We start from the raw sequence: 72089 nt of genomic DNA on the forward strand, positions 1-72089 counted from the left end.
TCAAGGGGCACAACCACAGGGGTACTCTCTAGTATCTGACTCTGCCTCTTCCCCCTCCTGACTGTGACCCACCTGTCTGTCTCCCGTGGCCCCAGTGTGACCACCTGACTATAACTCCATCCTATCACTTCCTCGCTCTCCATGGCCAGGTGAAAGTCAACGAGCTGCATCTCCATTTCCCTAACTCGGTCCCTCAGAAGCTGTAGCTCTATACACCTGGTGCAGATACAGCCGTCTGGGAGGCTGGGAGACTCCAGGACCCCTGCATCTGGCATCAAGCACAGAAAACTGGCCTGACACACTTACTGCCTCCTATCTGCAATTACATAGTTAAACCTACCTCACTTCGCCCCATTACCACCTAAGCCCGTTGAGTCAAAGCCCTGTTACTCTGTTGCCTCTCACTCCGCTGCCCGCACCGAAGCGGCCTGCGAGATACGGCGGTCTTCTTTTTAAGTCTTTCACGTGCTACAGTCTGACGTCATTCTCCTATGCAGTCTTGCCACTCTTTTACCCCCAGTAGTAAAAAGCTCCCAACCTTCCGAAAAATCAGCCGTTCAGTCGCAGAATCTCCTATACTGATAAGAATTACACACCACTAAATTTCAAAGAAAGCACGAATCAGAATAAAATGAAGAAGTCATCACCACACAATAAATAAGCTAAACCATAGAAGAACATTTCTCTCCATCCCCAGTATCTGAGCAGACTAGATGTCGAGAAGGATGCCTGTATCAGATCTGGAGACCTTTTCCAGGAATATGCGGATTCCTTGCGCCATACAGGTCCAGGTGGTTAAAATAACCATATCAAAGGTACATAATAAAAGAGCAACGAATTCAATTTGATAAATGCAGAAAATGCCAAGAGACCAGGAACAATCTAATACATTACAGGGTGCTGCAGCAGACACACACACACACACACACACACACACACACACACACACACACACACACACACACAGACACACACACACACACACACACACACACACACACACACACACACACACACACATTGCAACTAGAGTGCCTATGACTTATGCATCCTACTGTATTTGTCAAAGTGCAGCACAGAATGAGTTTATAAATATGGCCAGAGCAAACGATTTTGGGAATGGCGAGAGTAGAGCACCGTAAGAGAGGTATTGACAAGTGCAGAGATGCAGTGCCAGTGGCAGTGAGTGACGCCTGTGTAGATATACCCAGCTCTGAAACACCAGGAATGGTAATTTAGTTCCATGCAGTTGGTTTATTGATCATTACACAATGTCTTTTTGTGTGCATCCTGCTCCCTTTTCATTTTGACAACCATGATTCCTCTGTCCCCGCCCCCTTCCCATTCTCAATCTATATTAGAAAATCATAACAGAATCAGGTTCATCATTACTCAGATATGTCATGATTATGTTTTTTTTGCGACAGCAGTCCAGTGCAATGCATAAAGCTACTACAGTACTGTCTGAAAGTCTCACTCACCCTAGCAATATAAGTGTGCATCAGAGGTTTGCACAGTGCTGTAGAGTAATTCATAATAATCGTCTAGATATAATATACAGGGTGAACAATCCAAAAGAACTTGCGTAATAGATATAACCGTTCCAAATACCTTCAACATATAGAAATAAGTAAGTACAAAAGCAGATAAAATGCTGAAATAAAAAAGGAAATTAGAAGATTATTATATATAAACAATGTATGCATTGTGGAAATTCTAATATCTACAAATGTTATCGTACCAATATCACCACAAAATAACATTGGCAATTATGACTGCACGGTAATATTTATGTAAATCTTCAGAAATCATCAATACTAAATATTACTAGAATAGTCTGAAAGTCCCTAGCAATTGAGGAATGTGTGTGCATGGCTATGACTGTTACTCATGTTTTACTAGCTTGAGTTGAGAAAAAAAATGCAATGATAAGAATAACAATGTTGATAATTTTTATGAACAATTTATAGCATAATACCCACCTCCCATGCAAGTAAATACACAATGAATAACAGATCAACATAGAAGACTAAATAATAAATGTAATCTCTATGGACATGTTAAACCGAATAAAGCATGAAATTCCACTAGGGCTAGAAAGAACACATAACAAACGCACCAATAATATTTAAGTAAATATTGAATATATCACCCCCCCAAAAATAATTTCAGATGGAAATAGAATTACTTCAACAAATGTTTCTTAGCCTATCAGTAATGGCAACAACACAGATGTAAAGCCTCCACAGAATGCTGATGGAGAAACGAACCTTACAGCCAACATTATTCTAACCTTAACACCACAGTTACATACCAGGTACTGATCCCAACAAAAGACATTATATACCAAAGCAAGTGAAATCGTAGACTTAGAATTGGATTGAAAATACACGTGGACTAAGACGAAACTGACCGTGCCTTTTTGATGAACCATTCTATTTCTGCAAGTTTGGGTTCTGACAGATCGAACTTCACTCCTGGCTAGGTAGACTTCACAAGCTCAGGAATGTCAAGCAAAGGAGCCTTCCGCTGTTCGTTAGAGTAAGTGCTTGTCAGGTGATCCTCAAGTTCTTGTTGAGAGATGTTAAGCTGCCCGCTCTTCTTTCGTTCAAACAATCTCTTTGTGAACTGGTGAGGGTTCTTAAAGGACGCCTTTCTTCCCTTCTCTCTCTTCTTTCTCTTTTTACGCTGTGACTCTGCACGACGGAGTGATGCTAACTTTCTTCGAAACTGCTCTCGGAGATCAGCAGGCCCTGGCTTGTCACCCTCACTTGCTACCTTCCACCTTTGTCTCAATGATCTAAGCTCTCTTCTCAACCTAGTAATCTCCTTCTGGCGCCTCCTTGGTTGCTGTGTAAACTTTGCTTTCTTCAACTCAACTAAAACAATCCAGTACTTTCCAACATTATAAAACATATATCGCCATCACTTCCAACTTTTTCTTTAATGTTCCCCTGATAGTGTTGTCCAACATTACACTGATAGCAAACCCACGCCAAGCTTTCTCATCTGCCATTGCTGGCCACTTGACCTTCCTTTTCTTCTCTACCACCTCACCACCGCCATCATGCAAATGATCTACCTGGGTACTGTGATCTGCAACCTGACCTGAGTTACCTCTCGTCAAACCTGGAGTGTGATGACTCTCTCCAGAGAGAATCGCTGTGGCTTGTGTATCAGTGGTTGAAAAGACCACATATTCTATGCTTGGTGAAGTAATTTGATCTTCATCCACTGGGATGGAATAGTAATTAAACTTTGCTTGGTGGACTCGTAAACCTTTAATGCTGAAAAACGCTCTCCCACACCAAGACAATGGACACTCAGAGCTTCTTATCCTAGCTCTTGGTCATAGTCATTCCCTGTAATTAACTGTATCTGTCCAGTTGGGTCCCTCATTCTCCCTCCCTCTCAGAGGACCCTGAGGGTATGTTTCTCCATGTAAACTAGAAGCTTCAAGAAATGGGTGCTCTTCTGAGCTGGTGCCCGGACTGCCAATCCCGATACCCCCCGTGCCAGTCTTTCCTGGCTGCCCGCTGTCTCTCCAAGCTGCCACCGGACTATTCCCGGTTGCCAACCAGACTATTCCTGGTAGTCACTTGTGTCCAGAACAAAAGAATTGAAGATACACCTGGACTAAAATGTTAACTGTCCTGTGCTATCATCAATGAGATCATCAGTTGATCTGCCGCTTGTCTTCAGCAGTTTCGGCCCGCTTATGATCTAGACTCCCTCAAGATGGTGGGTCAGCAGTGCTAAAGCAGTACCTCCCACTGATGAGCTTAACATCTTGGCATCCGCCTCTATCAGAGATGTTGCTCGCTTCCATCCAACAGATAGTCTACACTTCAGGTATCTATGCAGCTACTGAAGAGTTTACAAAAGATAGATACACTGTCCGACTATCTGCACCTCTGCACTTACTTCGTCCACACCCATGATGATCCTGCCTCTGCTGCCTCAGCTACAGCCCTGCTGGTTGACTTGATCTCTCTTCGAGTAAAGGCAAGTTCTCTCAGTCACTTCTGGAAAGTGAACGCAATAAAGCCACGGCACCCTACTTCGAATGGATAGCATGAGACCTTCCACCCTCTGTCTCTGCACTCTGATCTTAATTCTGCATACTTGGTTAACTTGTGCTCATGTGCTTCATCGATGTTGTCTTCCCAGGGGACTGTGAGTTCACCAATAACCACTTCTAAACTGGCGTCATACCAGACTATTATATCTGGATGCAATGTGGTGAAACGTATTTGTTCCGGGAAACTGCCTTTTCCATCCAAGTCAGCCTTGACACACTAATCGTTGGCTGAAGAAAGTATGCTTGATCGTGGGCCTGCGCTGTACACCCTTGACTTAGAGCCTTCTTTCACAAATGATATGCGATGTTCTGTGCAGCATGGAGCATGAAATAAGTTGTGCTGCAGGACTCTCTGCTCAACCGCTTCTGTTACAACATTGAGAACGTTGTTATGTCTCCAAGTGTACATGCCACTGGAAAGATTGACTCTCCATGCACTCAAAATTAACTGAAGTGTTCCCTTCTCGCAAAAGCAGCACACCTGTCTGTCTTATCTTCATACCAGGTGCTGAGGTTGGCAGGTGTTGGGAGCAGGTCATACACTGCTCTATATAGAAAAGAAATGCGGAGAAGTTCCATCTGCCACAGGATATTCTAAGATAGATGCCGTTGTTCAACACTTTCCCACCAGGTCCATGCCCCTTGTTTGGTCAGGCCAGCTGCGTTAGTTAACCTCTTCTCCTCTTCTACCTCTCGTATTTCATGCGTTACAAGCTCACGACACTCCTTACCTGCAGAAGATGACCACCACTTGTGGGTTGTCCATCCAAGTCCCTGGCAGCCCAGCTGGGTAGGCCCAACTATCTCCATGTGCATCAATCTATACTCTGCCTCATCAACTGCTGCCCGGGCTGACCACATCCTGCCTGATCTCACATCCGGCTGGATGTTCTTGATGACAAGGGCTTTTTAGTCTCGAAGCATCAAGAATGATCCTACCTTGGCTACCTTGACCTCTTCAACAAGGGATTGCACTGGGATGGTAAGCTTTGTCTGGATACTGTGGATTGCAAAATATTAGTGAGGCTGCTCGGTACTCCAAGCCACTTCTTCACATACTTGTTGATCTTGCGTTCCATTGCCTCAATATGTGACATTGCCACTTCATAGACAGTTAGTGGCCACATTATCCGTGGCATCAGTCCGTACTGCAAACACCACAAATTCAGCTTGACGGCAAACCACACTTGTCAACATGCATCAAACCTCTACTGATTTGTTTTCCTGTCTCTTGAATCCTCTTGGTGTCTCTCAGCTACTCTGTGTACCATCGTCCGAGGCTCTTAACTGTTTGGTCCTGAATCGATGGAATCTCCTCTCCACAAAGGGTGAAATAAAAGTCAACCAGCATTCCTCTCCTAAGAACAGGGCTCTTTGACTTTTTGGTCTTGAACTTCATTCTTCCCCAATCTATTAGCACCTCGAGTTTAGATAGTACAGTTTCCACTGCCTCCGTGAATGGACCCAAAAGAGTGAGATCGTCCATGAACGCTCATATTGGTGGCAACTCCCCTCCTGCATTAAGTGCGACATCTGGTCTCACTGATTCTGCAGCCCTCACAATGACCTCCATGGCTAACACAAAAAGGATGGGTGAAATCGCATATCCCATCGGGATACCAATGTCCAAGCTCTGCCACCTAGTTGCAAACTGTTGAGTGGAAAACCCCATCCGGAAATCGTTGCAGGACTGCATAACGAAGTTCCTCACATTAGCAGGAATCCATTGGAATTCCATCACAAACTTAATCATGACATGGAGAACGGGACTATTCGCATTTGCAAGATCAAGCCAAGCTGGAGCCAGATTTCTTCTGAACCTTTTCGACTCCTGGATGGTATGCCATATCATACTAATATGTTCCAGGCATCCCGGGAAGCCTGGTATTCCTGCCTTCTGCACATAGTTATTTACCAATACATTCTCTATCACAAATGCAACTATTGCAACTGCGTTAATACTCAAAAAATTATATTATCTCAATATTCAAGCAAACCTTATACTTCTGAAGAAATACACGCAATAATATTCTGTGCAGAATTAACAGCAGGGCAGTGCAAAATAGACGCACGAATTAAAAGAAATCCAATGCTGAGTATTCAAATGGGAACACCAAAACGCCAAAATAGTTTAAGAAAGAAAATTGAAAACTCAACAGCAGATGTAGCCTGTTGCCTGGAGTATAAAGTGAATAATACGGGGAATAATGAGGATACATGGAGCCCACGGAAGACACGGTCAATCGACCAAAAGCAATATAGAACTTACGGGTCACTAAAAGAAAAGCTTGGTGAATAAAGTGACACTCAATGCATGCATGAAGTACACTTGACAAAGCAAACAGCATATCAGTAAAGACACAAGCAGGATTATGCAGGACATTGAAACTAAATTAGATGGACCAATGTGAAACCAACTCTAGCACAGAATTACAAATGAACACAGAGATGATGAACAATTGGTTTATTCTCTAGTCAAACTGGGTGATGCACAATCAAAAAGCACTCATGCAGTTGAAAAAATGCAATCATCTGAAGTTATAATGGATATGCCAAAAGTGGTTAGAGAAATACCCACAACTGGAACAGTACCAGGAGACAATATTCACAATTATCCATATAAAATTTTCCAGCCTTCATCAATATCTATTAATTCATATCATTATTTTTCTTAAGGATCATGTAAAGTATCCGAGTTTTTGACAGAATGTGTAATATATCTGTTGCCAAAGGGAGAAGTCACAACTAGAATGTTATCTAGGTTCCAGCACCTAGGTTACAGGGAAAGGTTGAACAAGTTAGGTCTTTATTCTTTGGAGCGCAGAAGGTTGAGTTGGGAGTTGATAGAGGTATTTAAAATTATGATGGGGATAGATTGAGTTGACGTGGATAGGCTTTTTTCCATTGAGAGTAGGGGAGATTCAAACAAAGGGACATGAGTTGAGAGTTAGTGGGCAAAAATGTAAGGGTATTGCTTTACTAAGAGAGTGGCAGCTGTGTGGAACGTGCTTCCAGTAAAAGTGGTAGAGGCAGGTTCGTTATTGTCATTTAAAGTAAAATTGGTTAGGTATATAGACAGGAAAGAAATTCAGGGGTATGGGTTGAGTGACGGCCAGTGGGACTAGGTGAGAGTAAGCGTTTGCACAGACCAGAAGGGCCGAGATGGCCTGTTTCCGTTCTGTAATTGTTTTATGGTTATATGGTTAAATAACTCAGCGAAATATTGTCCTATTACTGTATAACAAACTATATATAAAATTTTAACATCTCGCAATTGATCCAGTTGCAGAACCACAACAGAAGGGATGCTATCAGAGTTAGAAAGAATGTAAAGAACAACGGGTAATATATTCTGTAATTCTAGATCTAGCCCCTCAGAAAAGCAGAAATCTTTCATTTTGTTACATTGACTCTTACGTTGTTACATGATGCAATTCCAATAAGATATATACACACCACACAATTTAAGTGAAAACACAACCTAGCAAACTGAAGAAATTGTCTCGACAGAAGAAAAGGTTAAAGAATGGGAAGACCATGATTCTCCATGGAAGGCATATACACGATCTGAACAGACTAGATATCGACAAAGAAGTGGCGACCACCTGTTTCAAAGTTGGAGGCTTGTTCCCAGAAGCAGATGGGTTCATTGTGGTGGTAGAGGGACAGGTGTCCAAAACAAAAATGATCAAAAACCTATATTAAAAGACCAACAAATTCTATACAATGCATTCCAAAGAAGTCAAGACCAGAAACAATTGAACACATTGTTGGATCCTACTGGAGTGGAACTCAATCAAGTGGCAAACTTTATTCACCAAACTCTTAGTTTAAAGTACAAACTCAGGAAAAGACACTCTATCTTATTAGCACGAGCCTGAACCAGTTTTTAGGTCAGAGAACTAGAAATTATTTTACAGATAGAACATTCCACAGCAACCATCCAGATATAATATTACAGGATAAAGAGAAAGAACAACTAAATAAATATAGGCTTTGCAAACACACATAACGTACAGAAGTTAGTAAGTGAAAAACATCAGAAATATGTTGAATTAGATTAGGGTATTGAACGACTATGAAACATGAACGAGGTATATGTACATTACTTCACTAATAATATCTACAACTGGTGTCATCTAAAGTCACTACACAAGAGCGTTATATCGCTAATTTTGCTTGTTTTTTATCGCTACAAAATCGTTCTTTTCTGCTAGTTTTGTAATAAAGGATTGAACGTGTCTTTTTTTTGATTTGACAATTCTTTATTCGGATATTGTCATACAGTGTCGTTTAACCTGACTTACTCTCTCAGCGGTTTAGCCCTTTAGCTTTGTTTCCAAGTATATTAATGGAATGGACTGAAACGAATCAGGGAAATTTTCAAAGTAAAGGAAGAACAGGAAAGCCAAATTAAGAAAACACAATGTACACTCGAATACACTTGGATTAACACTACCTAGACAGAGGAAGAAAATAACAGATATAATAAATTTACAACAATTATGGAAGATCTCTAAGGATATATTTTCATCACTGAAACCAGAATTAAGCATTCGATGTGAGCATATGCAATTCTAATAGGAAGCACACACCATTAAACCTAATGGAAGCACAACACAGAAAAAAAATGACAAAGGAAAGAAAGTATGAAAAGGAACAGCCATATTTTCAAGTTCAATCCAGCACTTGAGGATGGTGTCTTGAGAGTTACTGGATGGCCTATTAGTACAGCTATGCCTGAAGAGTCTAAATATCCTGTTATTCTGATTATATCTCAGATATGTTGCAGATACATCAAGGCATGGACCATGACGGTCGTAGCCATGCTATTCAGTTTGTATCAAAAATATTGTATTCCAGTTGTTAGTACATAGATAAGAAGAATGTATCTTTAGTCGACGGTTGCATGAATCTTCAGGGTACCAGCATATGGCAGATATAACTCTGGACAGGGTCTCTCCAAATAAAAATCCGTTTACACGTGTAGTAGTGGGCTACTTTGGGCCTTTTAAGTTAAAGAACAAAGGAGTACAGAGAAGAGTTGTGGGGTGATATTTTCCTGTCTAATGTACTAGCTGTTCACATTGAAGTGGCATCTTCTTCAGACAGAATCCTTTATTAAAGGATTTTGACTTTTTATAGCAAGACGAGGACAGGTTCACTAAATGCGCATACACAATCCGATGAATGTTGTTGGAGCTGAGGATGAGTTACAAAAAGCCAAAGACAAGTGAAATCAATGGTATTTAGTGATGTTCTCTTCAATACGTAATTAACTGGATTTTTAACTCCTCGGTTGGTTCACACCATGCAGGAACCTTGAAGAGATTGACCATGTCTGTGTGAAACGTCCTCAACTCCACTATGAATGTACAGAATTTTGACGAAGGAGGTCTCCCCGCAGCCTCCCTGTCTCCCTGTTGGTTACTTATGTGCCAGGTGCATCGAGATACAGTTTCTTAGCGACCGAATAAAGCAACTGGAGCTGCAGCTCGATGACCTTTGGCTTGTTAGGGAGACTAAGGAGTGACAGAGAGGAGCAATAGGCAGGCAGTCACCCTGAGACCGCAGGAGACAGGTAATTGGGCGAACATCAGTAGGAGCCACCTAACTGGTTTATGTCTGTATTGTATTTTGTGTCGCGTTTAGTATGGTAATCTGTTCCGGTAGTTAGAGAGTGGCAGAAGCAAATGAGCATAGTTATTTATTCATGTTTTGTTTTCGGTTGTTTAGTTTAGTCCAGTGGAATGGCATGAAGCCACGTGCAATGATACATTTTTGTTGACCGCTAACTTCGTTAAGTTACGCTAAATGGAACAATATTAGACAACTGATTATGCTACTAGACTACACTTTAGACTGCTATATCCTAATTCCGTTTCACAGGTTTTCTTTATCGCTACAAGGTCGTTTGTCTTTGCTGGTTTTGTAATAAAGTATCGAAAGTGCTTTTTTTCCAATGTGATTCTCTTTTATTTAGAGGTTTGTGGAGTTCCCTGGTTTAGTCTCTCAGCGGTTTTGGTTTGTTTTCAGACAACAACTATAGGATTGATCTGACGTAATCTCATGTTCCAAAACGGATCTGGAAAATTTACAAAGGAAAATAAAAAAATCAAATAACAAATTTTAGAAAACACAATGTACACTCAAATACACGTAGATATATGTTACTCAAGACAGGAGAAGGAAGAGGAATCATAAACATTAAAATATACACAACAGTCAGATAAAATTGTACGGATATATTTTCATCAATAGATCCTGAATTCAGTACTTCACCCCAGCATATGACTACTAAACTTAAATCACAGCACTACTCAAAAAGGTGAGGATATTATCACAACTGAAGAAAGAATAATCACTAGAAGAACATAACCCTCCCTTGTGTTACAAATGAGTAACCCAAGATAACGAACAGAACACAATATGCAATTAAACATTTGAGCTTTATAATTCTTGTTTTGACAATATGTTTAGTACAGAAACGAAATAAAATAAAAAAAGAGCCCAATCTTATTAAACAGTCTGTTGCACAATGTTGGAGCTGTCTGATAAGTCGATCGTCCACCATCAACCTCCTCCGATCTTCGCTACCCTTCAGACCCTAACTCCGAGTCCAGCCCATCTGGCGGTCTACCAAATTTCTCCATTTGCATCTTCCCTCCTCAGCTCTTCCCAGCAAAAGCCAGCGAAGAATCTGCTTCCGGCTTCACAAGACAGAGCAACAAAATCCTGATTGACTAACATGCATACCACAGTCCTGTTATCTCCAGCTATAGCCCAAATATTGCTGCTACAGAGAAGCTTTTACCTCAGCAGTGAAAATTACAGAGTAACCATTTCATTAGTCTTAGCAGTGAAACATTACAAAGAAACAGTTACAGCACATTACAATTATAAATAATCTCAATAAGTAAAATCTACACTCAATAATATGAAATTCCTTCAACCTGTCATTAATCAATATATCTATTAACACTCTCAAAGAACAGCCAGTGTTATCAAAATAAACCGAGGTATTTTCCATCGCGACACTGTAAGCACCCCATGGTTTTGTCTAGCCTGAAACCCGCTCTCTAATTTACTGAATGGGATGAAAATGGGTATCAGATCAGAGATAACCAAATAAATTATACGTTTTATAATGTATAACACATGGAAGAATTGAAATTATATGCTCCTTCGTCAGTAATTAAAACAATTAAATCAAAGAGTAGAACTATTTACAAAAGATATAAAATAAAGTTGGCACTAGATAAGTGCAGAGCAGTAAACGCACAGAAAGGTTCAATAGAGCCAATAGAATATAAATCGAAACAGCAGGATACAATGCAACCGATAAATCACTATAATACACATAAGATTTGTGATATCACCAAGCAAAGAAAATATATCATTTTGCGATAAAGGGAATCTTTCGACCGATATTGATTTATGGCTTAAGAAAATTTGTAGAACAGAGCTCAAAGGTAAAAATATAACAACGGCAACATCCACTTCCGCTATAGCTATATTGACATCTTCCTTTAACATAATAATTTGGTTTGAACCGAATCTGGAAAATTTAGAAAGTAAAATAAGGACTGAAATGACAAATTTTGATAAACACTATGTACATTCGAACGCGCTAATATTAAAACTTCCTCTGCCGAAGGTGTCCGAATCAGAAGCAGGTTTTAATGCTACATACATATTTCGTGAATTTCGTTGTCTTTCAGGCAGTACTACTCTGCAATACTCAATACTTGAAGATGTCCTTGGTAGGACGCAGGCTCGTGCATGGAGCGGACTATTTTTACAACTCTCTACAACTTATTTCCATACTGTACAGTAGCCCCGCCCTATATCGACGTCGATTAAGCCATTTGGAATGCTGTCCTCGGTACAGCTGTGGAAATTTGCACGTCTTTGGAGACGTACGGGAGCTCCACAAATTCCGGATAAAATATAGTCACCATCGTGCACTCTTTGTAGCTGCATCGATATATTGGTCGCAGTATAGATCCACAGTGATATGGACAGTCAGAAACTTGAAATTGCTTGATGTTTCCACTTCTGATCCCACTATGAGGACTGCAGAGTATTCCCTCAACATACCGTTTCTGAAGTCCACAATAAGTTATTTGGTCTTGATAATGTGGAATGCAAGGTCTGCTGCTAGACTACAGAACTAGCTGATCTCTCTCTCTCTCTCTCTCTCTCTCTCTCTCTCTCTCTCTCTCTCTCTCTCTCTCTCTCTCTCTCTCTCTCTCTCTCTCTCTCTCTCTCTCTCTCTCTCTCTCTCTCTCTCTCTCTCTCTCTCTCTCTCTCTCTCTCCACGCCCTTTCATCAACATCTGAAATTCCGCCAACAATAATTATGTCATTAGTAAATTTATAGATGACATTTGAACTGTGGCTGGACATACCGTCATGGGTGTAGAAAGAGTAGAGCAGTGGGCTGAGCCCACATTCTTGCGGGCGCCAGTGCTGGATGTCAACAAATTAGAGATAGTAGATAGCAGTTGAGATTAGAGATACCAGTCCGCAAAGATTGTAGTCTGACGGTTAGAAAGCCGAAGGTCCATTTGAAAAGGAAAGTACAAAGGCCCAGGTTCTGCATTTCTTTCCATCAGAACTGAAGCAATATTTATGCTAAACGCACAGACTAAGTCAACGAACAGCACCCTGACATAGATATTGCTATTGTCCAGGGGATTCTAGGACGTTTGAAGATCTTATTAGATCAGAGCTGCCGTAGAATTATTCTGGCGATAAGCATAGTACAGTGGGTTCTGAAATTTGTTGAGATGGGAGTTAATTCTGGCTTAACTAATATTTCAAAACACATTATCCCTGCAGATGTGAGTGCTATCGGAGAAAGAGAGAAAGAAGAATAAATATACAACATTTACACAACAGTCAGGTAACACCTCGCAGAACATACTTTCATCAATTTAAACAGGATTCAGCACTCTGCTGAGCATATACAATTGTTACAAGAAGTCCACACCACAGATCTTCCGTCAAAGAACAAGCCAGAAAAAATATGAAATAATCAGTTTGGAAGAAAGGAAGAGCACGACTCGCCCTGGAAGAAATCCTCACGATCTGATCGTTAACACAAAACTTCATCGAAAATACATGATAAAAGACTAACAAATTCAATGAAGGAACGCTCAGCCAGAGAGGAGTAGGCAACAAACAGCTGAAAGAGAAGAGGAGGAAATGATAAAACGTAAATAAGCAGTAGATATAAAAAGAAAAACAAAACAAAATGAAGAGAGCTTGAAAGTGAATCCATTTGTTGTAGGAAAATTTCAGTTATGCCACACGTGGAGTTGAATGAAGTTATCCGCTTTGATTCAAAAGCTTGATTATTGAGGGGTAGTACCTCTTCCTGAACCTAGTGGTATGATTCACGAGGATCCTGTACCTACTTACTGATGGCAGCAGCGAGAAGAGAGCATGTGCTGCCTGGTGTGGATTCCCTGATGATGAATGCTGCTTTCCTGCGTCAACGTTTCTTGTAGGTGTGATCAATGATTGCGAGAGATCTATCCGTGAAAGAGAGGGGTCGTATCCAATACTTTACTATGACTTTACATTCAAGTGCATTGGTATTTCCGTACCAGGCTGTGATACAGCCAGTTAATATATTCCCCACTATACAATTATAAACGTTTGTCATTTTGTTTTATATATCATTCCGAATCTACGCAAATTCCGAAGGAAGTACGGTCGCTGCCGTGTTTTCATCGTACTTGAAGTTACGTGTTTTGCCCAGGGCAGGTTTTCTGAAATAATAACACATTGGAATTTAATGTTGCTAACTCTCTCCACCTCTGATTCTCCGAGGAGGACTGGCTCATGGACCTCATGTTTTTGTCGCATGAAGTTTATGATCGGTTCTTTGGTCTTGCTGACATTGATAAAGAAGTTGTTTCTTATGGCACCACACAGCCAGATTTTAAACCTCCTCTATTCTGATTTATTACTACCTTTGATTAGGCCTACCTCACAGGTGTCATCAACAATGCGAAATATGGCATTAAAGTTGTGCTTAGCCACACAGTCATAGGTGTTAAGCAAGTAGAGTAGTGGACTAAGCACACCGCCTTGCAGTGCACCTGTGCTGATGGCGATCGTGGCGTTCCTAGCAGTTGAGATATGAGCATGTTTGGCTTTGCCCCAACCTCAGGTTTTACAAGCTTAAGCTAAGAAGAAAATAATAATATAATAAGAATGATATAGTGAATAAGTGAAAAAGGAACAATAACTCCATGGCTGAAAGAGAGCAGCACCCAATATTCACCTTCCGGCGTGGTCAGATTTTCCTCTGTTTGGTGCTTTGGGATTAATTCTCCATACTGGCGTAATGTGTCACACTGGGGAATTCAAGGAAGCGTCGTAATGTTTTTGTTCAAATCTTTAGAATCACTATTAAAGCTGTGATGAAACAGCGATGTCCCAGTGGACATCTGAATTGCTATAAAAATATTAGAAGTGCATCGACTGAAATTGTCACTTGGAGAAGTAGCCCACAACTCAAAGAAAATGATCGATGCATATAACGATGCTGAAAAAATTATTTACGTGCTCATCGCGGTCGTTGGAGTGGTGGGTAAGTACAATAATTCCAGTTGTACAACTCAGTGTGTAAATTTACATTTCAAATGAAAAATTGATACATTTTTGGATATCCCGTTTTCAACAAAGGAGAAATACTGTGAGTTCAAGAATCAAATGCAAAAATAAAGAACTGAATTTTTTTTTAAAAATAGCGTTAGAAAATTAATGGTTTTAAAAACCGTTAGACCGCAGGGCCTAAAAATGGGCATCCAATAGTACTAAACGAGGTAACTATTGAGGAAGACAAAATAGTGTGTTTACCGACTAGCTTCTGCTAAAACTATATGGATAATTAAAATGTTCCAATGGATTGGACTGTGAAAACGAGTCGACACAACCTAAGGAATACAGATAAAAGAAGACCGAAAAACCTCAAATTGGTTAAATAGAACATAAAAAGTAGGACATAAACGAAGTAGATTACATTGGGACATTCAATATGTTCCTGGGAATAAATAAAAATAATATGTATTTCTGATTAGAAATCTTCTTGAAATATTTAAGAGTATCTATGGAAAACAAGACATGCAAGAAACAGTGGATGTGCTGAATTTGACCTTTGAGAAGATGATTGATATATTCCCCGATGAATACATGTAACCTAGCTAATATGCAGCGGTATGAGAGAAAATACATAGTGAGAATAAATGATTTGTTACGAGAGGGTTTCCGTAGTTCCGTAGACCTCATTTAATCGCAATATATTCCTATTATTTCAATAAATGAATCAAATGCAATGTTTGAGTGTTATAAGTTTAGATTAAACTGTGTGGGCCAATTAGTTGTGCACTGCATGCAAAGTGTTTCATGAGCATCGAGTATGCACAGGAGTATCGAGTATAAACACCAAACACTGATGATATCGTTATTGATTTTGAATTGCTGGTAAATGAACGTCACTCGCATTTTTGTATCCCAATCACTACAAGCATCTGGAAATGAGTGAAATGAGAAATATAACAGAAATGATATAGCTTGAAACACACAAGAGGTCAACTAGCATTTGTGGTCACTTCCTAGACGTAGAAAATTTATCTAAATTGTTAACAGTGTACATATTCCAATTTTCTTTGTTAATGAGATATTTTCGGATGCAACCTATCACCATGGCATTTTCAGCCTGCTCAGCAGATACATTCGTATTCTCTTACTCATGTACAACACCCGTTCTATAACTTACAGACATTTTATCCGCTGAATTTTGCAGTTTTCACGTACAGTAGTGCCTTCGACCTGAGCTGTCATGTCGGCACCACATTACATAACTGCAACATGCCCTTTGGAGATTTTCTCAAATTTGGAGATCCAGCGAATGACTGTATAATCAGAAAAGAAGAGAATGAGCTAAATATATCTGTAATCCCGGGGTTTAGAAGAGTACATGGGAGACTCATTTCCCTTTTGGCCGTCAGAATGATTTTGTCCCTTCGGCTCTTTTGAACCAACGTGTAGTCTCAGATGATGGCTTCCAACATTTAGGATGCAAAGCAAAAGAATATTGTTTACGCATACAGCGGTGACCTTCAGGCTGACTATTGCGCGAATGGTTTTCAGAACAGAAGGCTGAACATAACTTAATGGAGATAGATAGGACGCTGGAGATATAGGTATATAAGAAACGGAGAATGAACCATGGCTGTACTGAAGCACTGAAACTTATCGAACTTTAGAATCACTATTTCAACTATGATGAAACACCGATATGGAGTGAAACAGCTGAATTGATAAAAACATATTAGAAAAGTATCGACTGAAATTGTTATTCGGAGAAGTAGCCCACAACACAAAGAAAATGATTGATACATATAACAATGCCGAGAAAATTGTTTACGTGCTTATCGCTGTCGTTGGAGCGGTGGGTAAGTACAATAATTCCAGTTGTACAACTTAATGTATAAATTTATGTTAGCCAATCAAAAACAGATTTACTTTTGGATTTACCGTTTTCAACAAAGAAGAAGTACTGTTAATTCAAGAATAAAATGCAAAAAATAAATTACTGCAATAAAAAAGTAGCACTGGTAAATTAATGGCCAGATTATTTCGTCTGATCTATTTGTTCGTGATCGAGCTACTTTGTCATATCAGCGGCTGCGTTATAGGCACCGGAGGTGTGATTCTGAGAACCTTTACTCTGAGGTTCTCGTCGTTTCTCCTAAGATGCTGTTTCCCGGCGCTCTACAGCACAGTCATCCATGTAAAATACGCTTATTCAAAGGACTACCAATTTAATTGAAACATTAAAAGTGCCAACAAATCTCCGTAGGGTAGTTTCTTCGTTCATTTGTGTAATTTCTCCAACCGTATACTTCATAACCTGTAAGACAGTTTGAAGAGTCATAGAAACTGATTAAAATGCAGTAAGTTTAATCCTTTGTCTCAACTACAATCCCCCACTGTTTATGCTGCTGCTAAAATACAACATTCTGGATATTAATCTCCAGTATCGTTTCTCTTCTTAATCCGCAGTGAATTTGGTGGCGATTGTGATTTTGTCTCAGGGAATGTGCGGCCTGTCCACCTGCACCACTCGATATCTGGTAGCCATGGCCGCGGCGGATTTGCTGGTCATTATCACTGAGGTCATTTTATATCAGATAAATTTCCTTTATTTCCCTTGGAGTTTCCTGAACATTACACCTGTCTGCCGAGTTATCCGTGCGCTGACACGTGTAACCACCGATTATTCTGTTTGGTTCACCGTCACTTTCACGTTTGATCGATTTGTCGCCATTTGTTGCCAGAAGATGAAAACAAAATACTGTACCGGGAAAACTGCGGTTGTGGTTCTAACAACAGCAGCCATTCTGATTTTCCTGAAAAATATTCCCTTCTACTTCGTAACAGAACCAAGAGAGATAATCAACAATATACCCTGGGGCTGCTATCCGAAGAAAAGTTATTATACTGACCCTAGGTGGATTGGATTTGACTGGTTCGATACAGTTTTAATTCCATTGCTCCCCTTTACTATAATTCTGCTACTCAACGCTCTCACCGTGAGGCACATTTTAGTGGCCAGTCGGGTACGTAAGGGACTGAGAGCTCAGAGCAAAGGAGAAAATCGCAGTGACCCAGAGATGGAGAGCAGACGGAGGTCCATAGTTTTACTCTTCACCCTCTCCGGCAGCTTCATCCTTCTGTGGCTGACGCTGGTTGTGGAATTCGTCTATTATCAAATCACAGGAATAGGAGCAGGGCGTCGTGACTGGCAACTTATCTTTGAACAGGCTGGACATTTGCTGAGAAATGTCAGTTGCTGCACGAACACTTTTATTTACGCAGCGACTCAGTCTAAATTCAGGGAACAGGTAAAGATTGCGCTGAAGTATCCGTTCACGTCAATGTTTCAATTCATTAATAAATCAACCCTCTGAACACAGCTTCTATGCTTGAGCTCTACTTCCTGATATTTATCGTCTCAGCCGCAAGGGCTCGACACAGTAAGGAATAAAGTGAAACTGCGGTCTGCTCCAGGATCTGCTACATATTACAACGACCGCTGCCTCATAAAACCAATTCCTGCCCTAACCTAGCTGTTAGTTTGACTGCCAGAAAAGATACAAGCATTACAGGAGTTGACTCAGCAAATCATGCAGCATCTACGGAGATGAATAAACAGTTTAAAGTTTAAACCCGAGACCCTTCATAAAGATTGAGAAATACTCTCAGCCAGAAATGTCGAATATTTATTCCTTTTCATGATTATCCCTGACCTACTTTGTCCCTCCAGCATTTTGCGAGAGCCGAATGGTAATAGAAAGCATTTGTGGTTATCTCTTACCCACAAAGCCCGTGAGCAATTATCTTACATCCATAATTCCTGGAATGGATATCTCTTACCCCGAACCCTTGTTGTGGTGATGAAACATTTACAAGACCCAGGAACTGTAAGTTTACAGTGCCCAGCTTTTGTTTTTTTGTAACTTTAATTCCCAGTATCACTGAACGCTGCAATGACAAGAGTGCCTTTTCCTTCAGGTACAATGGTAGGATGTCTATCCAATATTAACGCGGAAGTGCCTTTATACCTTCAATATCTGAAGGCAGTGTCTTTCCTATAATTCCTTGGGTTAATGAGGAGTTAGCCAATGATTCCACTAATTGTTACCCTTATTCACCGGCCCGCGTTACTGACAACATGCATACAATGCCCTCAGCTACCGACCAGTGCCGACCAAATGCAGCGATTTTGATTTAGCGCTACCATATCTATTGCATCTGCCAGGCCCCACCGGTGTGATAATGACAGGGAGGAACACGCATATCGCATGGAAAAGTTTGCTCAGTTATAAGGTAGTTGCTTTATCTAGATGATGTTAAAGCACCATTCTGAGATTCCAGCACAGAACTTCTTTCTAATTAATACCTTTGAATATGAACAGAGATTTCTTATTAAATTTTCGCAGATAAGACCTTCAGTAGATTAAGAGAAATGGACTGGCGGGGTGAGGGTGGGGATTCAGTTAAAGGACTCAGTACTGACAAGGATGCCTCGCATTGTTGATACAAGCGGATGAATAATTTCTCTCTAAATGGGCCTTGAATGGAATAAATCTGATATAATCACAATCACTGTTTTAATAATTGACTTTAGGTCACACTTAATCACATTAACGGGCTGTGGGTGAACCAGAGAAACTGATCCAGATCAGGAGGCAGACCACAAATAAAGCACTAATGAAATTAAAGTCAGAGGTGGTCCGGAAATTTCCCAGAGATTTATGACCATTTACCCAACGCAGCGTTTTGTACGGTAAGCTAGAAATAGGTACAGGTATATTGTTTCTGGATCCCAGTTACATTCCCGATATACATTTGCACGTATCTTTCTGTATGCATCGATCTATCACTCTTATCCAAAATGTGGTCAGCAACTATATTCTCCCCTCCCCCCACCTTAAAAAAAAGATTCATAGTTTCACTGAATTCCGAGGGAACAGACGCATCCTCATTTCAATCCAGAATTCACTGCTATTGTTTTGGAAGGCTGATACCAAATTCTAAACTCACATCCTCGAAATTTCCGCATAAGAATCATGTTAGCTGTTTTGTACATTTTAAGCTTATAGTAAATCTGTTTCTTCCAAAGACATCCGAATAACGGCTTGGACCAATTGATATCTCTACACTGTTCTAGGAAACAGCTAATCAAACTTCCTGTACTCCTTATATTTATCGTAGGTTGGTCTACTACAATTTCACGCAGCTCTCCAGATATGTTCTCACCAGAGTTCCATACAACTGCCATCAGGGAGGTTTTATTAATGCGATTGCATAGTCCTTCAATAAACAAGAAAAATGAAAATCGCGTCCTAGTTAAGGTCACACATATATGGAAGCCGCCAGTTTGTGTTAAACAGCAACATTTTCATCATTTCAAATGCAAAACACAACAGCTAATCTGTTTTTTTTAATCTGTGGATTATGGTCAGTGTACTCATATACCTTGTTTTTGTTCCCTGACAGGAATTATCAATATCGCGTTCAATCTACATTGCATCAGCCCCGATTTGTTACATTCCTACAAAGCCATTAGCAAATTTAACAGAAAATATTTGGTCTCATTAGCTGTAACACAAACACTGATCACTGAAGCAACGTCAGTCACAGTTTATAACCTAATAATCGATATGTTTCTCCTTTTAGTTTTTAACGAACTTGCAGTCTAACCTCATATAGAACGCACAGCATTTTATTTTAAACATATTAATTGTTTTGTCAAACATAAAAAGATTTATAAGGTGTTCTCGCATTATTTACAAGTGACTACATATCTTGCCACATTTTACAAATTTTCACCATTCTCCGACTACCATTATCAGGCGAAAGAGGGTGTGTTTCTTTTTAATTCAACTGTGTTGTGAATGCTGCGTACACTTTGAGGGTCCTTTCGAGAAGCAAGACAGATTGTAAGAAGCGTATGCAACAAATAACCCCACAGAGAAAGGATCGAAACATCAGGCTTGCATTACTACGCTCCTTGGGATTTATCCGCTTTTCGTTCATAAACGTTGTCTGTAATGTTTTGGTGCTGAAATGCTGTTTTAGTTTCCATCTTGCGCTGACGGTCCTCCTTGTGCTCTCTTCCGTGAAGACTAACTCAAGTGGTTATTAAATCCAACAAATTCCTGAATCCATATTTTTCATTTCCTCGTCCCTCTCCTTAAGAAATAGCTTACTCTCCTGCATTATATTTTTGAACACCTCTATTAGAAGTAAGATATTTCGGGATTTTATTGTTGTGTATTTGATTAATTCCCAAACCTCCTTAAAAAATATCTGAAACTCACCCGATCCCCAGGATGTGGTATTCTTTGGCAACGATAAAATCATTTAGGTTGAGGGTTGATATTAATTCTTCTTGCTTTTCATACACAGAACATTGCTATTGCCAATTACTTGTGGCTCAAAACTCCGTTGCGATCGTTACATTATGTCCTTAAATGTCAGACAAAGTCCCATCAGTTTTCTACCTTCAAACCCAGTGAATGTCACTCTCACCTTAATATCCTTTTGTTACACCTACATTTCATTCAATCGTAATGCAAATTTATGGCGAATTCCGCCGTCAACTGAAAGCTGAATTAGAATGTGGTGTATGCAGATTTACAATTTTTAACGTTATATTCGGTTTTTTGAATGACAAGTATTGCAGTCTTATTGCTTTCTTCTACATCTACTTCTACTTCGTATATTTGAGTGCGGGAGGAGGGGGTGATATTTTCATTTGTCACATTGCATACCAAAGGCATTTTGTAGTCAATATCTGGCAAATTTACACAAAATATTGTACTGTCATTAATTCGCGACGCAATGGGAATCTGGATAGCCATGTGCAGCATATCACATATACAGCATACAAATTGTATATGTAAACTGGCACGACCATGTTCCATATGTTATATTTCAATCGTCGCAAGAGTCAGTCACAAAGAAAAAAATCGCTGACGCGTTCAGTCCAGCTACTCTAACCACTATAATTGCCGACAACTCCTTATCTTTCCGGTGTCATTTGCATTTCATTTTGCGCGGTGCAATCATGGCGGAATGATTAAATAAACGCTCTAGTAGTTCACAGAATAATGCTTGAAGGATAGAAGTTCCACCAACGATATTGAATTCAAAGGGAAATTCATTTAACAGTCTGTGATATGGGTTCAGCGTTTTTTTTAATGGTATTATTAACAAAGCAAGTTCTTCTACCATTTTGTGTCTTGCTTGTAATAACAAAGGCATCTGGGCCATCGTCGCGAAATCAAAACAAACACGCGTTACGTATATCGTTCAGAGCGAGAATCTAGCGCCGTGTGGTGTCCACAATTTGTGCGACTTCAAGTATCTCCACTGAGATTACATTGCGCATTGCTGTCTGAAATAGCGCGCAAATTAAATCAGCTTGAGGGCAATAAATACTGATCTAGAAAGCGATGCCCAGATCTTGAAACATAGAGTAAAATAAAAGAAAGTCCTTTGAGCTTTGACTAGCTGAGCCATTTAAAGGATTTCACAAGCCCCTTCAGTTACCATTGATCTGCGCGTTTGGCCGATGAAGTGAGGCGATTTATACTCATCGAGCGATCAACTCAAAGAAATGGACGACATTTGCAGCAGATGGAAGTCACTTGTAGTGAACCTTAGCCACCAGGCTAGGGACGCCATATGCGTCGATTTACATTTCACTTGTCATAAAATAAAATGCAAATAAATCAGTCTATCCCTACCTGAATCATCCCCTATAACACGATTTTAAAACAGGTACCTATCTATACGTTACCTCATGTCTTTGACCGTTTGTGTAATGGAAGTCAGGGATATGCAGCGGTGTATAATCATATACAGTATTATATACCACCCTTTACCTGGTGTGTAGGTAAATCAATGTCTTTCATTTATAGCACTTAAATGGTATTTCTTCGGAGACCCGGTATTGCTATTTAGCTAATGTCAGTGAACCCAATATACCCTACAGAATAATATAAACATTTGCATTGCGTTATTTTGCCCCCCACCAGCACCAGTTAAACGCATACGGAATACAATAACGACGTGTCATCGAGTCGCGTTCAACTAGTATTCAATTAGCTATTTGTGGCAGATAGAACAAATTAATTTATTGTGTTCTGTGTCACACTGACTGACTCCTCTTCCGGCATCTTATTAATTTTATTAAATCTCCGTATTATTACCCTGAAAACTCGATCGCGAAATCAGATTCAGATTCATTTATTTATCATAGGTTCATGGGAACATACAGTGCGTCGTTTACCTTAACAATCATCACAACCCAAGCATGTACTGGACGCAGCTCACGAGCGTCGACATGTATTGTGGTGCAAAATAGCACGCTCACATTCCTTGGCAGAAAACAAAGACAGAGCACAACGAAACAGAAGGCAACAAGCAGCCAAAGTACAGCAGCAAAACAAAATCTTTCCCTCTCTCCTACCTACGCTCACGGATGGTTTGTCAACCACAGGGCAGGCTTCCGGGCCTTCATGATCCAGTCTCTAGGCATCGACTTCCCGATTTCAGTTTGATCTTTGGGCTTCAGTCGTTGGCATCGAACCCCGGAGTAGCCGGCATGGGTCACGAATTCAGGAATCGCCAACTTACCTGCCCTTGTGCTTCCGACATGCACGGATATCCGATGCGAGGAGAAACCGACTTGGGACAGCCTGTTGTCCACGTATGACCGACGGTACACATCTGCGTCGGTGGCCTTCGTTCGCAGAGCGGAACCCAAGACTTCGGATGCCCTTTTTTCTCATTGTCGCATCGCTGGACATTCAGCCTGGAAACTTAAATGGTGGCCCTGACTACTGACGCTCTTCGGCTATTAAATTCCAATTTGATTCCTAACTCTCTCTGAGCCCAAAACCATATCCACGAACTTTAAAAACAAAGAAGACTGAACCACAACCTCTACGACAAAAGCAGCTCAGCGCATCTTGTCCAGAATAAACTATAAATTGATTGAAACTTAACATCACGAGAATTTGCAATTAACAGAAGTGAGATAGGTAGCTGTTTATTCTTATGTGAACATCTCGCATTATGGTGACAGTACATGCCGGTCTGATGTCGTATTTCCCCAACCGTATCGGCAGTTCTAGACAATAAGGTATAGAGGCAGCATTAGGTCATTTTGCCCATTGGGTCTGCTCCGCTTTTAAAACCCGCAGAGAAAAACTAAAAGAATTATTAGAAGGGAAAACTGAAATATGAAAGCAAGGTAGCAAACAATATCAAACATATCCCCGTTTTAAATGCACGCCTTTCTATCCTGAGGTTTTGCTCTCTTGTCTTATACTCCCCCACCATGGGAAACATCCTTTCCACATCTACTCAGGCAGGGCTTTTCAGCATTCGAAAGGATTCAGTTGGATCCTCGTCATCCCTCTAAATTCCTGCCAGTACAGGCCCAGTGCTATCAAACGATTCTTTTACGATAAACGTTTCATCCCCGGAATCATTCTTCTCGTCCTCCTCTGAACGTTCTCCAATGCCAACACAATTTTCCTCCGATGTGGAGCTAGAACTGTTCACAATAATCAAAGTGAGGCCTCACCAGTGGCCTATAAAGCTTCAGCATCACACCTCTGCTCTTGTATTCAAGACATCTTGAAACGAATGTTAACTTTGCATTTTCCTTTCCAACCACAGATTCCAGCTGCAAGTTATCGTTTAAGGTAATCTGCACAATACTCCCCAGTCACTTTGCATTATAGATTTTTGAACTTTCTCCCTATTTAGAAAGTAGTCTGCAGATTTATTACATCTACCGAAGTGCATGAACATGCATTTCCCAAAATTGTATTTCATTTACCAATCTCTTGCCCATTCTCCTAATCTGTCTAAATCCTTCTGTACCCTACCTGTTTCCTCAACCCTAACTGCCCCTCCACCAATATTCATATCATCTGCAAACCTGGCAACAAAGCCATATATTTTATCATTTAAATCATTGACATATATCATTAAGGTATCAATTGCAATATCGACCGCTGCAGTACGCTATTACTCACTGGCAGCCAACCTGATAAGATTCTTCTATTCCACTCGATATCTCCTACCAACCAGCCAATGCGCTAACCCTAATAACTGTTCTGTAAAACACTACAGGCTCTTAATTTGGGAAGCAGTCGCATGTATGGCTCCTTGTCAAATCCCTTCTGAAAGTCCAAACATAGAAACATAGAAAATAGCTGCAGGAGTAGGCCATTCGGCCCTTCGAGCCTGCACCGCCATTCAGTATGATCATGGTTAATCATCCAACTCAGAACCCTGTACTTGTCTTCTCTCCATATCCCCTGATCTCTTTAGCCACAAGGGCCATATCTAACTCCCTCTTAATTATATCCCAATGAACTGGCCTCAACTGTTTCCTGTAGCAGAGAATTCCACAGATTCAGCACTCTCTGCGTGAAGAAGTTTCTCCTCATCTCGGTCCTAAAAGGCTTCCCCTTTATCCCTAAACTGTGAACCCTCGTTCTGGACTTCCCCAACATCGGGAACAATCTTCCTGCATCTATCCTGTCCAATCCCTTTAGAATTCTATACGTTTCAATAAGATCCGCCTTCAATCTTCTTAATTCCAGCGAGTATAAGCCCAATCTTTCTTCATATGAAAGTCCTGCCATCCTAGGAATCAATCTGGTGAACCTCCTTTCTACTCCCTCTGTGGCAAGAATGTCTATCCTCAGAATAGGGGACCAAAACTGCACACAATACTCCAGGTGTGGTCTCACCAAGGCCTTGTACAACTGCAGTAGAAGCTCCCTGCTCCTGTATTCGAATCCTCTTGCTATGAATGCCAACATACCATTCGCCTTTTTCACCGCCTGCAGTACCTGCATGCCCACTTTCAATGACTGGTGTACAATGACACCCAGGTCCCGTTGCATCTCGCCTTTTCCTAATCGGCCACCATTCAGATAATAATATTTTCCTGTTCTTGCCACCAAAGTGGATAACCTCACATTTATCCACATTAATTTGCATCTGCCCACTCACCTAACCTATCCAAGTCACCCTGCATCCTCTTAACATCCTCCTCACAGCTAATACTGCCGCCCAGCTTCGTGTCATCCGCAAACTTGGAGATGCTGCATTCCATTCCCTCATCTAAATCAATAATATATTGTAAACAACTGGGGTCCCAGCACTGAGCCTTGCAGTACCGCACTAGTCACTGCCTGCCATTCTGAAAAGGTCCCGTTTATTCTCACTCTTTGTTTCCTATCTGCCAACCAGTTCTCTATCCACATCAATACCATACCCCCAATACCGTGTGCTTTAAGTTTGCACACTTCTGTGTGGGAACTTGTCAAAAGCCTTTTGAAAATCCAAATATACCACATCCATTGGTTCTGCCCTATCCACTCTACTAGTTACATCCTCAAAAAATTATATAAGATTCGTCAGACATGATTTTCCTTTCACAAATCCATGCTGACATTGTCCGATGATTTTACCGCTTTCCAAATGTGCTGTTATCACATCTTTGATAACTGACTCTAGCATTTTCCCCACCACCGATGTCAGGCTAACCGGTCTAGAAATTCCCTGGTTTCTCTCTCCCTCTCTTTTTAAGAAGTGGGGTTATATTAGCCACCATCCAATCCTCAGGATCTAATCCAGAATCTAAAGAGTTTTGAAAAATTATCACTAATGTATCCATTATTTCTTGGGCTACTTCCTTAAGCACTCTGGGATGCAAACCGTCTGGCCCTGCGGATTTATCTGCCTTTAATCCCGTCAATTTACCTAACATCACTTCCCTACTAACATGCATTTCCCTCAGTCCCTCTATCTCACTAGAGCTTCGATCCCCTACTATTTCCGGAAGATTATTTATGTCCTCCTTAGTGAAGACAAAACCAATGTAGTTATTCAATTGGTCTGCCATGTCCTTGTTCCACATGATCAATTCACCTGTTTCTGACTGTAAGGAACCTACATTTGTCTTAACCAATCTTCTTCTTTTCACATATCTATAAAAGCTTTTACAGTCAGTTTTTATGTTCCCTGCCAGCTTTCTCTCACAATCTTTTTTTTTCTTTCCTAATTAAGCCCTTTGTCCCCCTCTGCTGAACTCTGAATTTCTCTCAGTCCTCAGGTGTGCCGCTTTTTCTGGCTAATTTGTATGTTTTTTCTTTGGACTTGATACTATCCCTAATTTCCCTTGTCAGCCACGGGTGCACTACCTTCCCTGGTTTATTATTCTCCAAACTGGGACGAACAATTTTTGTAGTTCATCCATGCGATCTTTAAATGCTTGCCATTGCATATCCACCGTCAATCCTTGAAGTATCATTTGCCAGTCTATCTTAGTTAAATCACGTCACATGCCTTCAAAGTTAGCCTTCTTTAAGTTCAGAACCTTTGTTTCTGAATTAACTATGTCACTTTCCATCTTAATGAAGAATTCCACCATATTATGGTCACTCTTACCTAAGGGGCCTCGCTCGACAAGATTGCTAACTAACCCTTCCTCATTGCTCAATACCCAGTCTAGAATGGTCTGCTCTCTAGTTAGTTCCCCAACATGTTGGTTCAGAAAACTATCCCGCATACATTCCAAGAAATCCTCTTCCTCAGCACCCTTACCAATTTGGTTCACCCAATCTATATGTAGATTGAAATCAACCATTATAACTGCTGTTCCTTTATTGCACGCATTTCTAATTTCCTGCTTAATGCCATCCCCAACCTCACTACTATTGTTAGGTGACCTGTACACTACTCCTACCAGCGCTTTCTGCCCCTTACAGTTATGCAGCTCTACCCATATCGATTCCACATCCTGCAGGATAATGTCCTTCCTTTCTATTGGGTTAATCTCCTATCTAATCAGCAAGGCTACCCCACCTCCTTTTCTTTCCTGTCTATACTTCCTGAATATTGAATATCCCTGGATGTTGAGCTCCCTTCCTTGGTCAGCCTGGAGCCATGTCTCTGTGATCTCAACCATATCATATTCATTAATAACTATCTGCATATTAAATTCATCCACCTTGTTACGAATTCTCCTCGCATTGACACACAAAGTCTTCAGGCTTGTTTTTACAACACTCTTAGCCCTTTTACAATTATGTTGAAAAGTGGCACTTTTTGATTTTTGCCCTGGATTTGCCTGCCTGCCACTTTTACATTTCGCCTCACTACTTTTTGCTTCTACCCTCATTTTACACCCCTCTGTCTCTCTGCACTTGTTCACATCCCCCTCCCACGTTAGTTTAAATCCTCCTGAACAGCAGGACTTCCTTGATTTATTTATATTTTCCTCCTCCTCGACCCTAACATCCTGGTTTCCTTCCCCTTGCCAACTCTGTTTAAACCCTCCCTAACAGCTATATTAAACAATCCCGCCAGGATATTAGTACCCTTTGAGTTCAGGTGTAGCCTATCGTTTCTGTATAAGTCATGACTTCCCCAAAATAGATCCCAGTGATCTAAGAATTTGAAACCCTGACCCCTGCACCAGTTACTTAGCAACACATTCATCTGCTTAATTCTGCTATTCTTACAATCATCAGCGCGTGGCCCAGGCAGGAATAATGAGATTATTACTCTGGAGGTCCGACTTTTTAAATTTTCTTCCTAGCTCCCAGTAATCTTCCTTCAGGACGTCCTTTCTTTTTCTGTCTATGTCTTGGTACCAACATGTACCAAGACTTCTGGTTGCTCGCCCTCTGTCCTGAGAATACTCTGGACTCGATCCGAGATACAGCACAGAAGATCCTCTGCATCCTCTTTATCTATTGAACTTGTAATCGATTCAAAGAATTCCAATAGTTTCGTCAGACAGGATAAAGGAGATCATGCTAACTTTGTCCTATCATGTTTGTGTCATGAAGAACTCCATAACCTCAGCCATAATAATTGACTCCTGCATCTTCGCAACCGCTGCGGTGGAAAACTAGTCCATATTTTCCTTTCTTTTGCCTTCCTCATTTCATAAAAAGTGGTGTGCCTCCACAGTCTCTACCGCTACACATATTAGAACCCCAAGTTGCAATTCATCTAGTCCAGGTTACTTATGCATCACTAGGTCTTCAAGATATTTGAGCACTTTCTCTATCCTCGCACCCTTCAAAATCTGACGCAGCTAGTGACTTCCACAGCGGAGATTAACGAAAAATACTTATTTAGTTCATCTGCGAGCTCACAGTCCCCCGTTATTATTTCTGGGACCTCATTTATTAGCAGTACAATATCGACTCTCACCTCTTTTATTTTTTAGATGCTTGAAAAAGGTCTACCATCCACTTTGATATTGTTTGCTAGCTTGCCTTCATATTTCAAATTTTCCCTTCTGATAACTGTTTTATTTGTTCTCTGTAGATTTTAAAAGTTCTCCATACCTCTTTCTCATCGCATTTTCTGGGCTGTTGTATGCCCGCTCTTCTGCTTTTACATCTTCTTTAACCTCCCTGATCAGCCGCAGTTGTATTGGAACCATAGAACTATATGTTTACAGCAAAGAAACAGGCATATTGGCCCTTCTTGGCAGTGCCGAACTATTTTTCTGTCTAGTCCCACTGACCCACACCTGGACGAAATCCCTCCATACACCTCTCATCCATGTACCTCTTCAAGTTTTTCTAAATTGTTAAAAGTGAGCGCGCATTTACCAATTCATCTGGCAACTCATTGCACACTCCCACCACTCTCTGTGTGAAGAAGCCCCCCCCCCCCCAATTTTCCCTTAAAACTTTTCCACCTTCACCCTTGACCCATGCCCTCTGGTTTTATCTGCCCTAGCCTCAATGGAAAAAGCCTGCTTGCATGAACTCTATCTATAACCATCACAATTTTACATACCTCTATAAAATCCCCCCTCATTCTTCTACACTCCAGGGTATAACGTCTAGCCTATTCAACCTTTCTCTGTTACTCAGTTTCTCAAGTCCCGGCAACATCCTTGTAAACCTTCTCTGCACTCTTTCAACCTTATTAATATCCTTACTGTAATTAAGTGACCAAAACTGCTCAGAATGCTCCAAATTCGGCCATACAAATGCGTTATACAACCTCACCATAACATTCCAACTCTTATATTCAATACCTTGTCTTATAAAGGGCAATGTACCAACAGCTCTTTTTACTACCCTATCTAACTGTGACGCCACTTCCAGTGAAATTTGTATCTGTTTTCCCAGTTCCCTCTGTTCTACTGCATTCGTCAGTGCCCTACCATTTACCTTGCGTGTTCTACCTTGGTTTTTCCTAACAAAGGGCAACACCTCACACTTGTCTGTATTAAACTCCATCTTCCAATTTTTCAGCCCACATTTCCAACTGGTCGAAATCTCTCTGCAAGCTCTGAAAACCTTCCTCACTGTCCACTACACCTCCAATCTTTGTATCATCAGCAAATTTGATGATCCAATTTACCACATTATCATCCAGTTCATCGATATAGATGACAAATAATATGTACCCAACACTGATCCTTTGGCACACCATTAGTCACAGGCCTCCACTCAGAGCAGCAATCCTCCAATACCACTCTGTGACTTCTACCATTGAGCTAATGTCTAATCCAATTTACTACCTCACCATGTACCCCTAGCGATTGAATCTTGCTAACTAACCTCCGATGCGGGACGTTGTCAAAGGCCTTACTGAAGTCCATGTAGACAACATCCACTGCCTTCCCTTTATCCACTTTCCTGATAACCTCCACGAAAAACTCTAATAAATGTATTAAACCTAATCTGCCACGCAGAAAGCTGTGTTGACTCTTCCTAATAAGTCCCTGTCTATCTAAATACTTGTAGATCCTAACTCTTAGTACTCCTTCCGATAAATTACGTACTACCGACGTCAAATTTACCAGCCTATAATTTTCCGGATTACAATAAGAGCCTTTTGCAAATAACGGAACAACATGAGCTATCGTCCAGTCCTCCGGCACCTCACCGGTATATATCGATATTTTAAATATACCTGCCAGGGCCCCTGCAATTTCAACACTAGTCTCCTTCAAGTTCAGAGGGAATACTCTGTCAGTTCCTGGGTATTTATCTTCTCTGATCTGCCTCAAGATAGCAAGCACCTCCTCCTCTTCAATCTGTATAGGTTCCATGACCTCACTACTTGTTTGCCTTATTTCCATTGACCCCATGCCAATTTCCTTAGTAATTACAGACGCAGGAAAACCCATTTAAGATCTCCCCCATTTCTTTTGGTTCCATACATAGCCGACTACTCTGGTCTTCAAGAGTACCATTTTTTTTCCCTCCTATCCTTTTGCTCTTAATATACCTGTAGAAGCTCAGTGGATTATCCTTCACCTTGACTGCCAAAGCTAACTCATGTCTTCTTTTAGCCATCCTGATTTCTTTCTTTAGTTTGTTTTGCACTTTTTATACTCCTCAGGTACTTTATTTGCTCCCTGTTTCCTATGCATGTCATACATCACTCTCTTCTTATTCCTCAGAGTTCCAATAGCCCAAGAGAACCAAGGTTCCTTATTCTTATTAATTTTGCCTTTAAACCTCACACTAACCCGCCTAAACCTTTTACAGTATGGGAGTCCCAATCAATATGTGGAAAATTAAAATCCCCTACTATCACAACTTTATGTTTCCTTCAGTTGTCAGCTATCACTCTGCAGATTTACTGCTCCACTTCTCGCTGTCTATTGGGTGGTCTATAATACAACCCCAGTAATGTGGTCATACCTTTCCTGTTTATCAGCTCCACGCATATGGCCTCGGTAGAGAAGCCCTCTAATCTGTCCGGCCTGAAAACTGCTGTAACATTTTCTCTGACTAGCAATGCCACATCCCCTCCCCAAACTTTCATCCATCTGTCTCTGTCACGTCTAAAACATATGATCCCTGGAACATTAAGCTGTTAGTCTTGCCCTTCCTGTAGCCAAGTTTCACAATGTCATAATTCCACGCATCAAGCTCCACCCTCAGTTCATCAGCCTTCCACACAATACTCCTCGCATTGATATAAACACACCTCAAAATAATATTACCACCATACATAACCCTTCTATTTGTAACTTGGTACGAAACTTTAACATCATTTATTTTCACCTCCGTTCCACTGTCAACTCTGGTACTCTGGTTCCCATCCCCTGTATGTCTAGTTTATCACCCACCCCCAATAGCACCAGAAAACCTCCCTGCAAGGATATTGGTCCCCCTGTAGTTCACGTGTAACCCGTCTCTCTTGTACAGGTCCCACCTGCCGCAGAAGAGGACCCAATGATCCTGAGATCTGAAACCCCTTCCTCTACACCAGTTCCTCAGCCACGTGTTCATCCTTCAGAGCAGCCTATTCTTACCCTGACTGGCACGTGGCACAGGTAGCAATCCTGAGATATCACCCTCGAGGTCCTGCTTTTTGACTTCCTACCAAGCTCTCTATACTCACTCTTCAGGACCTCATCATTCTTTCTTCTTACGTCTTTGGTACTGATGTGTACTATGACATCTGGCTGCTCACCCTCTCATTTCAGAATGCTGTGCACGCGAGCAGAGACATCTCTGACCCTGTCACCCGGGAGACAACAAACCATCTGGGAGTCTCTTTCGCGACCACAAAACCTCCTGTCTGTAACTCGAACTATCCAGTCCCCTATCACTATCGCTCTCGTCTTCTTCCGCCCTCTCTTCTGCACTGCAGAACCAGACTCAGTGCCATAGATAATCCGGCTGCCGCAGCTTGTCCCAGGGAAATCGTCCCCACCACAACAGCATCCAAATCTGTATACTTGCTGTTGAGGGGAATGGCCACAGGGGAGCCCTGCACTACCTGCCCTTTCCTCTTCCTGCGCCTGACAGTAACCTAATCACCTGTGTGCTGCTCCTTTGGCATAACTACCTCCCTGAAACTACTACCTATAAAATTCTCATTCTCCCGAATGATCCAGAGGTCATCCAGCTCCTGCTCCAGTTCCATAACTTGGTTTGTTCAGAGCTGCAGCAGGATGCACTTCTTGCAGGTGTCATTGTCAGGGACACAGGAGGTCTCCCTGACTTCCCACATCCTACAAGAGGAGCAGTCTAACATTCTGCCTGGCATTCTCTCTACTCTAAATGAACAAAACAAAACGTACCGGAACCTACCCTCGTCTCTGCCTGTTCACGCCGAAGCCCGTAAAGCCAAAGCCGTCCCATTCTGACTCAGTCCAGTCCGACGATGGCCGCCGTATATAGTGGACATTTTTTTAAATCGTTGGCGAGATACGTCATGCGCCTGCGCAATTTCGCCTATTTTCCCCATTCAGTAAATAAAACGGCTTCTCTCGGAGATGTCTTCATTCTCAACCTCCTGCTTCGATTTAATTAGACTGTTAAACAATTCCTCTCCTTCTTATACCTTTGGCGTGCTATGTCACCCGCCTGTGCAGTCTAGCCTCTTTCCCCTGATCAGTATAATAAAAAGCTTCTCTCCGAGATGTCTTCAGTCCTCCATTCTCAGCCACTTGCTTCGACTTAATTCGTATTAGATTGCTAATTTGAGCATTTCTTTGTTTTTTGTAATCCATCGATGTTGCACCGTACTCATGTTCCCCAGAAACTGACACTATTGTTGCTCCACTGTACTCCCTGCCAGCAGCTCCTTTTAGTTTATTTGGCCAACTGCTCTCTCATTGCACTCTAATTTCCTTTACTCCAGTGAAATACCGTTAAGTCAGACTTCACTTCTCCCTATCAAATGTCAAGTTGACCCCAATGATATTGTGATCACTGCCTCCTCTGTATTCTTTTACCTTCAGCTCCCCAATCAACTCCGGTACATTACATAATACCCACTCCAGTATCACTGATCCTCTAGTAGCCTTAACGACAAACCTCTCTAAAAAGCGATCTCGCAGGTATTCAACAGAACTACTCTCTTGAGGTTCTTTATCAACCTGATTGGTCCAACTGACCCGCATTTTGAAATCTCCCACGTCTAAGGTAACATTTCCCTTTTGATTCACGTTTTCTATTTCCTTTCTCTTACACTTTCCCTTCTCGAAGATTGCAGTGGAAGTTGCAATTGCCAGTCTTCCGTAGCCGTTCCAGAATCTAGTGCATCTTGAAAGATCAGTATTAATGCCTCCACAATCTCTTCAGACACCTCTTTCAAAACGCTGGTATATACAGCATCTAGTTCAGATTACCTTCAGTCCTTCATTTTTCAAAAAACGTTCGCCCTAGAAAAGACAAATTCACAGAAAGACATTTAGAAATTCAGTGTCAGAGTGAAGATTGATGCAGAATACATTATCAGTTTCCCCGCCATTTCCTTCAGCTCCCCACACCCAATTAATACCACTCTACCAAGGTTTTCTCGCGATCCAAAATCCAGTCTCGCCATTCTTTATACTGTATGTATTGGAAGAAGTTTTTGGCATCCTTGTTAATGCTTTTGCCTAGATGACTTCTGCATTCTATCTTTTCCTTGGTCTTGACCTTTTAGCTGCCTTCCGTTGGTTTTTAAAACTTCCGAATCGCGAACATCCCACTAATTTTGCTCTATTATATGCCCTGTCTTTACATTTTATGTTGGCTTTGACCTTTCTTCTTTGCCACGCTTGTGTGATCTTGCCTTCAGAATATTTGTTGCACTTTGGAATATATGTAACCTACGCCTTCCGAAATGCTTCCAGAAATTCTGGCCATTGCTGCCTTGCATCTCCTCTCTGATGTCTCTGTAATTTCATTTACTCCACTGCATTGATGACAAAATCTAGCTTTAGCGTCTCTGTCTTAAATTTCCAGGTGAATTCGATTAGATTATGATTACTTGCCCTCAGGGATCTTTTACCATATGATATTTAATACATTTCTGCCTACTGCACAACATCAAACCTAGAGTAGCTGATCCTTTCGTGGACCTAATCATGAGCTGCTCTAAAGAGCCATTCTTAAGTGTTCTAGAAATTACACTTCTTGGGCTCCAGCACCAACCTGATTTTCCCAATCTATCTGCTCTCTTGCTTTTTTGGCGCAAACAGATTCTGTTTTAATGAGGTCTCCAGACATTGATAAAGGAGCCAGGTTATCAGGACTAAGTAGAAAGGTATGGGGTTAGAATCACTCAGTGCAGATTGGCTCGATACTAGTACCGTGAGGTGGATAGCCCAATACCAGGGCAGTTTGATATTTAATAATTTTGTAACCTTTTTTACATTTGCTGAACGGTCATTGATGGCGGTCATAATCTGAATGTTCTTCCACATACTCAGATAATCTGGTTTTGTTTCCGAATCCCTTGAAAGAGAAGAGTGAGAAATTTTGAAGCCTTGTTATCGATAAGCCACTATCTCTTAGGTAGGTGCGAACTGGGTCATGTAAATGTCAGTCGAACCGGTCTCTGCGGACAACAAATTGTCCCCGTTAAGGTCAATATATTATTTGAGAGTTAGACCTGTAATAATATATATTTAGCATAGACAGGAATAGATTTCGAAATAAAAACGAAAGAATGGGTATGAGGCTAAGGGTATAACAGGATATTAGTCATAATCCCGTTGTTCTGCGGGACATGATGTAAATCTTGAAAGTTATGCGTTGTTCATTCACCTCTTTTAAAACAAAAATCCTATAAAACACCTGGTACACGATAGTTTTCACGCTCTAATTGACCACATTAAGTCCGCCATAGATTTTGAATAAATGAAAATAAGGGAATTTTAGCTGTCTTTCTAACTTCAGGAAAAGGGTATCCGCCACGTTACCTTTTTTTTGTGAAATTATCGTTGATAAGGACTGGGGCACAGTTGCAATGGTACCCCTCTCAGGATTTAAAAGTTGACTCTAGGGAGAATATGTCGCGCCGGAGTAATCTGCCGCTCGTTTGTAAGTGAAGGGTGGTGTGACACATCGCAAATCTCTGGTCGTTTCTGTTGAATAAAATAGGTAAATATAACAGAGTAATTTTGAAACAGCTTACGCAGTTCATGTTTCATTATTCCGACTGTTAACCGTTGGAAATCCTTATACCGTACTGCTGTTCGCGGGTGAAGGCAACACTGCTGCTTTGACCGCATTGGGCAATGATTAAAATTCCAGCCCGGTCCTCGCCTAATTAGTATTTGGTTTATTATCGTCGCTGTACCAATATACAGTGAAAATCTGTTTTTCATTCCTGCAACAGAAATAATATCACAACAAATATACATCAATGTACACAAGGAAAATGTGCAAATTAGCAATAATAGAGTCCCTTAGAATGTATTTCAATAATTTCCTACCACCGTATAAAACTCACCAAATTCCACTTACCTGGTTTAAATTCACCGTAATTCCTAATCAACAATAGGAGGTGTATTTGAGTCCGTGGTACCTCGCCTGTATCAAAGGAAAAACTCTTGGTCGGCGTGACGGCTGTTTCCCTGTGTCCGAATATTTTCTAAGACAGTTTATTAGTTCTTGGAAATTTATCAACCCTTGTATAGCCCTCAACAAACAGCATCTAACCAGAATTGCGCAGTTAATAAGAAAGAGGCAAGATAGTTGTTTTGAAGAGACTTATGTTTATTTTCCAACTTATACACACGTCTGTTTAGTTGTATCAGAAGAGGGAACATTTTCGTTTCCATGTGTGAGGGGAACTATGATGGCAACACGGAGTGGATTTAGTAGTTTATACAGGGGGTGGAAACATTCTGATCTCCGAGTAAGCGCGGACTTTCACGGAAGCATTTTGTGTCGCTGAAATGAAATATGCAGTTATTTCTGCTCCATCCCTGCTGTGATGCTTTTCTGAGCTTGTTTCAGAATTTACCTGTCTTTTTACTCGGCTTGAATCATGTGAAATATTTCGTTGTGTGAGGAGATAGAGTTCGACTTCAGTGCTTTGAATTAAATTCGGCGAAGCATATACTAAGAGAGTGATTGTACCTCTTAAAGATAACTACATTAGCATGATAGTTTTGTCGACTAAGGATAAATTAACTAAAGTGAAACAATTTGCAGTTGACTTCAGAAATACGAGAGGTGAGGTAATTGAAACTAAAGTTTGCATATTAATTGAGTGATTGACATTTACCATAGTCAGGTTGTGTGGATCCTGATATCACTGGCCCAAAGCACGCAGTCGACCCTTCAAGTAGAATGGAGGAGAATGTTTTCACCCAGAGGGCTAGGATGGAGAATATTTCGTGACTCAAGCAGGAGACTAGACTGAGCATCTGCTGAGGTTTTCTCGTTGGGCGTATTGAAGAAATAGGTTTACAGGTTTCGATAAAATATGGAAATTAGAACTCTCCAACCCCTTCCCCCAACGCGCTCGCTGGGTTTGGATACGGTTTGGATCAAACCTGCGTGGATCAGAAATCATAGACAGGAGCATACGGCGTATGGGTTATGCGAACTTAAACATGTTTGCGTTCGTCCTGTTAGCTTGCATAAAATTTCCAGGCCTAGTCTGGCTGCCGAATTGCTCATACTTTTGGCGCGACATATATCACTCACATAAAGGTTCTAATGCATTGTTTTGTAAATTAATTTTGCATGATTGGTCATTCAGAATGGCAAAGGCATAGTAACTTCACTCGAATGTTGCTGAACAGAATTCCGCGTACAGTAATATAGTAAGTGCGAACCAGCAACGGGCTCTTATTTTGAAGTACATTTTCCGACAACACACAGTAATAAATCATGATCCACAAGATTCTGTAAAAGAAAGCTGTACAAATTTAAACGCGGATTCAAACAAAATAACATGTCTTTCAGCTTTACTTACAAATCACTGATCAAAACAGAATTTAAATATGAATCACGCACACAAAACTTACCTAATAGATACTGCCATTCCAAACACACATGCAAACAGAAATAAATAATCGAAAAACAACATAGGTATGAAGAGTTAAAGGAGAAAGTTGAACAGGGCACCCATTGTCCCAATGGTAACACCCAGAACTGGTATCATCCCGAAGTGTCTAGAGAATACACACTTACACAGCAATATTTATGTAAATCTCCAGAAAGCCGCAATCCTAAACACCACTAGAAAAGTCCTAATGTTCTGGGCAGTTGAGAAATAAGTGTACTTGGCTCTGCCTGTAAATCGGGTTTTTATCAGCGTGAGCTGAGAACAAGTAAAAATATAAGAATAATAGTAAGATATATTAAGAAAGGGTGCCATAAGAGACATAAAGAAGGGTGTAATAGATCTAATAGAAAATCAAACGGAACAGGAGGATACAGTACAACTGAGGGATCAATATAAAGACCATAAGTATCTGGGATATCAACAAACAAAGAAAATAGATCATAATGCGATAAAGTGAAAACTTTCGACAGAATTTAATTCAAAACTTAAGAAAATCTGTCAAACATTGCTCAATGGTAAAAATATAACAAAGGCAAGAAACACATCCGCTATATCGGTATTAACATCTTCTTTTAACATAATAATTTTGATCGAACCCGCAATATAAAAAAGAAAGTAACATGAGGACTGAAATGAATAATTCTGATAAACATTATGTGCACTATGTATGCATTCCACTGAGATTGACACTTCCTCGGACCGAAGGTATCTGAATCGGAAACAGGTTTTAATATTGCCGGCAAATGTCGTGAAATCTGTTGTCTTTGCGTCGGCAGAGGAATGGAATACATAATAATAGAAAAAAAACACATGCGAATTACTCGCTCCTTGAAGATCTCCTCAAATTCTAAATGAAATATAGCCGGTATCGTGCATTCTTTGCAGCTGTATCAATATCTTGGCGCAGGATAGATCGCCAGTGATATTGACACCCTGCAGCTTGAGTCGTGGGTAAGTACTGTAGTTCCAATTGTGCAACTTAGTGTGTAAATTTATGTTCTTAACTGAAAAGAACTGAATATATTTTTGGATATCCTGTTTTCAACGAAGAATAAATACTGTCAGTTCAATAATCAGATGCAAAATTAATTACAAAATTTAAAAGTCACGTTGGAAAATTAATGGCATTGAAAATGCAGCGTCTGAAAATGGGCATCCAATATGGAAGTAGACTAAGTAGTCTGTTTAACGACTGATATATTCCAAAACTGCCGACTCGAGTGTGTAAACGGATCGTCAATACTTAAAAAATACCGACAAAGGAAAAGCGAGAAAATACAGATTGGTTAAATAATACGTGAACAGTGAAAACAAATGAAGTATATTATATTAGGACATTCAACATATCACCGGGAATAGATAGACATGAGACGGATTTCCTATTAGGAATCTTCTTGCAATGTTTCAAGCTACCGATGGAAAATCAGACATGGAAGAAATAATGGATGTGCTGTATATGCCCTTTGAGAAGATGATTGACAAATCCACCAACGAGGACAAGGAAACTACGAAATATGCAGAAGTATGAGAGAAGAAACAGTGACAATAAATGATTTGTTGAGGGATTGTGTTCTGTAATTCAGTACTAGGATCGCAGTTATTAGCAGTTATTAGTATTCCAGTCCTTTCAATAAAGGAATCAAATGCAATATTTGGATAATTACAGGTTAAATTAAACTGCGTGGGCCAATTAGTTGTGCATGGGATGCAAATAAATTTAACTGCGTCGGGTATGCAACAAATGTGTCGAGTATTGCTTATTTAATACGCAATAAGAGTGAACTTATCCATCTTGCTCGGGATAGGATCAACAGCAGAACATGGATCAAATGGCCATTCATCGGAATTGCTAGTGAATGAAACGTCCTTAGCGTTTTTGTATCCCAGTCGCAAGAAGCATCTGGAAAAGCATGAAATCTGAAATGAACACAGGTGATTGGGCTTGAATCATCCACGTCATCCAGCATTTATGAAAACTGCCAAGGCATAGAAAGTTGATCTGAGTTGGTAACGCTGTACATATTCTAGTTGCTTTCATTAATCAATGCATCAGATGTTTTCGGATGTAACCTATCACCATAGCAACTATAATTACAGCCTGCACAGCAGATATATTCGCTTCTTCGTACCTATCCCCATCCACAACAGCTCTTCTGCAACGTAAATGTCACCTATCAGTTCACTTTTGAGGTGTTAATGAAGTATCTTTGACTTGAGATATCATGCCTGCACTACATTACATAAATGCAACATGCCCTTTCGACATTTTCCGAAATGTACAGATCCATCGAATCTGAGAGCAACCAGAAAGGGAGAAAATGAGTTGATTACAACTGTACTCATGGGGTTTAGAAGAATACATTGGAGAATCGTTTTCCTTTTGGCCGCTAGAATAATGTTGTCCCTCTCGGGTCTTCTGAACCAACATGTACAGTCTCATGAGGTGACTTCAGATACTTGGTATTAAAATCAAAAGAATTGTCATAGTCCCTTCTGGCAATCGCCCACCTGACTATTTAACTCAGGAATTGGGCCTCAATCAACTCGTTTAGTTCAAATCATTCCCAGGTTCCACTAACTACAAACACCTGCTTTCCATCAGCAAATGCAGTATCAAAACCCTGTGAGCACAAAGAGCCGCCAGTTCGTGTGCGAAACCTCGGTGAGTTACTCGGGTGTGAGTAACCTCGTTCCATGGTTCTTAGGACTACCAGTTCTAGGTCAAACAACGCTCCTGGATACCGATTCCTCGTTCGCTACGTTGATAATGCCTCCCGACTCTGCCTCCACGCCCGTGTTCTGCAATTGGCTTCGTTTCCACCGCCACGTCTTTGCAACAAGGTTATTGTTTACAAGATAGTAGTGACCCTATGGCTCTCCCTTCCATGAAAGGTATGGAGAATAGATGGCTGAACATACCTTAATGAAGATAGATAGGACTCTGGAGAGATGGATTACAAAAGAAACACCGAATGAATCATAACTGTACTGAAGAACCTACTGTTATCGAACAATCTGATTGTCCTGGCTGATTTCTTTGTTTGTGATCGGGCTAACGTCTTTGTTATTTCGGCGTCAGCGTTTCAGGCACCCGAGGAGTGGTACTGAGAACCTTCAATTTGATGTTCTCGTCATTTCTCCTCAGATGCTGTTTCCGGGTCCTGTATAACAGTCTTCACTGTGAAATCAAATTCTACCAAGGACTCCCAATTTCATTGACACATTAAAAGTGTCAACAGATGCTCTGAGAGTGGTATCTTGTTCATTCGTGACATTTTTCCAAAACTACACAATATAAGTTGTAAGACAGATTGAACAGTAATAGGAGCGGGTTAAAATATGTACTGCAATTTTAAACCTTTGTCACAACTACAATATCCCACTGCTTATGCTGCTGGGAAAATAGAAGTGCGAAAGATCTGGGTATTAATCTGCAGTATCGTTTCTCTTTTCTTTCCGCTGTGAATTTAGTGGCATTTGTGATTCTGACTAGGGGATTGTGCGGCCTCTCTACCTGCACTACTCATTACCTGGTTGTCATTGCAGTTGAGGATCTACTGCTTATTTTCACTGATGTCATTTAATTTGCAGATACATTTCCTTTATTTCTCCTGGAGTTTCCTGAACATTGCACCTGTCTGCAGAATTATCCGTGCGCTGACACGTACAACTACCGACTATTCTGTTTGGTTTACCGTCACTTTTACCTTTGATCGATTTGTCGCCATTTGTTGTCAGAAGATGAAAACGAAATATTGTGCCGGGGAAACTGCGCTTGTGGTTCTAACAACAACTGATAATCTGATTTTTCAGAAAAAAAAAACCCATTCCCTTCAACTTCGTAACAGAGCCAAGAGAGATAATCAATAATATACCCCGGGGCTGCGATCAGAACAAAAGTTAGTATAATGACCCCAGTTGAATTGGATTTGATTGGCTCGAAATAGTTTTAATCCCATTGCTCCCTTTTGTTGTAATTCTGCTGCTCAACGCTCTGACAGTCAAGCAGATTTTAGTGGTGATTCGGGTCCGTACGGGATTGAGAGCTCAGAGTAACGGGGAGAATCGCAATAACCCAGGAATTCAGCAAGTCAGGCAGCATCTATGGACAGAAAGCAACAGTTCGACGTTTACGACCAAAATCCTTCATAAAGATCGATGAATGATCTCAGCCCTAAACGTCAAAAGCGTATTACTTTCTATTGTGTTCCCTGACCTACTGTGTTCCTCCAGCATTTTGCATGTGTTACTCGCAGCGCTTGTGACATTGGTGCATTCTCTCCCTTGATGAATGGCAGTAGTAAGCCTTTGTGGTAACCACCTATCCACAACTCCTCTGGGTAATTAGTCTGCATCCATAATCTCCGGAATGGATATCTCCTACAGTGAACCCTTGCTGCAGAAATGAACCACTCAGAAATCCCAACAGCAGTGATCCTGAGTTTATAGTGCCCAGGCTTTGTTTCTTATTAACTATAATGCCCAGTGTCACTGAGCGCTTCAATGACAAGAGCGCATTGTCCTACAGGTAGAATGGTAGAATGGGGGGGATGTCTATCCAATATTAAAGAGGGAGTGTCGTTATCCCTTCAATATCTGAAGGCTGTGTCTTTCTTCTAATTCCATGTGTCAATGAGAGGGTACAAACGAGTCTGCTATGGTTACCATGAATCCGAGCGGCCTGTAATATTGAGAACGTCCGTACGATGTCCTCAGTTACTGACCACGTGCCGACCTAACGCAGCGGTATTAATGTACCGTCTACAATACATGCTGCACCTGCCAGTTCTGTGTGATGATGACCGACAGGAACACACACGTCGCTTGGAAAAGTTTGTTCAATTATAAAGTATTAAATAAAAAAGTAGTTGCTGTTTCTAAATAAGGTTAAAGTCCCGTTTAGAGATTTTAACACAATTTGCTGATCGCCATGATAGTTAATACCACCTTAATATGAACAAAGTCTACTTACGAAATGTTCGGAGCGACAGCATTTAATAGATCAAGAGAATTCGACTGCCGGGACACGGTTGGGGGGGGGGGGGGAGTCAGCTAAAGACTCATTCTAGACAAGGATGCCTCGTATTGCTGATACAGGTGAATGAATTATCTCTCATCTACATGGGTCTTGAATGAAATGAATCTGATATTATCACAATCAGAGTTTCAATAATTGGCATTAGGTGGTGCAGGATCATATTACGGACTTTGGGTGAATGGGAGAAAATGCACTAGATCACGGAGAAGACCTACAAATGAAGCACCAATAAAAGTAAAGTCCGAGGGAGGCCTAAGATTTCCGAGAGATAAATAACCTATTACTCAACGTCCTCGTCTCGTATGCCGAAGCTGTAAATAGGTACAGGCATACAACCTCTGGATCTCAGTTGTATCCCCCATATCCAATTGCATCAATTTTTATACATCTGTAACTCTCGCTTCGGATAGCAGCTTAACATAGGGAGTAATAGCCAAACTTAAGAAATCTCGTTTGGGTAGAAATTGCGCGATGTGTCCTCTGTTACAAATCAGTACCCCGAAATAGCAAACGATACACAATATGTGATTAAACGATTAAGCTTTATAATTCTTACTTTGACTTTATGGTTAGTAAAGAAACGAAAAAAAAAGCCCAATCTTGTTGGCTGTTGCGCAATGTTAGAGTTCACGGCTATTCGTCCACCATCGACCTCCTCCTATCGTTACTGCCCTTGGGAGCCTCGCTCGAAGTCCACCGCATCCGACGGTCTACCGATTCTCTCCATTAGCGTCTTCTCTACTCATCTCTCTCCGGCCAAAAGACCGTGAAAATGCGTCTTGCAGCTCACAAGGAAGAACAACAGCATTCCATATCCCCGTTATCTGTAGTCATAACCCAAACATTTCTGCTACAGAGAAACTATTACATTATCAGTGAAACACTGCAGCATGTTACACCTTCCGCCCGCCAAATTTAGTCATGTCCTCATGACGTTGAGATAATCTGCCAACCCTTCCTGCAAAACACAAAGCCCAATCCGGGTGTGAAAAGCAGTGACATAGCTCCCCAACATAGTAGTGGTCATACTTTGCGCTCCTGATGCTACGTAGGCCAAACTATCCAGTGGTCTATGAAGTCTTTCAGACCTCCGCACGCCATCATGTAGCTCTTCAGTTTCTGACACTACTGGGTGTACTTGCAGTCTACCTGTTGAGACCTCCCCCGATCTAACACTAGTGCCCACCTGCAACTCGGAGTCTTAATCAGTGAACAAACCCCGCTTCCTGCCCTGCAGAGTCCCGCTGCAACCAAGGCTGCCCTCTGATAGTTCCCCCACCTCCCAACTTCACCTGTCTCAATGGGAAAAGGGCCGGGATTCTCTTCTTTAATTATTGGGGAGTTAGCGAAAGGCAGCATATACCAAACATCTAGGTCCTCATCCTGCGAATCAGTATCCCTCTCAGGGATGGGGGTCGGCCTAATCTCGCCTGTTGGGGGCCCAATAGTCTCCCCGCGTTTCCGAAGATTCTTCTTAGTAGGTGTAGGCTCCAATTTAGGCTCTGGATCCACCAGCACTTCTTGACCCAGTGGCAACAGGTGGTTCCGATGGAGAACCTTGACAGGCCCATTCCCATCCTCTGGTTTTACACGTAAAGCTGGTAATTTTAGCATCTGACTCCCCACCACATAGGGCGTAGCCGCCCAGCGGTCGGCCTAAAAGTTCTGTTCAAAAATTTCAAAGGAACATCTAAACAAGCCTGAAGCATTTTGGAAACAAGTGCTATGGACCGATGAAGTTAAAATAGAACTTCTCGGCCGCAATGAGCAAAGGTATGTTTGGAGAAAAAAGGGTGCAAAACTTTATGAAAAGAACACCTCTCCAGCTGTTAAGCACGGGAGTGTATCGATAATACTTTGAGCTTGTGTTGCAACCAGAGGCACGGCGAACGTTTCACTGGTAGAGGAAATAATGAATTAAATTAAATACCAGCTGTAAAAAAGCAGAAGATGAAAAGAGTACGGCTTCGACAATAGGGTTATGATCCTAAAGACACCTCATATCCACAATGGACTACCTCAGGAGGTGCAAGCTGAAGATTTTGCCATGGCCCTCACAGTGCCCCGACCTAAACATCATTGAAAATCTGTGGATGGACCTCAAAAGAGCAGTGCATGCAAGGCGGCCCAAGAATCTCACAGAACTAGAAGTCTTTTGCAAGGAAGAATTGGCGAAAATAACCCCAAAAAGAATTGAAAGACTCCTTGCTGGTTACAGAAAGCGTTTACAAGCTGTGATACTTACCAACGGGCGTGTTACTAAGTATTGAACATGCAGGATGTTCAAACTTTTTCTTCAGGCCCTTTTCCTTTTTTGTTATTTTGAAACTGTATAAAATGGAAATTTAGAAAAATGTAATCTTGCTTAAAATATTAAAGAAATGTGTCATCTTTAACATCATGCCTGTTGGAAATCGGGTCATCTTTTACTCGCTTAGCTATTCACATCTACAGAAATTTTGACCAGGGTTGCCCAAATTTCACATGCCACTGTATCTGCCCCAACTGTTCATTGCTCGGTGTAATCACACAACACCCAAAGGAATCGATCCCTAACGTAACCCCCACAATTGTAACTCTGGCTTCGGGTAGCACCTTAATGTAGGAGGAGATAGCCCCGGGATCAGCCGAATTTAAGGAATCACGTTTGGGTGGATGCTGTGTGATGTGTGCCTTGTTCCAAATTGGTACGCCGAAATAGCAAACAGTATAATATATGCGATTAAGTGATTAAGCTTTATAATTCTTCCTTTGATTATATGGTTAGTAAAGAAACGGAAAATAGAAAAAAAAGGCCAATTTATTAAACAGCCTGTTGCGCAATATTGGAGCTAACTGATAAGCCGATCGTCCGTCATCAAACTCTTCCGATCGTTTCTGCTCTTCGGACCCTCGCTGCAAGCCCGGCAGTCACCAACCCTCTCCATTCGCGTCTTCTCTCTTCATCTCTCTCCTGCAAAAGACCACGAAAATCTCTCTTCCATCTCACAAGAAAGAACAGCAACATTCCAAACCCAAACATTTCTGCTGCAGAGCAAGCATTATATTAACAGTGAAACCCTACAGCATGTTACACAGCAGTGAAACCCTACAGCATGCTACAGATTTCTAATCAATTCCTGTCCATTGCACACCACCCAGTCTTGAATAATTGATCCTCTGCTGCGTCCAACCACGAGCTGCTCGAAAAATTGCATCACTTTGACATTCTAGAAATTTCCCCTCTTGTGATTGAGCACCAACCTGTTTTTCTCAGTCTACCTAATATCTTTCTTTTTGGACGTCGCAACACCGTCTGTTTTAATGAGGTTTCCAGACACTTGTTAAGGAAGTGAAGTCAGGTCTCAAGGGACAGTGGGAAGGTATCGTGTTACAATCAATCAGACTAGTTTTTCTCAATACTAGAATCGTGAGGTGGATAGTCCAATACCACGTATCTTTGATGCTGTGAATAATTTTGTAAACGTTTCTACATTTGCTAAATGAGCATTGCTGACGTCCATAATCTGAGTGTTCAACAACATATTCAGATAAACTAGTGTGGTTACCAAATCCCTTCAAAGACAAGAGGTGTGAAAGTTTGAAGCCCTGCTGTGGACAATTCATTATCTCTTAGGTAGGTGGGAATTAAGTCGTATAAATGTCAGGCCAAAGGGTCTCTTCGGACAACAAATTGATAACTTTAAGTTGAATAAGTACTTTGAAAGTTAGTCCAATAATAGAACGTATTCAGAGTTGTCAGGAATAGATGACTGGATTAAAACAAAGGAATAGGTATGAGGCTAAGTAGGTTAACAGTCTGTTAATAGGTTAACAGTCGTAATCTTATTGATCTGCCGGGAAAGATCGAAATGTTCAATGTTCTGCGTTGTTACTTCCCCATTTTTTCGATTCTCCATTGACTATCTGTAAAACGATAGTTTTTCATGCTTTAACTGACCACATTAAATTGCGATTGACAGAAAACGGACGACTTTTGGTGCTCGTCCTCGACTTTGTGAAAGGGGAATTTGTCAAACAGCCACGACGTTAACCTTTGTTTTTGTTAAATGATCACTAATGACGACCGGGACCTCGTTGCAATAGCACCCAGGTCATGATTTGAAAATTGACTACAGGGAGAATATGACGTGTTGGATTAATCTGCCGCTAGCTTGTAAGTGATAAAAATGGGCCAATCTAATGAAGCTGACTCAAACCATCTTTCAAATTTGTAATATTAACCGCTGGAAATACTTACACTATACTGCTATTAGGTGGTGAGCGAAGGCAACACTGCTGCTTTGGGCACACTGTGCAATGCAATGCTTAAAATTCCAGACCGGTCTTCCCCTATTTAGTACTTATTTCAGTTTATTCACTGTACCTAAATGCAGTGAAAATCAGTGTTTTTCATGCCATCAACAGAGATCATACCACAACAAAAATACACGGAGGTACACAAGACAAATGCTTAAATTATCAATAATAGGCACCCTCAGAATTTATTTCAATAATTCCCACCACTGTACAACGTTTAGTTCGACTTATCTGGTGAGGTTCTAGTGTCATTCTTAATCAACAAAAAGGTATATTTGGTTCCGTGGTACCTCGCCTGTTTCAAAGAACAATGAACAACTCTCGTTCGGCAGGACTGCTGTCTTTTTCGTCGTCTCCTGATACATCCTGAGATAGGTTATAAATTACTAGGAATTTATCCACCCTGATATACTCCAGAAAAAAATAGCACCTACCCCTTATTGCACGGTTAACACAAAAGAGGCAATTAATTGTGAAGAAACTGATAATTTTTCCCATGTGTACACGGAGGTTTGTTTATTGCTGTGTCAGTAGAGTTAACGTACTTCTTGCTATATGTGAAGGGTAGAAGAATGCAATACAGTGTGGATTCAGTTGAATATTGGTTTGTTTAAACACTCTGACATCTGAGAATCGCGGCCTTTAATGTTTATTTATTTATTTATTGAGAAAATTGATCGGATATAACACGTGTTTCTCGGAAAACATATGTGAACATCCGGGGGAATGTTCCAATCAATAAGATAAGATTGGTGGTGCGGATTGTAGAGGTGCCCTATTCTATAAAGTAGATACACAAAATCAGGTTACAGAAAAAAACACTTACTCTTCTCAAGAAAGATCTCTTATTGTACACTAAGCCTCGATCAAAACAACTTTCTGAGGATCTTAGAAAAACCAATATTAGAGATGATTCAAGGTGGAAAAGGTTACAAAATAATTTCAAAAGACCTGTGTATTCATCAGTCCAGAGTAAGAGAAATTGTCTACAAATGGTGGGAACTCAGTACTGTTGCCATTGTCCGTAAGAGAGGACACCTTGCAAAGACCACACCAAGAGCACAAAGTGCAATGCTGAACGAGGTGAAAAAGAAACTAAGGGTAACTACAAAATACCTGCAAAAATCTCTAGAACGTTTGAAAGTCTCGGTTCATGTGTCGACTATAAGTAAAACACTGAACATGGAAGGATACCGTGGAGGCAACCATTGCTCTGCAAAAGATAAAATCATTGCTGCACATCTAAATTTTGCAAAAGACCACCTGAATATTCTACAATGCTTCTGGAACAATGACATGTGGACAGATCAGGAAAATAGTTGAACTGCACTTTGTCAGAAATGCACATTTCTATCTTTGGAGAAACAAACACGTTGTCCTGCGGTGTCGCATACTGGTGCCTTCGATGCTGTGCCGGCATTCCTAATGCCTAATCTTCTGTTTCCATCTCTTCAGGTGAGTATATCGTTCCTCAACTTCTGGGTCGAGTCGTTGGCAGCCTGTGACAGAGACTGCCGTCATCCTCACCTGGGTTGAGTCGGTGCCAACTGCTATCATTACAGAGAGTCTGACGTTCTTCTGCACTTGGTTCAAGTCTTGCCTGCGACCACCATGACAGATGGAGATTAATCTGTGCAAATTGTTTAGCTTTCCAGCGTTTATCCAAATAGAGCCGAGATATATATTTCAGGAAGAGAATAGAAGATTCATAGCTCTTCTGTTTGTAGTGTTACGTATTCAGGCAACAATAATTATAGATGAGTTAGACGAAGGGTTTAACAACAAATAACACGTTTATTAAACACTGATAACAAACCCCCTTCAAAAGTAAACAAACCCAAACAATGATCCGAGCTCAGCTGCTCAAACAGTCCTTAATAGCGTTGCAGTCCCAAACAGTCTTCAAAGCGGTATTGAAAAGAACTCAGTTCTTTAAAGCGATATGCCGACAGTTCAAAAGCTCACGGTACTTTTAAAAGGAGAGACTTTTTAAAACGAGGTAAATTCTCTTCCACGTCGATGTCCTTCGATTCCCAGCGTCGAACTCCCACGTCGAATTTTATTAAATATAACAACTTAAAGTGACTGACCTTCCTTCCACAATATTCTCAATCTCCCGCTTTTTTCAGCGGAGACTATCATGAGAATAGTAAACGAAATCCTTCCGAATGAGGATCACACAAGGTCGAAGTCAATCCATCGAAAATCGATTTTCCTCGATCTCCATTTTCCAAACTTCACTCTCCCTTAGCAAAGAAACCGTTGGCTCTGACCTTTTAAACTTTAGGCATTATATAAAACTTCATTTTTAACTAAACTGCGTCATCACATTAAATCACACAGTGATATGAAGTCATCTTGGCAAATCCAGCCACGAACTGCCCCACCTGACAGGGTGGGTCTCCCTTTTATACCCTGTAGAAAAAACCTGTCACATGACCTCTACTGGCGGGAAAATGACATCACTCCACCATTACCTCATGTCCAGTATAACTTCAACCCCAGTCACGTGACAAGGGTACCACTGTCACGTGTCACGGGTACGTAACACCTCCCTCCAAAAAAAAACATTTTTGGTCTGACAAGAACAAAAATTTTAACAATTACTTACAAAAAAAACCCCCAAAAAACACAAAGGTATAAATTATATAACATACACAATATACAATACAGTAGGAGTGTTACAATAAAAACAACCACTCCAAAAAAAAAACATTTTACATTCAACATCGAGATAGACAATCAGCAACCACATTATCTTTACCTTTAATATGAGTTATCACAATATTGTACTCTTGTAACATCAAACTCCAATTTAACAATCTTCTGTTTTTGTTTTTCATCTTACTCAGAAAAACTAACGGATTATGATCAGTGTAAACAATAAGTGGTTTTTGAGTTGTACCAACATATACCTCAAAATATTCCAAAGCTAAAACAAGAGATAACAATTCTTTCTCTATTGTTGAATAGTTTCTTTGATGCTTATTAAATTTCTTAGAAAAGTATGCTACCGGATGATCAACCTCATCACCCTCATTCCTTTGCATCAATACTGCTCCCGCAGCTTCATCACTAGCATCCACAGCTAATGAAAAAGGTTTTTCAAAGTCAGGTGCCTTAAGCACAGGTTGTTCACATATCATTGTTTTCAATTTTTCAAATGCTTCCTGACAGAACACTGTCCACACAAACTTCACATTCTTCTGCAGAAGGTTAGTTAATGGAAGGGCAACATTAGCAAAATTCTTACAAAATTTTCGATAATATCCTACCATTCCCAAAAATCTTCTGAGAGTTTTTTTCCCCGTCGGAGTGGGAATCTCTAAAATTGCCTGAACTTTTGCCTGAACAGGAGCTACCTTACCTTGACCCACAACATAACCAAGGTAAGTCACAGTAGCATGTCCAAATTCACTCTTGGCTAAATTAATAGTCAAGTTAGCTTTTGAAAGCTTTTCAAACAATTTCTCCACCGCAATAATGTGTGCTTCCCAAGTATCATTTCCTGTCACTAAATCATCAATATAAGCATCAGTATCTTTCAAACCCTGAATCACAGAATTAATCATCCTCTGAAAAGTACCTGGGGCATTCTTCATCCCAAATGGAAGAACATTATACTCATATAACCCAGATGGAGTTACAAATGCAGAAATCTCTCTACCTCTATCCGTTAATGGAACACACCAATACCCTTTCAATAAATCAATCTTTGTAAGGAACTTTGCTTTCCCAACTTTATCTACACAATCATCTACTCTAGGAATTGGATATGCATCTGTTTTCGTTACAGCATTCACCTTTCTATAGTCCGTACAAAACCTAATACTACCATCAGGTTTTGGCACCATAACACATGGCGAACTCAAATTCGAGTTAGAATGTCTAATAATATCATTCTCTAACATGTATTCAATTTCCTTCTCAGCAAGTTCACATTTTTCCTTGTTCATCCTATATGGATGTTGTTTAATAGGTTTGGCATCTCCAACATCTACATCATGTGAAGCTATAGTAGTCCTTCTCGGAACATCTGGAAACAAATCCTTATACTTAAAAATCAATTCCTTCATCTGTTGTTTCTGCTCTAGCTGTAAATGTGCTAATTTCTCATCCATATTTTCCAAAATAGTCGAATTAGGTAACCTAACAGAAACAATGTTAGATTTAGAATGAAAGTCAGATGAATCATCTATCATGTTCCCAGTTAAATCCAACTCATTCTCACTAACCACAACAGTCACAGTATCAGATTGTTTCTCAAAATATGGTTTAATCATATTTATGTGGCAAAGTTGTGTTGACCTTCTACCATCTGGAGTTTTTATTACATAATCCACATCATTAACTCTAGACACAATTTCATAAGGTCCATGAAATCTAGCTTGTAAAGGATTTGTCTGCACTGGGAAAAGAACCAACACCTTATCTCCAGGCTTAAACATCCTCATCCTAGCTTCCTTATCATACCAAGTTTTCATTTTCTCCTGAGCCAACTTTAAATTTTCCTTGGCTAAGCTACAAGCTTTATGTAACCTGTCCTTAAATTTCAAAACATAGTCCAACAAATTAGTATGCACTTCCTTACTAATCCATTGTTCCTTCAATAAAGCTAAAGGTCCTCTAACTCTATGTCCAAACACAAGTTCAAATGGACTAAAACCTAAAGATTCCTGTACCGATTCCCTTACTGCAAATAAAAGTAAGTTTATACTCTCATCCCAGTCACTTTCATTCTCCACACAATATGTCCTAATCATATTCTTGAGAGTAGAATGAAACCTCTCCAAGGCACCTTGCGATTCTGGATGGTATGCAGACGAAGTAATTTGCTTAGCTCCCAATTTATAAACTATCTGTTGAAACAATCCAGACATAAAATTACTACCTTGATCAGTTTGTATTTCCTTAGGCAATCCAAAATAAGTAAAGAATTTTATAAGAGCCTTCGTCACAGTTTTAGCTTTTATATTCCTAAGTGGTACTGCCTCTGGAAACCTAGACGAAGTACACATGATAGTCAACAAATACTGATAACCAGTTTTTGTCTTTAGTAATGGACCAACACAATCTACAATAACTTTAGAAAACGGTTCACCAAATGCTGGAATAGGTTGTAATGGAGCTACTGGTGTAACCTGATTTGGTTTACCCACAATTTGACAAGTATGGCACGTCTTACAAAACATCGCCACATCTTTTCTTAAACCAGGCCAGTAAAAATGTTTTAAAATCTTGTCCACAGTTTTCCTTACCCCTTGATGTCCACCTAAAGGCACACTATGAGCTAAAGTCAAAATCTCATTCCGATAAACTTTAGGAACAACCACCTGGTAAACAACATTCCATTCCTCACTTGCAGGAATTGTAGGCGACCTCCACTTCCTCATCAACACTCCTTTTTCCAAGTAATATCCTACTGACACCTTCTCAATTTCACTACCTAGTAAAGCTTGTTCCCTTAATTTTATAATCTCAGGATCTCTATTCTGCTCTGCTATCATCTCCTTCCGAGACAGAGATAAATCTTCATAGTCAGACTTACTCCCAGAACCTTGTTCAAACAACGAAGGTAAGAAAGTCTCTGACACATCCTCAAAACTCAAATCCTGAGTTGAACAGTCATGAGTAACAACCTCATTCTGCACATCAATTTTTTTAGCCATAGCTCTAGTCACAACACAAGAAAAATCTGTGTTAGAATTCACCTCTGGTTCCTCTGACTCCATTGTCAAATGCACTTCAGGAAAAACTTGTCCACCTGCCAAGTCATTACCTAACAATAAAGAAATACCCTTCACAGGTAAGCTATGCTGTAATCCTACCTTAACAAATCCAGTAACTAACCCTGACTTTAAATTTACTTCATGTAAATGTACAGGCATAAAATCACTTCCAACACCTCTTATGTAATTTACCTCACCAGTATCACTCTCTTCATTAAACTTCAACACACTATCTAACATCAGTGATTGAGAAGCTCCAGTATCCCTAAGAATTTTTATTGGCACCAGAGTAGATCCTTCTTTCAAGGATACAAACCCTTCAGTTATAAAATGATCATATCCCTTTCTAACTTGGTCAGACTCTAACAAATCCTCATTTGTGTTTACCAAACCCTGTAACTTTACAGGTGCTTTAGTATGTTGCACACAAGCATCTGGAACTGCTTCCTTCTCTTTCTTTTTCAATTTGAAACAGTTAGCTATTACATGGCCAGGCTTCTTACAATAGTTACAAATAAGACCAAACTGTCTTTCCTTCACAGGCTTTCCTTCCTCCTTACCTCTCTCATTAACCTCTAATTTAATTTCTGATTTACCTTGAGTCTCCATATTATTTTTCCTCTTAAAAATTCTACCCTGAGGAAATTTATTCTTATGGATTAAAACATACTCATCAGCTAATCTAGCACAGTCCTGCAATTTATCAGTATCCCTCTCATTTAAGTAGGTCCTTACTTCAACAGGAATGCTTCTTTTAAATTCCTCCATTAAAATCAGCTCTTTCAAAGTCTCATAGTCCTCATTTACATTTTTAGAAGAAACCCATCTCTCAAAACATATAGCTTTATCATAGGCAAATTCCACATAAGTCTTTTCCACAGACTTTTTCAAACTCCTGAATCTTTCCCTGTACGCTTCTGGGACCAATTCGTATGCTTTGAGAATATTTTCTTTCACAATATCATAATCTAATGCTTGCGCAGCAGTTAAAGCTGTGTAAACTTGTTGTGCCTTGCCTTTGATTACACTCTGTAATAACACTGACCATTTATCTTTCGGCCACTCTGACATCCGAGCAATAGTTTCAAAATGTTGAAAATATCTTTCCACTTCTGTTTCACTAAATGGAGGGACCAATTTAATTTCTTGACTAGCAACAAACGGTTTTTTAGAATCAGCAGACTGTTCTACAGACCTTAATTTCTCCATTGCATATTCAAAATCTCCTTGCTTTTGCTCAGCTTCCAATTTACACCTTTCTAACATCATTTGTTCGATTTGCAACTGCATCTCCAGATTACTTATTGGAAACGATTCTAAAATCGATTCTTCAAAAGCACCCGAAGCCACATAGTGAGACGCGATTTTTCTCTGTATTACAGCTTTTGATGTAGTCGACAAAATCCCTTTAAGATGCAACCGATTAGCAATTTCAGAGACTTCAGTTTTTTTTTCGCCTTCGCTAACAAATCCGCGACTGGCGAATCCAGAAACTCATCAATATTCATCGTTGCCGAATACCACTCACAAGCCAATCAAACAAAAAAAAATCGAGCAATCCCCATTACCAAAACACCAATTCAAAATTCAAAAAACTTATTAAACTCAAACAATTCAATTCCGGACGTAGCCCCCATATTTATGTTACGTATTCAGGCAACAATAATTATAGATGAGTTAGACGAAGGGTTTAACAACAAATAACACGTTTATTAAACACTGATAACAAACCCCCTTCAAAAGTAAACAAACCCAAACAATGATCCGAGCTCAGCTGCTCAAACAGTCCTTAATAGCGTTGCAGTCCCAAACAGTCTTCAAAGCGGTATTGAAAAGAACTCAGTTCTTTAAAGCGATATGCCGACAGTTCAAAAGCTCACGGTACTTTTAAAAGGAGAGACTTTTTAAAACGAGGTAAATTCTCTTCCACGTCGATGTCCTTCGATTCCCAGCGTCGAACTCCCACGTCGAATTTTATTAAATATAACAACTTAAAGTGACTGACCTTCCTTCCACAATATTCTCAATCTCCCGCTTTTTTCAGCGGAGACTATCATGAGAATAGTAAACGAAATCCTTCCGAATGAGGATCACACAAGGTCGAAGTCAATCCATCGAAAATCGATTTTCCTCGATCTCCATTTTCCAAACTTCACTCTCCCTTAGCAAAGAAACCGTTGGCTCTGACCTTTTAAACTTTAGGCATTATATAAAACTTCATTTTTAACTAAACTGCGTCATCACATTAAATCACACAGTGATATGAAGTCATCTTGGCAAATCCAGCCACGAACTGCCCCACCTGACAGGGTGGGTCTCCCTTTTATACCCTGTAGAAAAAACCTGTCACATGACCTCTACTGGCGGGAAAATGACATCACTCCACCATTACCTCATGTCCAGTATAACTTCAACCCCAGTCACGTGACAAGGGTACCACTGTCACGTGTCACGGGTACGTAACAGTAGTACAGATATAATTTGGCTGAAGATGCAGATACATCGTACAATGTGGATAGGCACAGAAAAAAAAAGAAGTTTTGATGGAATGTGGAAGTGAAGGTCAGAAGATACGGAGAAATAAATTCAATGTGGTAAGAGAAATAGAGATAGGGTAGTAGATAAAATATGAAGTAGAATTACGACAGCATGACAGTTTGAGGCATCAGATATGATGCTTCCGTTTATTAATTTGCACCAAATCGCATTCACCCTTCTCTGTTGCGCTGATCGAATTCTCATTCTGATTTTCAATCCACTACACATCTTGCCCCCTTCTGTCCATTATAATCCCAAAATACCCCATGGGCAAACTTCGCCTAACTTGTCCTCAATATCTGTTCACACTAAGGCAGGGCAAGTGGGGGAAATGGAAGAGGTTAATGTGCTGGTTAGTTGAAAATGAGTGGAAGTAGCTTATGCAGGGATTCAAAAAAACGTTGACAATCACCCACGCACTCCTATCTATATTGATTTCCTATATGCATTTTTCGTATCCTCTCTAAAGTTCTTACTCCTTTTGTTAAACCTATTTTATAGACAACATTGTTATGGGAGCAAATGCACTACTTTACAAAGAAGGCGTAATAGTACAGCGGTTAATGCTACGCCTTGGAGCGCTCGTGCTCGCCGATAGGGGTTCAATTCGCGCCGCAGCCTGTAAGGTGTTCCTACGTTCTCCCCGTCATCATACGGGCGTCCACTTTGCGCTGCGGGCATCTACTATATTCCACAAAGACTTACGTGATAGCTGGTAGGGTGGGTAATTTGTTGGCATGATATTTTGACGCCTGAAGAATGGCGACACTTGTGGGCTGCCCCAACACATTACCAAGCTGTGTCAATTGTTGACACATTTCGCTCGGCGATTTAATGTTCATGTGACAAATAAAAGAAATGTCTCTAAAGCTAACATTATCGACGTACTGACTACTTACACAAACAGCAAGAATCCCAGTATTAAGATCTGTGATACACCACTCCTCGCAGGCTTTCATTTTGATATCAACTCTCCATCCTTAGCTATTAGGCCAGACTTGGGTGTTTTGATCTTATGGACTCTCCTGTGCCAAATCCACATCCGTTTTATTTCGTCAATCTTTCAAAAATAGATTGTTTTGAAAATATTGAAAGATCACACCTCAACATCACTGCACTCTACAATGAGAAATTCTTTGGTGTAAAATTCATTGTCTTGCTTTGTTCATCCTTCTGGTTCCCAAGGCTCTGGGTCGATTGTACGATACTAACAATCAGTGGTTTGCGTCCCCAGTTTACAGTAATTGGGGGACAAAATAATCCCACCTGTGATGAGAGGGAGACATAAGGAGAATTGAAGATGTGGGGATTTCCTCGACCACACTTCGGACATGTCTCGTCCATCGACGGTCAGAAGGACATTGTGGTCGCTTGCCCAAATCTGGTCCGCAGGTATATATTGCCGCCATCTGGTTCCAACCCCCCCTCCCCCCCACACCTTCCATCTGTTCCGCAGGACTCCGACACAGAAGCCCGTCAATTTTTCCCTCTGGAGGGTGAAGATTTTCCAATTAAACCAAATTCACCGCTGTTCTAAATTAGAATCAGCCCCTTCTTCGTTTTACTCCAGTATAAAAACCTCCGCTTTTACTCCATCAATGTGTTTGCTGGAGAGCGCCACTTTTGACGTCAAAGGTTAGATGCCTTGCCGGACCCACGAGTTCTTCCCTATGTGAAGGCAATGGTCTACTAGGGGTACACCACGGAACTGATAGCCCGTCTCGGCAGGTCAACGGCTTAACAGCGGGAGGGAGATGAGAGAATGGGGCGACAGGGTGGCGGTCTAATGCTGGTAAAAAAATGCAACTGGTTAAGGAGTTGCGTGGGCGTTCATATTCAGAAGGACACTACTGTGAACTCTCCATTTTTCCAGTAAGCTGCCGGAAACCTTGTGTCGTCGATATTGGCAAGTCGAGCAGTTGGATTAGTACTTTATATGACAGAGACAGAGCTAGTGAAAAACGACAGGCGAACACTGGGAAGTAAATGCTCCCAAATCTGATGTGAGAGAGGTACTGATATTGGAAAACGGTTTGAATGTACACTTCGGTGGACGAGGCACAACTACCCTGACCGACCTCTTTTAAGTGCCTGAATTTAAAAAAGTCCAGCCCTGGCAGCCAGGTCCCTTGGTTATAGAATTACCCCTCGACCCCCATTACTTCTCTTTAATCAAGAATGGAAAAAAAAATGAGTAGTTTATTTGCACCCTCCAACATATCACCGACATAGCACTGGTGTAGGATAAATTTATTCTCTGGATCGCGCCTCTCTTGCCCTCTTTGTCCATATTTTCCTGTATAGACAGCCTGGTGTCCAACTCTAACCTAATCTTGTTGGTGAGGGATTAATCCTGTGGCTTGTCCCTCTCTCATCCTCTCTATACTACTGTATACTCTCATACCACTGTATAAACAGCACAGTTTCCAACACAGACACATTGCTGATTTAGGGGACATTGTGTTCTCAGCATACCTTATCAAAACAGCTCGTTGAATATTCAGAATAAGACTGAGTAAACGCACGAGCAAGGACAGGAATGAAAATTGATTTATTATTGCTACACGCACTAATATTCAGTGTAATGCCCACCTTGAATTGTGTTCATAGAGTTCAATTGATTATAGCGTGAACTGAGGTGATAAAATGTAAAACAATAATAGAGAGTAGAATAAACTATAAGAGCTACAGCAAGTGCAATGCAGGTATACAGTAAAAAGAGCTACCTTTCAGTCAGATCCGCATCCATGATTTGAAAAGTAGAATTTTGAACCAGTTTTCTCCGAGCTGTGCAATCTACATCAGGGAGTGCATGAAAATGTCATGGTCCGTTTCTTCACGTCTGCATTCCAATTCACGGTCTGGTCCGTGTAGCTCCGGACTCCGGGTCTTCCGGCTGTCCCTGTTTCAGTTGGACTTTATCATAGGCGCATGATGCTCGTTTTGGGGCTGGGAATATAATTGGCCCTGGGTTCGAGAGTATCTGCTGGTTCGTCTCGTCAGTTTTCGGTCCTCGCCTCCGTTGCGTAATCCAGGCCGTCTTTGCCGTTACCCTGCGGTTGGATCTCTCCCTCCCTGTCCTTGCCTCCGTTGGGTAGGCCAGGCCGTCTTTGTGTTACCCGAAGGCTGGACAGTTCCCTTTCTTTCCTCTTCTTTCTGTGGCGCTTGGCCGGAGCCTTGCCCTACAACCTGTGTATTTAGCCTCGCCTGCGTCCTCGCCTATTCTCGCCATCAAGATCTACCACCGGAGCAAGACCGGAGCCTTGCTGTGTTCATATAGGAATCTTCTTTCGTTGTTTGGAATTGTCTCTTTGTTTTCACGCCTTCGCTAGGTAGGTCTGGACGTTTGGCCCTACCTAACATTGGGTGCTGTCTCGTCGTTTGCAGCTTTCTGTGTATGAGAATCGTCCCTACGCCCTGCTCCCAAGGAGGGGTCCCGGCTCTGTGTTCGGCGTTCCTGTCTCCCAAGACCAAGGCTTTGTTTTCTGCGTTCCTGTTCTCCCGTTTCCCAAGACCAATTCTGAGCTTCATGTCCTCATCCAGCCAGGAGACCGGCATCATTGCCCCACGTCCAGTCCTGTTGGCTTGCCACATCTGGTCCCCGCCTAGATCCGGAGTCAGAGCCCGAGTCAAGACCTAGGCTTCAGGTCCCTGTCGAGTCTCTGGCTCGGATTCTTTGTCTAGTTCCCGGTTCGTAGTTCCAAGTTTCTTGTCCAGGTCCCGCTTTCTTAGTCTATTCCTAGCCCAGGCCCTGTATCCTAGTCTCTTCCAGGGCCTGGTCTTCTCCAGCGTCGTTTCATCCCCACCTCCCTTGCTTTCTTGACAGATCTAGTCCTTTCCCTAGCGCTTGAGTATCTATGCCTTGCATTTGGGTCCGTTCCCAACGCCCCCCGCCATATGACAGAAAAAAAGCTACTTTTTAATCAGAACAGCGGTCAAGACTTTGAAGACAGAGTTTCCTGGCAGATTTTCCTGTTTGAGTAGCAACTAATCAGCAAGAGTTAATTAGAAAGGACCAATAAGACTAGTTCAAGTGCAAGTTAAGCGGACATTCATCTACAGGGTGTTTGTCTTTTTCGTGGCTCTGGTACATCAAACTTAGTTGAGGTCCGGTTTGGGTGAGATAAATTATCTTGTGAGTTACTCTCCCTCTGTCCTCATCTCTTATGACATAATAAATTAGTGAGAACAGCTCCAGAGGCAGTATTTTTTTTTTAATTCTTGCCACTTTATGCAAAACTGCTTTCTATATTGTCTCCTTGTAAAATCCCGCTTGTCCTTTTCATGATACACTGCCATACCGCTCAAGGGATTTGTGACTCATGGTTAAGCATTTCTGATCTAATTCATTTGAAACCAGCTATACTATTAAAAAAGGAATTCTTTACAACAAACTCACATCTTATCTCACTTAACTATGAACATCCACAATTGAACATTTCCTCGACAAATAAAGATGATTTAATCAAAAGTTAGCTTGCTCCACGTATGGTCTTCTCTACATCGGAGAGAACGAGCATAGATTGTAGGAACGCCTCAGTTAGCATCTTTTCTATTTGCATCACAATAGAGGGGATTTATCTGTGACAACCCATTTTAATTCTGCTTCAGATTCTAATTCCGATATGTCTCTGCATTGCCTCCTCTACCGCCAAGATAAGGGCACTCACAGTTTGGAGTAGTAGAACCTCATATATATATATTTTTCCATTCGGGCAGTATCCAAACTAATTGTATGTGCATCGATTTCCATAAATTCTGGTATTTTCCCCACTCCCTCTTTTCTATTTCTCCATTTCCCATTCTGACTACACTCTGTCCCCTTCCCTCATCTTTACCTGCCCTCCAGCTCGCTCTAGTGTTCCCCCTCCTTCCCTTTCTTCCATAGTCCACTCTTCTCTCCTATCAGACTCCAGCCCCTAATTTTCCCAGCGATCATCTCCCAGCTTCTCACTTCAATCCCTTCCAGAAGCATTTACGTGCCCCTCACCTGGCTTCCGCTATCACCTGCAACGTTTCACTACTTCCCCTGCTCACATCATCTTATTTTGGGTTCGTTTCCTTTCTTCTCTATGCCAAAGGAGTTTCGTCCCGAAACGTCGACTGTTTGTTCCCTGATGCTGCCTGACCTGCTGAGTTCCGCCCGCATTTTATTGTTTCTTCGGATTTCAAGCATCTGTCGGACATTTTGTCAAAAATAGTAGACGCCGCTGTGGAGTTATTTGTTTTGCCATTAGCCACTAAGCTCTAGATACCGGAGGCTGGCTAATATTTTATAACTGTTCTATGCTGGTGACAAGAATTAGCTATGGAATTACAGGAAGACACCGGGGTGGGGGTGTGGGGGAGTTGAAATTCGAACTGATCAGATCTGCCATCATTTCTGTAATAAAGGTCTGATCAGGAATAGTCAACATAATATGGTAGTTATACACACAAAATGCTGGTGGAACGCAGCAGGCCAGGCAGCATCTGTAGGAAGAAGTACAGTCGACGTTTCGGGCCGAGATTCTTCGTCAGGACTAACTGAAAGAAGAGATAGGAAGAGATTTGAAAGTGGAAGGGGGAGGGGGAGATCCGAACAGATAGGAGAAGACAGGAGGGGGAAGGATGAAGCTAAGAGCTGAAAGTGGCTTGGCCAAAGGGATACAGGGCTGGAGAAGGTAGAGGATCATGGGATAGGAGGCCTAGGGAGAAAGAAAGGGGGAGAGGAGCACCAGAGGAAGATGGAGAGCATCTTTCACGTCTCTTACTATCTCTTCTTTCAGTTAGTCCTGAAGAAGGGTCTCGGCCCAAAACGTCAACTGTATTTTTTCCTGTAGATGCTGCGTTCCACCAGCATTTTATGTGTGTTGCTTGAATTTACAGCATCTGCAGATTTCCTCGTGTTTGTGATAATATGGTAGTTGGGAATTTAAGTCTGATTGTCTTTGGACGTGTCCGAAATGGTAACAATGGGGACAGGTGAAGCTAGTGAGCAGTAGGTGTGGCAAATATGGACTTTAGTAAGGACTTTGACAGTGTTCGGAATGACAGATTGATCTGGAAGGTAGGCTGAATGCGATTCAGGGGAAGCTAGAGTGGTGAAATTAGAAAAGACTTGATTATGGAAAGCAGCGTGTGGTTGTTGACAGTCCGCTCTGTGAATAGTGTGTGCTCCAAGGTTAGTGTTAAGACTTTTGTTTCTCGTGATATATGTAAATAATTTTGGTATGATTAACAAGTTTGCTGGTGACAATAATTTAAGGTGTTTTGGAGATAGTGTAGAATGTTACAATGCATTGCAAAGACGACTTAATCAATTAGGGAGATGGTCTAAAGAATAGTAAATGATTTCAACACGGGTGTGAGATGACGAATTTTAAATTGCCAAAGTAGGGAATGACTTGTACAATAAACAGTAGAGCACTAACGAGCGTTGTGGAATAAAAATACCTGGAAATGCAAGGTCTCTGAACTCAGAGTAACTATTGTCCATAACAGGATTAAGTTCATTGCGATGACCAGGAGTAAGATGGGGATATCCTTTGGTTCTATAAGTCTCCGTCACTTGGAGTCTCCCAGATGCCAGGACTCCTGCAGTGTCCTGCAGACTCTACGGATCACTAAAACGTTTCTGACTCTTGAAAGCGCCGGGTAACAGACCCAGAAAATTCGAGACAATAGGGAGGAAATGAACGTTCTCAAATGTGTCCACACCCATTCAACTCAAGAGCAATATTAAGTTTTCAGCTCGCATTGCCTCAAATCATCACACATTGATCACAGGTGAAAACTCTGATAAACTAAGTAGAACAGTCGATGCCTTCGTAAAATAGGACAGCGTGGATGTTACTTGTACATACGAGAAGGAATTCAGGAAAATATATTCCTAATAATCAATTGAAATGTCAGTTCTTATAATATCGAGGAAAGCCATCACTGCGTCCGTCGCTGCCGTGTTAGTGACTGATATGTTTAGAGAAACCTTTAGAAATGCCATTGGGGAAGTACTAATTAAGAGAATAGATACAAGTCAGCAGAGATTTGGTGATTATTCCTTCATTTATGCGGAAAAAGCACTGACAGATATTGTATTTACTCCTAGCTTCAGATGAAGTTTCTTGCTTTTGAATAGTTCCAACTGCAAATTTCTAATTAAAGATTACAACACTGGAGGTGCAAGATCTTAGAATTCAGAGTAAGATCTCAGAGAACTCAGAATTATTTGGCCCTTAATGTTGTACTTCCCTCGATTAGTGTTAAACGTCTGTTTTCTCTGTATAATATATATCCCTCCTGCCCTTTCATATTAATATGGTTATCTATAAGTCTCTTATAGTCCCTTAGATAATTCCTATTGCATATACAAAATAAATAAGCACTTCTGTTGTAATTATTTGACTAAGATTATGAAAATAACTACAAAGGATAAGAAACATTCCAAACCGCGAGAAAAAAACATTTGAGCATTTCTGTGGTAGGCTCTGAGGGGTTTCAGAGTAGACTCTCTCGTTACGTTGAAGACTTCCAATGTTCTACGGGCTCTGAGATTAACCCAGAGTAAACGAAACACAGCAAAATGGTAGAAAATAAACACAAGGTTGTAGAGTTCTATTGCGACTTGTTTTTGGCAAGTTATAGTTACTTTCATTTAATTTGTCATCCAACGGACAGTCAACCCTCGTCCAAACCCTGTCCATGTTTGTGTGTCTCTTTGCCACATAGAGAACTTTTTGTGCTGTTAGTCGTTGTGTCATCTGTATCCATTACACATTAAATATACTTCTAAATTTCACATGGTAAAAACAAAATTAAGTGATATTTTACAGGGATTTTTTTTATTTTATTTCCCCAAATAGGAAATTATCTCTACAATGTATTTTCTTAACCACCAAAATGAACCTCCCGAGTTTTACAGGCTGCTGCCAAGTATTTAAAAGGCAACATCAATGGGAAAAGTAAATAATAGACCTTTCATCACGACTGGAAAAAGATGAGGATTTCGATTCTGATTGTTCACTATCTTCATTTGATGCTACCTGTTTTATTCCTTCTGCATTTTGTGTATATCATTTTAATTTCCTGCGTCTGCAGATATTCTCTTGTTTGTGGTCGAACAATTTAAAATGCCTTTTCAAAGCTAGAGCATCCTGGAAGTATCTTACACTCAAAGAGCAAAATTGCTTGAAATTATGCAAATATCTCTTCTTTATTCAATTTTCGAATGATGTGGTTGTTTAATGGCACGTGACTAATATCCCCATTAATTGGTCTGGAGTAGGTTTGAACATGTATAAGTAAGCTTATCCGTTGGTCTAGTTTCACATTACCTTTGGTAGAGAGCGAGCAAAGAGAACAAAAAATGGTGCAAGCACCAATTCTGACGATCGGAGACGTTTGCTACATTGCCCTGCTAGTATTAGGTATTCCAAGTAAGAAATAAATCTTTGTAATGCGAGTTCATTTAACCGAACTCCATGATTTTATCAGAGTCCAGTTATAAGGTCAGATATAGGGTCAGAATTAATTTTCCAGGGCTTATCGTTCTGCGGTATTTAGTGTTGAACTACGCAAACAGTAAAACCACTGAACGTCGTGCGGTTGGCCAGATTCAGTTATAGTGAAAAAAATCATTGCTTGCTCTTTGGAACGTACGCGCATGTGACGACTTCGTTTACTTGTGATGCATGAAATGGAGTCACACTTTATTGATCACCTTGCCTCAAGTACAAGAACAGAATCGAATAAACTCTTCCCGGGCTTTCAACCGGGTACAGGTATTGGTAATAACCGACGTTTCGATGATAAACTCTGCCAATGTCATCGAAGCATCCGTTAAGTTCGATACCAAAACTCCCATGGAGCCCGTGAAGAGTTTATTAGTCACATACACAGGGAAAGCACAAGATCCTTTTCCAAAACCAGAATCGATAGCCATGTTAGGTTTGAGTCTTCCAAATGTAAGTACAACTGCCGGGAGATCTTTGTGCGGGGCACTGTGGGATAAGCAAATGATTAGGAACTGGGAAATACCGCACGTAGCAGTAATGTCACAAGAAATTATTTACATTAAGATGCTTTAACCGCTTGCCTTGCAGCAGGTAATTTGTTCATGTAGATGAATAGGTTGTTCTGCTGAAAGGAAATGGCTTGTTCGGTTTTCTACATTAAAAGTGGAATGAATATTCGAAAATAAATATTTCTTGTGAAATATGATGTCCTTAGTTTTCAGTTTTTCCAGACAACGAATTATTCCTGAGAGAGTTCATCATGTTTCACTATATTAAACATCAGTTGTAATATCCATTATATTTGAACAAGTTGGTTTAAAGAAATATAATGTCCGAGAGAGGGATTCCTGTGGAATAGGAAGTGCAGTTTTTAAAAAAATCCAATATCTAAATGCTTTGTTCTGTAAAATTAGCTGAAAATCACCGTGCAAATGTACGATAACTTTATGCCACAATTCTACGAACTCTTTTCCAATTCGTGCTAGCAAATCCTTCTTTTCCCTCTCCTCTCGCCTGTGTACTCATCGTGGATTTTCTTTTCTTCGTGACACGTCCATTGCGATTATATTACCCAATCTTGAACCCTGCCATGCTTCTTCCCATTCTCAAACTGTTCCCAGTTCTCATGCAAAAATGTCATTCGGAAATGTCATGTCTTTAATTCAATATATCATTATGTTGAATTCTGTTGAAATCAACATAAATATATAGAATTATGTTTAAATCAGTTTATCTTATCACATGGTTGAAAGTCACCGCTGATCAGACAGGCTATGTTGATTTATAAAGAAATATACACTGGGTTTGTTTCCTGCAACTTATTACCAACATTTGACGCACAATCAGCATGCAAGATGATTGACAACATTCGGAATAGAAAATGCAGCCTAAGACTTCCCGCACTTCCTCAACCTCACTACAATTCCCGCCATTGTAGGCACAATTCCCTGGCGTGGCCTGACTGCGTATGCGCTATCCCCCAAAGAGAATGTACTTATTCAATCAGTGTTGCGGCGAGCACGCCCACCCATGCTGGTGAACAACTAAGTCCAGGAAAGATTTCAGGTACAATAGATGACATTGTATAACCAGTTCAGCTACCGGTTGTTCATTAACGTGTATTGGATACAATTTACGCCTGCTTCATTGTTGTGGGTCCAAATGTTAAATTTCATCCTTTACCGCAGAGACAGAACATATTTAGCGGGGTTTTTGTGATGAAGGTAGTGGACCGAATGTTTCGAGAATTTACAGCACTCTTGGTTACATTTTCTCTACTTATTATCGGAAAGATGTCTGTTATTTTTATGCACAGCACGTCTGCTGTGAACAATAAATGAATGCAATCGGATAACCATATACATTACCTTTGAAGAAGGAAAGAATTATTTGCAAGCAGGTCGGATTCAGAGTTGAGCACGCATCCTACAGTATGCAGCAGCGGCAGGTCGTAGATAATTGAGCGGATATTTGACAGGTGTGCAATATTATGAGTGTTATGGATATAGTAAATGTAAGCAGTTATATTTCTCACTGAGTTTGGGTGGGACTATAACTGAAGGTTAATGGTGACTTAATGGTGAAAGCTGTAAAGTTTAAAGGGTCATCAGGGAAATCTTCTTCACTCAGAGTGCCGTGAGAGTGTGGAACGAGTTGAAAGCGCAAGTGGTGCGTGCGAGAGCAATTTCACAGTTTAAGAGAAGGTTGGATGGGAACATGAATAGTTAGAGGTATGGAAGGCTATGGTCCTGCTACATTCGATGGGAGTAGGTGGTTTAAATGGCCTGGCACGGGCTAGATGAGCCGACGGGTCTGTTTAAGTGCTGTATGTTTCTATGACCGTGAAAAGCCGACAGGAATAATCTACTGCCTTTATGAAAGGTTAAAATTGCATTCAGCGCCATCTGTCATTTCTGTAGCACTTGTGTTTCGAGTTCTTTGAATTTTTGCAGCTAATATAGTCACACTTTTGGCACTCCAGCTGCAGGAATGCGGACTTTCTAAAATCACTACCATCTACCTCGTTTCTATGGCGACCGCGGATCTCCTCGTCCTAATCTTCAAAGTCGGCATGCACCGCTTTCTCATTCCTCATTTTCCACAATTTTTTCGCCATTATCCTATTGCGTCTCCCTTCGAATTAATCATGATGACCGCCGTGGTTGACTGTTCGGTCTGGCTAACCGTATCAATCACCTTCGATCGCTTTGTGGCTATATGCTTTCAAGGTTTCAAGTGCAGATACAGCGCAGCAGAAACTGCAGCCCTAATGGTGAGCACTGTTTACCTGTTGACCTATGCCAGGAACTTCCCTGTCATATTTCACTGTCATACCTTACATCGTTTATGACGGCCAGAAGATCGGTTGCAAGAAGAATCCAGCTATCTATTCTGACCCAGGATGGAAAACTTTCTACTGGCTTCACACAATTTTAACCCCCTTCGCACCCTACGTCACAATAGTTCTTTTTAACGTTTTGACAATCCAGCACATCCTAGTGGCTAGTCGGGTCCGTCACAGTTTCCATTCAACTGGAGCATCAGGAGACTCGGAGATGCGGAATCGCCGAAGAGCCATTGTCTTTCTCTTTGATGCATCGGCTAGTTTCATTTTCCTTTGGATGACAACGGTCGGAATCTTCCTCTTTTCTCGAATCACAAACAGATATTCCTTCCGGTATTTTAATGATCCGTTCGCTGTCGTCAATGAAACATCTCGCATGCTGCGCATTCTAAATTGCAGTTCTAGCACTTGCATGTACACTCTAACTCAGTCTAAATTCAGAGAAGACCTGAAGAAATTGGGAAAATCTGCAAAGCTCTAATCTGGAAAAGCACTGCAATGACTAAGTGACTGAAGTGCAACTTCAGATACTTTTTAACCACCACCCACATCGTTTCGTGAGTTCATTTTAGAAAACCCACTTTCTTGTTGGGCTTTCTTTAGACATTGTCCCATAATGTTTTCGGCCCATTGTGTTGTCAAAAGATTGTTCTTCCAGCTGAAGCCTATTGTTAGCTGGGGCTTCCCGCGATAGAGCGTAAGAAAAATATCGTGAAATGTTTGTCGGGCTCTCGATCATTGCTTGGAAGAAATACAAAGAACGAAGAGTTGCAGACTGAGTGCATCATAGGACCATATGACATAGGAGCAGTGTTAGACTATTCAGTCCATCGCAACTGCTCCACTATGCCATCATGGCTGATATCCAATCCCACTCATCCCCAAGCATCTGCCTTCTCGGCATGTCCTTTGATGCCCAGATTAATCAGGAAACGATCAGCTTCCACCTTAAATATACCCACGAAGTTGACCTTCATCGCAGTTTGTAGCATAGCATTCCACAGATTGACCACTCTCTTGCTAAAAAAGAAACCTCTTTACCTCTTTTCTATAAGGTTGCCCCTCATTTTTGATTCTTTGCCCTCTAATTCGAAGATCCCAACCTCAGGAATCATTCGCTCTGCATCCATCTACGTATCTAGTCCTTTTAACTTTCGGTAGATTTCAATGAGATCTGCACCCTCTCCCCAACTCCGCATTCTTTTAAATCCCAGATGCTGGCAAAAGCTACTCAAATGTTAAGCCTTTCATTTCTGGAATTATTTTCGAAAACCACCTCTAGATTCTCTCCAATGGCAGCATCCTTTCTGAGATATGGGGTCCAAAACTGATGACAATACTCCACGTGTGGCCTGGCCAAGGACATAACACCTCAGCATTAACCCCTCGGTTTTATATTCTATTCTCTTGAAATAAATGTCAACATTGCATTTCCCTTCATTGCCACAGTCTAAACCTGTAAATTAAACATCTGGGAGACTTGCTTGAGGGAAGCGCCTTTGCACCTCTGATGTTTGAAACTTCTCGCATTTAGATAATGTTCCTACTGTTCCTTTTTACCAACATACATTATCATACATTGTCAAAACTGTATTCAGTCTGTCACTTTTAGTCCATTCTTCCAATTTGTCTAAGTCCTGCTGCAACTGCATTGCTTCCTTGTCACCAGCTACCCATCCACCTATCTTTGAACCATCTGCAAACTTTGTCACAAGGACAACAATTCCATTATTCAAATCGTTGACAAACAATGAGATAGAACTGGTTCCAGTACAGCTCTCGAATAACTGGTCGCCAATGTCCTATCCGCCATAACATCACAGAGAGAAGCAACCCGACAAAAATGAAGTTATCATTAAGTACGTCAGCATCCGAAGCGATGAACTTCTGCCAGCATTTGGCATTGAAAACGTGAGATGTTAAATAGCTTCACAAGTTTGAGAGGGAAAATATTAGATGTAGAACAAGCACTACTGAAAGGTGCACTGACATTATTGAGATGGAACCAAATGATGTACACCCGGAGTTCTGAAAAAAAAGTGCCAGATGAGATAGTGGAGGCATTACTAATAGCCTTTCAAGAATCACTAGATACTAGAATTCTTCTAGAAGACTACAAAATTGCAAATGTTGGCTTCACTATTTAAGAAGGGAGAGAGGTAGACGAATGGAAAACCTAGGTCAATTTTTCTGATCTCAGAGTTTGGGATGATGTTGGAGTCGATTATCAACGATGAGGTCTCGTGCTCTGTAGCGTGCAGCCATTGCGGTCATGCACTTTAGTAGAAGAAATGAAAGGGTTGTCTATTCGCTAAATGGAGAGAAAATTCTGAAAAAAAATATATGCAAAGGGAATTGAGAGTCCTTGTGCAGCATTTCCTAATGATTAATTTGCAGGTTGAGTTCAAGGTGTGGAAGGCAAATGTAAAGTTTGCGTTAGTTTCAAGAGGACTTGAAAATTGAAGCGAAGGTGTAATGTTCAAACTTCATAATGCACTGGTGAGGCCTCACCTGGAGTATTATATGCTGTGTTGGGCGCCTTATCTTGGAATGAATGTGCTGAAACAAGGATGTGGGCTGGGTGCTTTATGGTTTGCCATCCGTATCAGTGATCTGGAGGACATATTAATGAAGGAAGAGCAGGAGATGTAGTGTATAAGGATTTCAACAAGGCATTTGATATGATACCCAATGCAAAGCTTATTGAGAACAAAATGAAGCATGGGATCCAAGGGGACAGTGTTTTGTGGATCCAGAACTGGCTTGCCCTCAGTAGGCAAAGAGTGGTTCTAGACACAGTCATATTCTGCTTGGAGGTCGGTGACCAGTGGTATGCCTCAGGGATCTGTTCTGGGACCCTTCGTGATTTTTATAAATTACCTGGATGAGGAAGTAGAGGGATGGGTTAGTAAGTTTTCTGATGACACAAAGGTTGGAGGTGTTGTGGATAGTGTGGAGGGCTGTCAGAGGTTAAGGAGGTGTTGTCAATAGTGTGGCGAGCTGTCAGAGGTTACAGGGGGACATTGATAGGATGCAAAAGTGGCTGAGAAGTGGCAGATGGAGTTCAACCAAGATAAGTGTGAAGTTGTTCATTTTGGAAGGTCAAATACGATGGCAGAGTATAGTATTAGTGGTAAGACTCTTGGCAGTGTGGAGGATCAGAGGGATCTTGGGGTCCGAGTCCATAGGACTCTCAAAGCAGCTTCGTAGGTTGACAGTGTGGTCAAGAAGGCATCCAATGTATTGGCCTTCATCAATCGTGGAATTGAATTTAGAAGCCGAGAGGAAATATTGCAGCTACATAGGATCCTGATCAGACCCCACTTGCAGTACAGTTATCGTCGCCTCACTACAGGAAGGATTAGGATACCATCGAAAGGGTGCAGAGGAGCTTTACCATGATGTTGCCTGGATTGGGGAGTATGTCTTATGAAAACAGGTTGAATGAACTCGGCCTTTTCTCCTTGGAGCGATGGAGGATGAGAGGTGACCTGATAGAGGTGCATAAAATGATGAGAGGCATTGATCGTGTAGACAGTAAGAAGCTTTTTCCCAAGGCTGAAATGGTTGCCACAAGAGGTTTAAGATGCTGGGAAGTAGGTACAGAGGAGATGTCGGGTAATTTTTTTACTCAGAGACTGGTGAGTGCGTGGAATGGACTAACGGCAACGGTGGCGGCGGCCGATACTACAGGGTATTTTAAGAGACTTTTGGATAGGCACATGGAGCTTGAAAAATAACGGGCTATGGGAAGCCTAGTAATTTTATAAGGTTGAGACATGTTCGGCACAACTTTCTGGGCCCTGGCCCTGTATTGTGCAGTAGGTTTTCTATGTTTCTATGATAATGTGTTTAACTAGATCAGCAAAATTAAGGATAGTAGCAAGATTGAGGATGAACTTTAGGATGAACGCTTCCAGAGAGACCTGCTTCCGCTTGAAAACTGGGCTAACAATGGCAGGTTGAATTTAATGCGGACAAGCGCGAGTTTTTGCACTTCGGTGGGACCAATCAAGTAGGTATTACATAGTGAAAGTTTAGACATTGAGAAGTGTGGTAGAACAAAGAGATCTGGGAATAACGATCCATAATTCGTTGAAAGTGCCGTAACGGGTAGATGGTGTCGTCAAGAAAACTTTTGGCACATTCTCCTTCGTAAATCAATGTATTGGGTACAGGAGATGGGATGTTATGTTGGTGCTGGTAATATATTACTGAGGCTTCCTGTAGAGAATTTTATGCTGCTTTGGTCACCTGTCTACAGGAAAAATGTAAACAGGTATTAGGTTCTCAGCAATATTAACTGTTAACTGCTAACAATAAAACGGCTTCTCAATAGTGTTATAATGAAATGGCTTCTCTGTAATTTTAACGGATGAGGTTATGTTCTTTGAAGCTGAAAATGTTTGGATTATAATTATAAATAACGGCGAACTAACCAATGTAAGACATGTTATTCTAGCTGTATGTGTGGGAAATTGGGTGTGTGCGCTGGAGATCGGCGAGGAGAGACGAAGAAGAAGGACATGCGGAAAGCGCTCCGGTAGACTACCGTGGTTAGTCCCAGTCCGAGGGTCGTGGAGTTCGGAGGAAATCGAATAGTGGATTGAGGTTACTGCGTGAGCTTCAACATTGTGCACGAACTGTATAACCCTATTCTTGGCGCCTTCTTATTTTATATTTTTGTTTCTCTGCTAACTTCATAGTCACAGTAAAATATATAAAGTATAATCGCTTAAACGCACATTGTGTACTGCCTGATATTTTAAGTTGTGAGTTGTGCAGGGAGTCATTACACAGCATCTAGGTTTCTCCTAGACAAACGTGGGTTGATAGAGCTGAGTGTTGCACAAGTTTGAAAGATTACAGAGACAACATACAAGGCGGTTTGCGGGACCGGAGGACCAGAACTACAAGGAAAGATTGAATACATTCTGACTGTATTCTTCCGAATGTAGAAAGTTGAGAGGAGATTTGATAGAGATATACAAAATTATGAGATGTATAAATAAGATAAATATAAGCAGGGTTTTTGCTCTGAGGTTGGATGGGACTAGAGACAAGTCAAGGGAAAGGGTGAAAGATGCAAAGTTTAAGGGGAACATGTCTTAACTCAATGTCATGAGCGTGTGGAATGAGCTCATAACACAACTGGTACATGCGAGCCGTATTTCAACGTTTAAGAGAAGTTTGGATAGGTACTTAGCTATAGTACTTAGCTGGTAAGGGTATGGAAGTCTCTGGTCTCAGTGCTGGTCGATGAGAATAGGCAGTTTGAATGATGTTGGAATGGACTAGATGGTTCGAAGGGCCTGTTTCTGTGAGGTTCCTCTCTATGATTTTATGGCTGTAATGAAATTCAAACATACCGAAACAAGAATGGTATTCTCCTCTTCACATCTCTAGAAACGTATATGAATTTTCTGCACCCATTGTGGACCAATAAATACACTATCCTCACTGTTTTCTCTCCCCTGGCAAGTATTTCAACCGATTCTGCTTCAGTACACACTCACTATTTGTCATATGAAGTATTGTATTGTAATTACCTGACCTGCGAAGAAACATGAGAACCTGCTAGAGAGAAGGACAGTGCACATCAAACCGTGACTCTGATTGGGACAGATTGACCCCAAAAGTTTTTAACACAATTT

The sequence above is a fragment of the Hemitrygon akajei genome, chromosome 10 (assembly GCF_048418815.1).
Source record: "Hemitrygon akajei chromosome 10, sHemAka1.3, whole genome shotgun sequence".
NCBI classification, from domain to species: Eukaryota; Metazoa; Chordata; class Chondrichthyes; order Myliobatiformes; family Dasyatidae; genus Hemitrygon; species Hemitrygon akajei.